Source organism: Triticum urartu, chromosome 5 (assembly GCF_003073215.2).
Source record: "Triticum urartu cultivar G1812 chromosome 5, Tu2.1, whole genome shotgun sequence".
Classification (NCBI taxonomy): domain Eukaryota; kingdom Viridiplantae; phylum Streptophyta; class Magnoliopsida; order Poales; family Poaceae; genus Triticum; species Triticum urartu.
Window position 1 is genome coordinate 625,636,688 of NC_053026.1, and position 71,254 is coordinate 625,707,941.

The 71,254-nt window shown below is 49.0% G+C and overlaps 4 protein-coding genes, 1 long non-coding RNA gene and 1 pseudogene across 5 annotated transcripts; 3 read left to right on the top strand and 3 right to left on the bottom strand.

Annotated features, from left to right (window-relative positions):
• The first annotated feature begins 20,640 nt into the window (after nucleotides 1–20,640).
• Nucleotides 20,641–21,105, top strand: LOC125506352. Its single transcript, XR_007282640.1, has 3 exons — nucleotides 20,641–20,717; nucleotides 20,805–20,900; nucleotides 20,988–21,105. It is a non-coding gene; the product is annotated as an uncharacterized LOC125506352 (long non-coding RNA).
• Nucleotides 21,106–23,047: 1,942 nt separating this feature from the next.
• LOC125511370 (uncharacterized protein At4g08330, chloroplastic) lies at nucleotides 23,048–23,738 on the top strand. Its single transcript, XM_048676721.1, has one exon. It carries the CDS (start codon nucleotides 23,157–23,159, stop codon nucleotides 23,577–23,579), a length of 423 nt encoding a protein of 140 aa, XP_048532678.1. The 5' UTR covers nucleotides 23,048–23,156; the 3' UTR covers nucleotides 23,580–23,738.
• Nucleotides 23,739–23,803: 65 nt separating this feature from the next.
• On the top strand, nucleotides 23,804–24,664 carry LOC125511369. The gene has a single exon (XM_048676720.1). It carries the CDS (start codon nucleotides 23,953–23,955, stop codon nucleotides 24,433–24,435), a length of 483 nt encoding a protein of 160 aa, XP_048532677.1. The 5' UTR covers nucleotides 23,804–23,952; the 3' UTR covers nucleotides 24,436–24,664.
• LOC125511368 (pentatricopeptide repeat-containing protein At4g35130, chloroplastic) lies at nucleotides 24,635–27,563 on the bottom strand. Its single transcript, XM_048676719.1, has 2 exons — nucleotides 25,001–27,563; nucleotides 24,635–24,915 (listed from the first exon to the last, which is right to left on the bottom strand). Exon 1 carries the CDS (start codon nucleotides 27,467–27,469, stop codon nucleotides 25,097–25,099), a length of 2,373 nt encoding a protein of 790 aa, XP_048532676.1. The 5' UTR covers nucleotides 27,470–27,563; the 3' UTR covers nucleotides 24,635–24,915; nucleotides 25,001–25,096.
• A 17,199-nt stretch (nucleotides 27,564–44,762) lies between these two features.
• LOC125506353 lies at nucleotides 44,763–45,779 on the bottom strand (annotated as a pseudogene).
• Nucleotides 45,780–46,498: 719 nt separating this feature from the next.
• Nucleotides 46,499–48,727, bottom strand: LOC125507566 (pre-mRNA-splicing factor cwf23-like). Its single transcript, XM_048672107.1, has 4 exons — nucleotides 48,245–48,727; nucleotides 47,562–47,768; nucleotides 47,159–47,221; nucleotides 46,499–46,759 (listed from the first exon to the last, which is right to left on the bottom strand). Exons 1-4 carry the CDS (start codon nucleotides 48,725–48,727, stop codon nucleotides 46,499–46,501), a joined length of 1,014 nt encoding a protein of 337 aa, XP_048528064.1.
• Nucleotides 48,728–71,254: the final 22,527 nt, after the last annotated feature.

Genomic DNA, 71,254 nt, shown 5'->3' on the forward strand with positions numbered 1-71,254 from the left:
GATAATTTGAGTTCAGGTTTCATGATTCACATGTTGTTAAGAATAAGATATTTTAAATCCATCAATCTCTTCGTTGGAGTTACCTTGGGTTATATTTCACCTAAAGCCTTCCCTAAGGTTTGTTACTATTATGGTGCTTATAAAGGACCCAAGTTCTTCATTTATCCTCCCGGTGAAATTAGTTTCTTGTCTCCTTGTTGATATCAATCCAATCCATTATTTTTCGTGAGTGGCAGAATTTCACCTCATAATTTGAGATGTACTCCATAAGACCATATTAAGCTTATTCTTTTTCGTTGTTGGTGTTCCAACAACTCCGTTCGACCCTTCTCCTAAGGATGCCTTTTCAAACTCTTTTGTGACAGAAGTTGGCATTTTCTTCTCCATTCTTTTATTTCAATTATCTATATTCTATTCTTTCATTCCGGAGGCTTTGTGATGTTGCTCTTCTCAACCCATCATCTCATTCGTCAAAGATCATGTTCTTTTCATGATTGTCCATTTAACCGGAGTGTCGTGCCCTCTTTTCAAGTTATATCACCTTATCAAGTTCTTATTCAATTCCTTTCTTTTTAATCGAAGTGCTGCCCGAAGTTGTTCTTCTTTGTTCCTCTTTCTTAACGGAGTGCTTTCAACTTCGTTCATCTCCGTTGTATTATTCTCTCGAAGTGGCTTAACCTTTTCAAGGTTCTTTGGTTTCACTTGTTTGTCAAAGGAGCAACTTAGTTTTACCTCTTCTCTTTCTCTTCCGTTGTCCCTCCGGTGCCATTCTAGATCTCGGGACGAGATCCTCTCGTAGTGGTGGAGTGTTGTAACGCCCCGAGACCGATGTGCTAGGTGTCCTCTGCTTATTCGCTGTTGTTGCATTGTCATTGCTTGTGTGTCATGCATTGCATATCATGTCATCATGTGCATTTCATTTGCTACATGTTCGTCTCATGCATCCGAGCATTTTTCCCCGTTGTCCGTTTTGCAATCCGGCGCTCCTATCTCCTCCGGTGTCCCTTTCTACCTCTTTTCGTGTGCGGGTATTAAACATTTCCGGATTGGACCGAGACTTGCAAGCGGCCTTGGTTTACTACCGGTAGACCGCCTGTCAAGTTTCGTGACATTTGGACTTCGTTTGATGCTCCAACGGTTAACCGAGGGACCGAAAAGGCCTCGTGCGTGTTGCAGCCCAACACCCCTCCAATTTGGCCCAAAACCCACCTAAACCTCCTCCATCATCTCGGTCGTTCGATCACGATCGCGTGGCCGAAAACCGCACCTCATTTGGACTCTCCTAGCTCCCTCTACTACTATATATGTGCTCCCCTCCCAAAAATCGCGGATGAAACCCTAACTTCTTCCTCCTCCCGCAGTCGGACATGTTCGTCCCGCCGCCGGACATGTCCACCGCCGCCGCCACGTCGCCCGGACCAATCAGGGGCCGACACCTCAGCTCCGCCGCCACCTCCTACCAATCCGCCGCCGCCACGTGTCACACCGCGCCTCCTCTCTCTCCCCCGCGCCGCCGCGGCCCTGCGGGCCCATGGCCGGCCCGCCCGGCCCGACCGGGCCCCGTGCCTGGGCCGTTCCCTCGCCGCCGCCCGCGTGCCTCGCGCCGCCGCCCGCGTGCCTCGCGCCGCCGCCCGAGCATCGGATCGCCAGCGCCGCCGCCTGCAGTGCGCCGCCCCGCCGCCGTGTGCTCCTCGCCGGCGCCCCGCGGGACGCGCCGCCAGCCGCCGACATGCTCCGCCGCCGCCGCGCCCGGTTCTCCTCCGGCCCTGCCGCCGTTTGCCGAGCCGGCCATCTCCTCCGCCGCCCTCAGCGCCGCCCCTCGTCGCTGGACATCGCCGGAATGCGCCACCTCGCTAGCGTCTTCCTCCACTCCGGCGAGATCCTGGAGGTGGACCAGATCCACCACTCCCCCCAACCAAACAGCCTCCTCGCGTCCTGATCCGCTCCGTCCCGGATCCCTCCGTCCTGCGTTGACTTTCGCGGAGGTAAAATTCCACTAAGTCCCCGAGATTTCCAGTTTCAAATGCCCATGTTCATCATGTCATAACTCATAATTCATGGCTCCGTTTTGGGCGTGTAGCATATCAAATTGTTCGTCTCAGAGAGCACATCATTTCATCTCATTGCATCATTTTCATTTGAGCTCATCTTGATGCCCGAAATGCTGTTGGAAGAGAGCTATTTGAGTTAATTGTCAGATCTGCTGCACCAAATAGCTATTTGTCATTTTTCTCATGATTATTGTGTGCATGATATGCTCCTGAGCTCTACATGTGTTTTGTTATATGCCATGCCATCTTTCTAGAGGTGCTATCCATGTATTTTTGTGATGTGTGTGGTGACTAGCACAAGCTTGCAAAGTGGTGCATTCGTTAATGCTGATTTCAGGGACTTAGAATTTCACTAAGTCCTTGATCTGTTTTTATCAATATGCCATATGTTCATGTTGTTTCCTAGTGATCCGTGCCTCTTTTGAGGATGATCAGTAAGGAAGATTTGTTAATATTGTGGTTCTCGATCCATCCATGTCTTTGTTTGCATTATGGAGCACCCTAGCTTGAGTCAATCGAGCTCTACTTTTGCTATTTCGTGAATCTGGGCAGATTGTCTACTTGTTAGCGATTTTGCCGAGGATGTTGTAGTTGATCCATGCATGCTATGTTGTTGTTCTTGCCATGTCTAGCTTATTTAATGTGTATTCTTGATGGGTGTGTGCTTAGATTGTCATGCCTTGCTCTGTAGTGAGTGCATCGAGCTTGTAAACATGCCTACTTGATATCTGATTTGCATGCTCCAGTTTTTCACAAAGTCCGAGATCTGATTATGTTTTTGCCATGTTCACATGCTTGCAATTGTATTTTCTGATCCCTTTTGGCTCAAGGTCACTAAGGGACTTTTGTTAAGCTCTTTGAGTAGCTCCATGCCATGCCTTTCTTTGCCATGTTAGGTTCCTGTAGCATATAGTTTTCATGCTCCAAAGTGTGCTGCCTGATCTGAAATTCCAGGCTTGTGTTAATTTCACTAAGTCTGAAACCTGTTTATCAATTGCACTTTTGCCATGATTGTTTGAACCTGTTAATGGATAAATTGGCCGTAGCTCAGTGTTCATCTTTTGTCAAGCATCATGAATGGATCCCTGCCATGTATTTTGTTGCCATGTTTGAGTGCTGTAGCATGTTTAACTTGTTGCATTTAGATGGCTACTTGTTGTTTATCACAGACCGGTGCCATATTTGTTTTGCTTGCCATTTCCAAACCGTGTCTCCGATTCCGGTGTTCTTTATATCGATTTCAACCTAAATCACCTCACCTTTCCAGTGGCACTCTTGGATTTCCATGTTGATGTCAGGTTCAACCATTCCTTTGCAAATCATGCATATGCATTGCATACCGCATCCCGCATATCATACCATGTTCATGTGTGGTTTGTTTACTATGTTGTGTGCTTCTTTCTGGTGTTCGCTTCTTCGGGTTGGTTCCGGTAACGTCGCGTTTGTGAGGACCCGTTCGTCTACGTCCGTTTGTCTTCTTCATGGACTCATTCTTCTTCCTTGCGGGATTTCAGGCAAGATGACCATACCCTCGAAATCACTTCTATCTTTGCTTGCTAGTTGCTCGCTCTTTTGTTATGCCTATGTTGCGATACCTACCACTTACTTATCATGCCTCCCATATTGTTGAACCAAGCCTCTAATCCACCTTGTCCTAGCAAACCGTTGTTTGGCTATGTTACCGCTTTGCTCAGCCCCTCTTATAGCGTTGTTAGTTGAAGGTGAAGATTGAAGTTTGTTCCTTGTTGGAACATGGAGATGTTGTTCCTTGTTGGAACATGTTTACTTGTTGGGGTATCACATATATCTTATTTAATTAATGCATCTATACACTTGGTAAAGGGTGGAAGGCTCGGCCTTATGCCTGGTGTTTTGTTCCACTCTTGCCGCCCTAGTTTCCGTCATATCGGTGTTATGTTCCCGGATTTTGCGTTCCTTACACGGTTGGGTTATAATGGGAACCCCTTGACAGTTCGCCTTAAGTAAAACTCCTCCAGCAATGCCCAACATTGGTTTTACCATTCGCCACCTAGCCTTTTCTTTCCCTTGGGTTCTGCAGACTCAAGGGTCATCTTTATTTTAACCCCCCCCCCCGGGCCAGTGCTCCTCTGAGTGTTGGTCCAACCTGTCAGCTGCCGGTGGCCACCAGGGGCAACTCTGGGCTGGCCTACCCGTACCTAAGACAATCTGAGTGTGCCCTGAGAAAGAGATATGTGCAGCTCCTATCGGGATTTGTTGGCACACTCGGGCGGTGTTGCTGGTTTAGTTTTACCTTGTTGAAATGTCTTGTAACCGGGATTCCGAGTCTGATCGGGTCTTCCCGCTAGAAGGAATTTCCTTCGTTGACCATGAGAGCTTGTTATGGGCTAAGTTGGGACACCCCTGCAGGGATTTGAACTTTCGAAAGCCGTGCCCGCGGTTATGGGCAGATGGGAATTTGTTAATGTCCGGTTGTAGAAAACCTGAAGTTGACCTTAATCAAAATACATCAACCGCGTGTGTAACCATGATGGTCTCTTTCCGGCGGAGTCCGGGAAGTGAACAGGGTGTTGGAGTTATGCTTGACGTAGGTTGTTTTAGGATCACTTCTTGATCATAGTTGTTATCGATCGTGCTTTGCCTTCTCTTCTCACTCTCATTTGCGTATGTTTAGCCACCATATATGCTAGTCGCTTGCTGCAGCTCCACCTCATACCTTTACCTTACCCATAAGCTTACATAGTCTTGATCGCGAGGGTGCGAGATTGCTGAGTCCCCGTGACTCACAGATACTTCCAAAACCAGTTTGCAGGTGACGATGTTACCGAGCAGAGGACGCAACCAAGCTCAGGAGGAGCTCGATGAAGATCTTGTCCTTTGTGTCGTTTCGTCCTTGTTGATCAATAGTGGAGCCCAGTTGTGGTCGATCGGGGATCTGTGTAGCATTTGGGGTAGTCTTCTTTCATTTCGGTTCCGTAGTCGGACCTTGATTGTATTTGGATGATGTAATGCTTTATTCATGTAATTGTGTGAAGTGGCGATTGTAAGCCAACTATGTATCTCTTTCCCTTATGTATTACATGGGTTGTGTGAAGATTACCTCACTTGCGACATTGCTTTCAATGCGGTTATGCCTCTAAGTCGTGCTTCGACACGTGGGAGATATAGCCGCATCGAGGGTGTTACAGCACGACACCTCCGAGTTCAGCACACGTTCAGCACGATGACGTCCGTCGAACTCCAATCCAGCCGAGTGTTGAGGGAGAGTTTCGTCGGCACGACGGCGTGGTGATGATGATGATGTTCTACCGACGCAGGGCTTCTCCTAAGCACCGCTACAGTATTATCAAGGTGGGCTATGGTGGAGGGGGGCACCGCACACGGCTAAAAGATCAACTGATCAATTGTTGTGTCTCTGGGGTGCCCCCCTGCCCCCGTATATAAAGGAGCAATGGGGGTGCCGCCGGCCTAGCTAGAGAGGGGCGCGCCAGGAGGAGTCCTACTCCTACCAGGAGTAGGACTCCCCCCTTTTCCTTGTTGGACTAGGAGAGAGAGGGGAAAGATGTGGAGGAGAAGAAGGAAAGGGGGGCGCCGCCCCCCTCTCCTTGTCCTATTCGGACTAGGGGGGAGGGGCCGCGACCCTTGCCCTGGCCGCCTCTCCTCTCTTCCACCAAGGCCCACTAAGGCCCATTAAGTTCCTGGGGGGTTCCGGTAACCTCCCGGTACTTCGGTAAAATCCCGATTTCACCCGGAAAACTTCCGATATCCAAACATAGGCTTCCAATATATCAATCTTCATGTCTCGACCATTTCGAGACTCCTCGTCATGTCCGTGATCACATCCGGGACTCCGAACAACCTTCGGTACATCAAAACATATAAACTCATAATATAACTGTCATCGAAACATTAAGCGTGCGGACCCTACGGGTTCGAGAACTATGTAGACATGACCGAGACACGTCTCCGGTCAATAACCAATAGCGGAACTTGGATGCTCATATTGGCTCCCACATATTCTACAAAGATCTTTATCGGTCAAATCACATAACAACATACGTTGTTCCCTTTGTCATCGGTATGTTACTTGCCTGAGATTCGATCGTCGGTATCTCAATACCTAGTTCAATCTCGTTACCGGCAAGTCTCTTTACTCGTTCCGTAATACATCATCCCGCAACTAACTCATTAGTTGCAATGCTTGCAAGTGATGTGCATTATCGAGAGGGCCCGGAGATACCTCTCCGACAATCGGAGTGACAAATCCTAATCTCGAAATACGCCAACCCAACAAGTGCCTTTGGAGACACCTGTAGAGCACCTTTATAATCACCGAGTTACGTTGTGACGTTTGGTAGCGCACAAAGTGTTCCTTCGGTAAACGGGAGTTGCATAATGTCATAGTCATAGGAACATGTATAAGTCATGAAGAAAGCAATAGCAACATACTAAACGATCGGGTGCTAAGCTAACGGAATGGGTCATGTCAATAACATCATTCTCCTAATGATGTGATCCCGTTAATCAAATGACAAATCATGTCAATGGCTAGGAAACTTAACCATCTTTGATCAACGAGCTAGTCAAGTAGAGGCATACTAGTGACACTCTGTTTGTCTATGTATTCACACATGTACTCCCTCCATTCCTGAATATAGGGTGTATAGTTTTTGGCACGGAAATTAAAGAACGCATATGGAGGGAAATTTTCACAAGTTTTGGGTGATATAACTCCTGACTAATTGACATGAGTAAATAGAGGAGCTTGCCTGATATAAGGAAATGTAATCAAATCCCTATGAAATATATCCAAACTAGTGGTGCAATGCAATGCACCTTATATTCTAGGATTTTTCTCAAAAATCTATACACCTTATATCAAGGAACGGAGGGAGTATTATGTTTCCGGTTAATACAATTCTAGCATGAATAATAAACATTTATCATGATATAAGGAAATAAATAATAACTTTATTATTGCCTCTAGGGCATATTTCCTTCAGTCGCCCATAGGAAATACCTTCTCGTCGATATGAGATGAGTGGTTGGGCCACAACGACATCATCGCCCAACACACCCAACACAACACTGATATAACCTCCCAACGCTTGGGTCTCAACATCACAAACAAAACACCATCGACTAGCTACAAGTTTAGAAGAACACTTGGCGAAGACAACAAACACAACCGAGCCCACACTTGTAGTCCATAAAATTTCACCACGGAACTACCTGCATCATCCCCTTTATCACCATCCTTCTTGTTCTTGCACTTGCTCGATTTCCCTCTGTGAATGCCGAATCTAGGGAGAGCTTTTTTCCTCATGAGGCATCCGATTGCCTTGCTCATGCTAGGGTTCAGGTTACCAAGGAAATCATTAAGCTTGATGGCGAACATGTCCTAGAGGTCAAGCACCGAGCGTCCGGCCACAACAACATTGTCGCCCATAGGAAAGACCTACCCGTCGAGCTCAAATGAGTGGTTAGGCTCTAGGGGTGGTGAAGAGGGCGCCAAATCCATGAGTGGAGGCGCAGGTGAGACTATCCGCAGAGGTGTTTCCGACAGAGTCAAAACCGCATCCTCATTCAATTTATGAAAAGCTCGGGTGTGATCCGTAACACCGGTGTTGGACTCACGCCAGAGGTCTCGCCCACATAGGGTAAGGCAGGTGACGGCGACGAGGCGACCAAAGCACGAGGGGAGAAGCATCCATAGAGCTCCACCTCTCCGACATCCACAAAGGCAACATCAAGCTCAGACGAAGGAGGCGGTGTATTAGGGGGTGGCGCCTCAGCCGGTGCAGGAGAGAGCTTGCCCAGAGCAATCTCCACACGCTCTAGAAGGCTCCTAGCACATAATATCCATTCGTGCAAGGAATCTACCACGTCAAGTAGAAGTTGGATCGCCTCCACCAGTCGTGATGAAACCATGTCTTGCAGCTAAGAGCGCAACAGCTCGGCCTGGTTCGAGGCGATCAGATTGTCTATGGGTTTATGAGTCTGTGCATAACATGTACTCCCTCCATTCCTATAAGTATTTTTAGATATTCCAATGCGGACCACATATGAAGAAAAAATGAGTGGACGTATGTTCTAAAATAGGTCTACATACATCCGTCTGTACTTTCTTCGTCTGGGTTTATTGTGCCTAGAGGTCACTTCTTTTGGACCAAAGCACATAATAATTTTCTCACATTAATCCTTTCATCCCACTTTCAATGTACTCTCTCAAATGCGAGCTCTTAGGTGCAAGCAATGAAAAAGCATGCACGCAACATAATTACTTATTCAGCCATGAAACTAGCAACGATGCCTCTTGCTACAACCAATGAAATGGTTGCATGCATGTAGGTTTTCAACGCAAGGCCTAATAAACCCAGATGAAGGGAGTAGATCTTATTTAAATCTCTAGAAAGGAACGAAGAGAGTAGTAGTAGTAGTAGTAGCAGCAGTAGCAGCAGGAGTAGCAGTAGTAGCAGCAGGAGTAGCAGGAGTAGCAGCAGCAGGAGGAGCAGCAGTAGTAGTAGCAGCAGTAGTAGCAGTAGTAGCAGCAGTAGTAGCAGCAGTAGTAGAAGCAGTAGTAGCAGCAGTAGTAGCAGGAGTAGTAGTAGGAGTAGTAGTAGCAGTAGTAGTAGTAGCAGTAGTAGTAGTAGTAGTAGTAGTAGTAGTAGTAGTAGCAGCAGCAGCAGCAGTAGTAGCAGCAGCAGTAGGAGCAGCAGTAGGAGTAGCAGTAGGAGTAGCAGTAGCAGTAGTAGTAGCAGTAGTAGTAGCAGTAGCAGTAGCAGTAGCAGTAGCAGCAGCAGCAGCAGTAGTAGTAGTAGTAGTAGTAGTAGTAGTAGTAGTAGTAGTAGTAGTAGTAGTAGTAGTAGTAGTAGTAGTAGTAGTAGTAGTAGTAGTAGCAGTAGTAGTAGTAGCAGTAGTAGCAGTAGTAGTAGCAGTAGTAGTAGTAGCAGTAGTAGTAGTAGTAGCAGTAGTAGTAGTATGAAAGTTTATTTGAGACTGCTGACCAGATAAACACGATCAGGTGGAACATGAATCTTCTCCGACAATACTTCTCACCCCTAGATGTCCAAGCAATCATCCAGATCAAGGCATCCCCATGTCGGCTCGTCGACGACGTCCTGGCATGGGCCCCGGACGCCAAGGGCAACTTCTCCGTGCGCAATGCCTATCGGTTAGCCCATGATGACAAGCATCGCATATCTTCATGCACCACGAGCAGGGCACCGGACGGCACCCGTGCTGTCTGGGAAGCATTGTGGGGCTGCCCTGCTCCCCCTAAGGTACGAGTCTTTGCTTGGCGGTTGGCTACAAACTCACTTGCCACCATGGTTAATTTGAAACGGCGTAATATTGAGGTCATTGACACCTGTGTCATTTGTGGGATGGAACGTGGGGACACATTCCACGCCATGTGTAGATGCCCGCTTGCGCAAGGCCTGTGGAGAGCCATGCGGAAACAATGGAGCATGCCGAGACTAGAAGATATCCAGAATATGGGAACAGAATGGCAGCTCCAACTACTGCACCAATGTTCGCCAGAAGAAAGGCTGCAAATCTTGATGACATTCTGGAGATCTTGGCATGTCCGAAATGAGCTAAAACATGACAAACCGGCGCCCCCAATTGTTGCTTCTACGAGGTATTTGTCGAGCTACATTCATACTCTTCTCTCACTACCGGAAAACGGGCAATACGCTGACGGCCAAACCTATGCCTACGGCTGCCGTCGGCCTAGTTTGAGATATGCCGACAGCCTAGTCTTGGCCATTGGCTTACACTGGCTGTCGGGTTACATGGATCTATACCGACGGCTGCCGTCGGCATAGAACGGCCGTCGACCTAGGCGCAGACATGCCGACAGCAGCCGTTGGCATAAATCAGCTGTCGGTATAACGGCGGGCCCGGCGACCCCGCCCGTGACGAGCGGCTAACGCCGTCAAACCTATGTCGATGGTCGGGATGGGCGGCCGTCGGCATATCTTCGCATGCCACGTCACCGATCCGCGGCGTAGGTATGCCGACGGCAGCCGTCGGCATAGTTGCCACGTCACCGATCCGCGACACGGCGCCCACCAAAACCCTGCCGTATCTATGCCGACGACTTTGCCGTCGGCATAGCTATTTTTTTTACATAATTTTTTTGCATATGTTTTAATGCGTTTTTTACATACGTTTTTTTGCATATGTTTTTATGCTTTTTAAAAAATATGTTTTCATGCTTTTTTATGTATTATATGAATATATATGTAGTTTGTAATTTTTTCCATAGATTATGAATATATATATATAGTTTGTATTTTTTTGAGCACATTAATAATATGATGTCATGTTCTTTTGAATATAGGTCCTTAAATTTTATTAAAATCAAAAATAGCTATGCGACAGAAGTTGAGTGGCGGTTGCAAACGCCCGGCACCCGTCTCCGAAGTGTGACCCCCTCACGTCCGCGGTGTGCCTCCCTCACGGACGGCGCCGCCGCCAGCATCTGGAGGGCGGAAACAGCCGCATTGGGTCTATACGGAGGGGACGTTGCCCTCAAGTGTTTCTATGGGATGACCTACCACAACCGGGTGGTGTTGTGGCATGTTCGAAGAGGCGGTACGCATCTCCGGGGCGTGGCCCCCCTAACGGACGGCGGCGCCGCCGGCACCTGGAGGGGGAAAACGGACGCATCGGGTCTACACGGAGGGGATGTAGCTGTCGGTTTGGCCCGGATGTTGCTCCCAGGTGTCCCTCTGAGCTGACCTGACACAACCGGGTGGAGAGGTCCAATGTTCAAAGCCCGTCCGTGAAAAGTCAAAGGGCTAGATCTCGTGGTCAACCGCTCCAGGGTTAGGCGGGACGGGGCCCTGAGGGGGTAGCAATGCCACCGGAGCATCGCACTGGCCCCTCATACATGCGGGGTGGTGTGGTGGCATGTTCGAAGAGGCGGCACGCGTCTCCGGGGTTTGGCCCCCCTCACGGACGGCACCACCGCCGGCACCTGGAGTGGGGAAACGGACGCGTCGGGTCTACACGGAGGGGATCTTGCTGTGGGTCTGGCCCGGGTGTTGCTCCAAAGTGTTCCTATGGGCTGACCTAACACAACCGGGTGGGGAGGTCTACTGGTCAAAGCCCGTCCGTGCAAAGTCAAAGGGCTAGATCCCGTGGTCAAACGCTACAGGGTTAGGCTGGACGGGGGCCCTGGGGGTAGCAATTCCACCGAAGCATCGCACCGGGCCCTCATACATGTGGGGTGGTGTGGTGGCATGTCCGAAGAGGTGGCACGCATCTCCGGGGCATGGCCCCCCTCACGGACGGTGATGACACGGTAGTAGACGTTCTGCGATAACGATGCGGCGTGAATATTATTAAATACTCAGAGCGCGATAAAATCATGACTTTTTTTGAAAGACGTGGGCACATGTGCTATAGGAACGATGGTATTTTTTCATAATTTTTGGTGATGGAGAAGTATCCGAAAAATTCCCTCTACGCGGATTGCCCTTCACGCGTCTACGGCTGTGGCCGGCGGCCTCCGGGGGCTAGCATATCGCCAAATCTTGCGTAGGCGGCATCTCACAAGTCTGGAAGTGTTGTGGCGGTTGCAAACGCCCGGCACGCGTGTCCGGGGTATGCCCCCCTCCCGGACGGCGCCGCCGCCGGCACCTGGAGGGGGGAAACGGACGCGTCGGGTCTACACGGAGGGGATCTTGCTGTGGGTCTGGCCCGATTGTTGCTCCAAAGTGTTCCTATGGGCTGACCTAGCACAATCGGGCGGGGAGGTCCGCTGGTCAAAGCCCGTCCGTGCAAAGTCAAAGGGCTAGATCCCGTGGTCAAACGCTACAGGGTTAGGCGGGACGGGGGCCCTGGGGGGTAGCAATGCTACCAAAGCGTCACACCGGGCCCTCATACATGCGGGGTGGTGTGGTGGCATGTCCGAAGAGGCGGCACGCGTCTCCGGGGCGTGGCCCCCCCTCGCGGACGGCGATGACACGGTAGTAGACGTTCTGCGATAACGATGCGGCATGAATATTATTAAATACTCGGAGCATGATAAAATCATGAGTTTTTTTGAACGACGTGGGAACATGTGCTATAGGAACGATGGTATTTTTCATAATTTTTGGTGATGGAGAAGTATCCGAAAAATTCCCTCTACACGGATTGCCCTTCGCGCGTCTACGGTTGTGGCCGGCGGCCTCTGGGGACTGGCATGCCGCCAAATCTTGCGTAGGCGGCCTCTCACAAGTCTGGAAGTGTTGTGGCGGTTGCAAACGCCCGGCACGCGTGTCCGGGGTGTGCCCCCCTCATGGACGGCGCTGCCGCCGGCACCTGGTGGGGGGAAACGGACGCGTCGAGTCTACACGGAGGGGATCTTGCTGTGGGTCTGGCCCGGATGTTGCTCCAAAGTGTTCCTATGGGCTGACCTAACACAACCGGGGGGGAGGTCCGCTGGTCAAAGCCCGTCCGTGCATAGTCAAAGGGCTAGATCCCGTGGTCAAACGCTACAGGGTTAGGCGGGACGGGGGCCCTGGGGGGGTAGCAATGCCACCGGAGCATCGCACCGGGCCCTCATACATGCGGGGTGGTGTGGTGGCATGTCCGAAGAGGCGGCACGCGTCTCTGGGGTGTGGCTCCCCCTCACGGACGGCGATGACATGGTACCTAGAAGGGGGAAACGGACGCGTCGGGTCTACACGGAGGGGATGTAGCTGCAGGTTTGGCCCGGATGTTGCTCCCAGGTGTCCCTCTGTCGACGACCCCCTCCCCCTTCACTCACCTGATGAACTAAGCTACCCCCGCCCCCCCCCCCCCCCCCCCATCGACGACCCCCTCCCCCTTCACTCACCTGACAAACTAAGCTCCACATCGAGCACGCGAGGCGGCAACCATGGCGCTCCCATACCCGCGACCAGGCCACGGCCTTGGCGAACGAAGCTGCTCGAGTTCGGCGCCTCCCCTCCCCTCCCCTGTGTGTGGTTTCGGGAGAGGAGAGGGCCGAGCGGTTAAAAAAATAAAAAATCTATATGTAATTATAATACATAAAAATATAAAAAAGGAAAAATATAACTTTAAAAAATAAAAAATCTATATGAAATTAAAAAGGATAGATATAAGTATAAGAAGACATTAAAAAATTTATATAAAATAAGAAAAGTAAAAATAAAAATATGCCGACGGCAAAGCCGTCGGCATAGCTGCGGCCATACGAAAGCTTCTACGCAGATCGGTGACGTGGATAATAAAAAAGAAAAAAAATATGCCTACGGCTAAGCCGTCGGCATAGGTGCCACGTGGCGCCCTCACCTATGCCGACGGCTTAGCCGTCGGCATAGTTCACCTTATCCATTCGCTTGGCGACCCCGATCCACTCATTCTCTCCCCCACACCCCAACCTGCGCCGCCGCCGCACCCCGACCCCGACCTGCGCCGCCGCCGCACTCCCCACCCTGACCTGCCGCCGCCGCCGCACACCCCTCCCCTGCCACCGCACCTCCCACTCCACCACGCCCCCTGCCGCCGCCGCACACCCCACCCCTGCCGCCGCCCTTCCCCCCCTCCACACCCCCGTCGCCGCCCCCGCCTCCACACCCGCCGTCGCCGCCGTCTCCACCCGCCGTCGCCCTGGCCTCCCCCGACTGCGCGCTGTCCCGGCCTCCCCCGACTGCGCGCTGCCCCGGGCTCCCCCGACCCCGCCGCTGCCCCGTCCTCTCCCGACCCCGCCGGTGCTCCTGCAGCCGGCCGCGGCTCCTTGAGCCGGTCGCGGCTCCGTCCGGCCCCGTCCCTCCCGTCCCCGACCGCCCCTGCCTCACCATCCCCTCCACCGCCGCGCCCCCTGCCACGCCCCTCTCGGTGAGCTACATTTTTTTTCATTTTTTTGCATTTTTTTCTACTGTTGGATGGATGAATGAATGCATGGATGAATGTTGGATGTTAGATTGTTAGGTTAGATGTTAGATGTTAGGTTGTTAGGTTGATATATATAGGTGAATGTTGGATTTTAGGATGTTAGATTGTTAGGTTGCATTATTTTTATCATGATGATCTTGTCATTTGAGATGTGCTCTAAAATTGGTATAAGATGAGTGATTATTTTTATCATGATGATCTTGTCAAAAAAATTGAACCGGACAAAATTTGACACTTGACAAAATATGATTTTTTTTCATAGTTTTAAGTGTCAGTGCTTAATGTTAAGTAGCTATGTGAGATGTGCTGCAAAATTATGATATGATGAGTGGTTATTTAATCATGATGATCTTTCTAAAAAAATTGAAGGACAAAATTTGACACTTGACGAAACATGATTTTTTTCATAGTTAAAAGTATCAATGCTTAATGTGAGGTGATGACCTAATTTTTTTTTCACTCGGTGTAATTAACAGGATTTGTGGTGTTCCATCTTCGTGGAGTGATTGTCGACGTTGGAGGTGTTGGTCCACGATCGTCCCTCTCCTTTGATCGACTACATCGGAGGGTGAGCAACAATTCCATGACCTCGTCCACTTTTTTTTCCATGTCACTAGATTAAATTTTCACATCAAGTCACGTAACCTAGGTCTCCCGTCCGAAAGGGTTGCATCAATAAATATGCATTCAATTGCATATTTATCACCGCAGCTCTTTCGGATTGTCCAGCGCTTTCCACGGACAGCCCGAGGATGTGTAGATTGGGTACGTTGTTCATGCTCTACCCCGTTCCGAGACAGGATTTCGGCGGCGCCTCCCTGTTGTTCTCCGGATGCACATTCTCTCGGCATTTTGCTGAGACGTGTATTTGGAGAACAGCGGGGAGGTGCTGCCAAAATTTTGTCTCGGAATGGGGTAGAGCATGGACAACGTACTCAATCTACACATTCTCGGGTGGGATTAGGACCCATCTTTACCTATTAGAGATGTAGGTGGATTAAATGTCGTTTCTCGTCAACCTTGTAAAAAATAAAATATTGATGTGAGTAATTTAAATGAATCCTTAATTTTGTTGTGTGGCTTCCAATAAAGCAAAGATGGCAGATAATCAGTGGATGTATAGTGGGTTTTTCCGTCGGAATCAAGTAACAACAGAGTGGGTCGAGAAAACTGATGTGTTTTTGAAAGAGATATTCCGTAGTCCAATGAGGATGGTGCCAGAATGCCCGTGTGCCAGATGTAAGAGACGTATCCGCAGAGTAAGAGTGAGATGACTAAGCACCTTCACACGCATGGATTTATGCCCAACTTTAATATGCCGATAAACTTTGCCCAGCGGGACCGTGGTAGAGAGGATGTGATACGACAACACGTCGCTGGTTATGAGGACGATGGGGTTAGAGACATGCTAGATGATGTCTTTGCTGCACAGCCGACACATCCGTCACATTCAGCGAATGAACCGGAGGAACCGGAGGAAACCGCAAAGGCCTTCCTGGAAATCTTGGCCTCGTCAAAGAAACCTCTCTATGAGGGTGCCAAGCTGTCTGTGCTGGATGCCATCTCGCAACTGATGGCAGTCAAGGCTGAGTACGGCTGTAGCCGAGGTTGCTTCGAAGCATTTCTAAGAGTATGGGCTAACAGCCTGCCTGAGGGCCATGATCTGCCGAAAACCATGTACGCTACGAAGAAAATCATGAAGGCGCTCTCCATGGACTATGAGAAAATACATGTTTGTCCAAAGAATTGCCTTTTGTTTAGGCATGAGTATGCGGATGACAAGTACTGTAGGAAGTGCGGTTCCTCTCGGTATATTGAGGTGGTCGATAAGCATGGTCAGAAGCAGCAGCTAAAAATCCCTGTGAAGGTTCTTCAGTATCTTGATTTTATAAAAAGACTGCAGCGCCTTTTCATCACCGAGGAGTCTGCCAAAATGATGAAGTGGCACAAGGAAGGGAAAAGGTACAATCCAAAAAAAATTGTACATCCATCAGGAGGTGAAGCATGGAAGTCATTCGATATAGAGTACCCGGAGGAAGCAGCCGAGGCTGGGAATGTCAGAATTGCTATAACAGGTGATGGGTTCAATCCATATGGTATGTCGTCTAATCCATACAGCTGTTGGCCTGTATTTGTTATTCCGCTCAATCTCCCTCCCGGCGCCATAATGCAACGCAAGACCATGTTCCTGTCGCTTATAATTTTGGGGCCTGAATATCCGGGGAAGAATTTGAGTGTGTTTATGCAGCCGTTGGTGGATGATTTGCACCATTCTTGGTACTTCCCGAGGTTGACATACGACCGACATCTGCAGAAAATTTTCTTGATGGAAGTTTGGCTACAATATTGCATGCATGACTTTCCCAGTTATGCCCTGTTCTGCGGATGGTGTACAAGTGGAAAGATGCCTTGCCCAGTGTGCATGCAGGCCTTGATTTTCATTTGGCTGAAGAAGGGTGGCAAGTATGTTGCATTTGACCTGCATCGACAGTTCCTCCCTCCAGACCATCCTGATAGGGAAGACAAGAAGAACTTCACAAAAGGCAAAGTTGTCCATGAAGTAAACGAGATTCCAATGTTTTCTGGTGCGGATGTGCTTGCTCAGCTGAAAGCTCTTAAGCCTGCCGGTGAAGGGAAAGGCAAAGGCAAAGGCAAAGGCAAAGCCACGGGCGAAGACGAGGGCGAGGGCAAAGGAAAAGGTAAATGGAAATTTTTTTGAAGGATATGGTGAGACGCACAACTGGACTCACATTACCCCCTTCACGCAGCTTTCCTATTTTAAGGACCTCAAACTTCCATACAACATAGACGTGATGCACACCGAAAAGAATGTCGCAGAGTCCCTTTTTCGCATGATCCTCAACATTCCTGATAAGACAAAGGATAATGTTAATGCTAGAGTTGATCAACAGAATATTTCTGATAGACCACGTCTACACATGCAACCTCCCACAGGCAGTCGAAAATCTTGGTTCAAGCCAGATGCTGACTTCGTACTTAAAAAGGATCATAAGATGGAGGCATTCAAGTGGCTGAAACACGTCGTGAAGTTCACTGATGGTTATGCGTCGAATATAAGTAAGGGGGTCAATCTTTCAATGGGCAGAGTGACCGGGCTCAAGAGTCATGACTATCATGCATGGATTGAGCGGATTATGCCGGTGATGGTTCGGGGCTATGTTCCCGAGCGTGTCTGGCGTGTGCTTGCGGAGTTAAGCCATTTCTTCCGCACGCTTTGTGCTAAAGAAGTATGTCCTGAGAAGATAAAAGAAATGCATAAGAAGGCGCCGGAGTTGATATGCAAGCTAGAGAAGATCTTCCCGCCAGGCTTCTTTACTCCGATGACACATCTCATTTTGCACCTCCCGAACGAGGTATTGTTGGGGGGGCCTGTGCAGAATCATTGGCAGTACGGCCCTGAGAGACAGAACAAGCATCTGAGACAGAAATGTGGAAACAAAGCTAAGATTGAAGCTTCCATAGCTGAGGCAGTTATCCTAGAGGAGGTGGCAGACCTCAGGACAGCCTACTATCCGGACCATGTTCCCACGTTGCACAATAAGATGTCTCGATACAATACAGAAGAACCCAAGTATAAACCCAAGTTGCCTCTATTCATCGGGCAAGGTGGTAGGGCTGGATGCTCGAAACCTTATCTCATGCCACGAGATGAGTGGGAGGATGTCATGTTCTATATCTTGCACAACATCAAGGAAGTTGAGGATGAGTGGATGAGGTAATACCTTTGCACCATTCTTTTAGTCAATTTGTTATGTTCACTTTGCCTAGTTCTTATACCGCTTTTCTTATTGTAGTCGATTCGTTGAAGAAGAATGGACGGGAATGCTGCCTCCTACTGAAGCGGAGGCACTTGCTCTTCTCCGAAAGGGTGCTGATGGAAGGAAAAATTTCGTTGTGTGGTTCATGGAGAAAGTAATTTTTCACACTTCCCTATTACCTATTTCAATTAAACTCATGCACCCTATAATTTCAATTAAACTCATGCACCCTATAATTTCAATTAAACTTGTAGGGAAATGATCCGAACACATCAATGGATGAAGAATTGAGATGGGTTTCCATGGGTTTTGACCCTGTCGTCATGACATGCCAAAAGTATGATGTGAATGGGTATCGCTTCCATACAGAGGAGCACCAGAACAGTCGGCCTGATCCCAAAACCATAAATACCGGAGTCTTCACTGAAGGAGATAATAAAGTAGATTACTACGGAAGGGTAGGAAAAATATACGAGCTTACATTCAAATGTGGCCGCGAACACCTAAGTCTCACTGTGTTCAAATGCCGATGGTTCGACCCCAAAAAGGGTCTAAGACATACGCCTTCTGTTGGTTTAGTTGAAGTTAAACCATCAACCGTCTATGCCGGAGCTGATCTCTTTATCGCCGCTACACAGGCCACACAAGTATATTATCTGCCTTACCCAAGCCAGAAAGAGTACCTAAAGGGTTGGGAAGTTGTGTTCAAGGTGTCGCCGCATGGTAAGCTACCGGACCCGAACGATGATGATTACTACAACATAAACCCCATGACATACGAGGGAGTGTTCTATCAATAGGAACATGATGACGTGGTCCGAAACAACGAGGATGATGACTTGGGTTATGTTGACCTGGACCCAAACGACGACGACGCACGGATTGATGGTGAGGCAGTTGTGAATCAAAGAGACATAATTATGCTTGAAAAGTTAAATGAAGACGCTGATGATGAGGAAGAGCCTCCACCTCCGTCAGACAACGAAGAAGATATGCGTGATAGTGATGATGAGACCGGTCCACAAATAGATTACAATAGTGATGATTCATATGGGTTCTAGAAAATGTAAGTTCTTTTAATGATCATGACAATAGTATGCTTAATGTGCTCTTCTGGTATTAATGTTTTTCCTGTATGCTTGTTTAATTGGTATCCTTACTAATTGTTTATTCACTTCTCTCAATGCAGGTTTGCTAATCATGGGCAAGTCCAGCGGCGCCAGTTTCCTCAGTAAATTCAAAGGACTTACTCGGAGTGGATGAGCCCACAAGGTTCCCGCCCGACTACGCGAGGATGACACCTCACAGGGAGGTGGAGGGGTCAGGAAGGAGACCCTAGAGGAGGAGGCGGTGGGGGGAGAGCCCCTAGAGGAGGAGGAGGTGGGGGAGAGGCAGCCGGGGCAAAAAACTCCGGGCCGTGTCTGAAATAGGAGGGTCTTCTTCGATGCCCTCCTATACAGAGGCACCTTCTGAGTCTGAGGAGGAGGAGTATGTTCCTGATGGCGAGGAGGAGGAGGGTGAGGAGGAGGAGGGCGAGGAGGAGGAGGGCGAGGAGGAGGAGGTCGAGGAGGAGGGTGAGGAGGAGGGCGAGGAGGGTGGAGGGGAGGTTGATCCCGAGTTGTGGGGTGACTTGCCACCGGGTGCTTCGCAGGGGTGGCTGCATGGTAATGCCGGACTACCTACACCACCTTCTATCGAGGAGCACAAGTGGCTCATTGAACCTGTGGGGACAGAGTAAGTGCCTCTCAATCATATTTTCAACACATCACAACATTTTCTTATTGTACACATGGCAATCATTTGATTCTTTTGCAGAAACTGGATCCTTCGCGGAAAGGGCCGTAAACTGAACAGCCTTATCACTGTCCTGTTGAAGGAGTTTTGGCCTGGCCTATTCTGCCCGCGGCTAGACAGGGACCCGCAGCTGCGGGTTTTGGCCACGAGCTGGGCCCACTACGAGGCTTGCAGCAACGCGGAGTACGGGACGGCCGCTAAGGCCGTGATCACCAAATTTTGGGTAAGTTCTCTTCTGAATCACTTGTCTTCAGTTTCGTTCATAGTTTATCATTGAATCACTCAACTCATGCCTTGTTTGCTTCTGGTTTATGCATGATTGCAGCAACTCTATAGAGTTCTTGACGAGCACAAGGCCAGAGCCGACGTGGTCTTGCTTGCGGCTGCGAAGAAGAAAGCTCGTCAGTTGCAGTACGAGGTGCGCTGGGTTGCCGTCTCGCAGTACTACCACATCTACCTGCAACAAAAGATGACCAAAACTCAAGCGCAGAGGCAACGACTTACCTTGAACAGGGAGCAGTTCATGATGGTAACTATTACTAACTTATCATTGTTTCAAGCAGTCAACTATATGTTTCGTGCTCACATGTCATGCTTCCAAAATTTGCATAGGTTGTTCCTCGTTGGTGCTATGGAAGGCATGATGGATGGGCGGGTTTGGTGGATAGGTGGCTCGGCGACGATGCAGAGTTTGCTGCCAAGAGCATCAAGGCCCGGGCTAACCGTGGAAAAGACGGGACACGCGGCTAAGGAAACAGGAACCACTAGGGCTTCAAGGCCATGAAGGTATATCTATATACATGATGCATTTTTGTTCTTCTTTACCGTCATGTTCTTATGTATGGCTAACTTCTGTTTGACGTTGCAGGAGGACAAGCTGAAGAGGCCGCTCTCAGACATTGAGTCATGGAAGCTGGCCCGCGAGCGGAGTCATCCCAAGGAGGGCGAGAGCCAGTACTACGGCAAGATCGAGGAGCACCTGGAGTCTTACACTCGGCACTATCAGAAGTTGCATCTGGATGTTCCTGTTCCTGAGGTCGCCCAGTCTCAGATCGACGACACGGCGGTGGTGGCCATCCAGGGGAAGTCACATGGCCGGTATCCGTGTTTCGATGGCTTGATAACTCCTTCGATCTTGTACACACGGCTTCGGTCTACCAACCCGAGCCAGTTAGAGAGTACGGGGCGTTCACAGACTCCCTTAGCCCGCCAGCATGCTGTAAGTACTTCCCCTTTATCTTTTTCTCTCTAGCATTCTCAGTTCATTTTCAGCATTGCTCACTTAGAAACAACCTAAATTATGTAGGCATATAAGGCCTTTGTCGAGCATAGGAATCTCGAGGTGCGAGAGTACTTGCAACGAGTGAAGGCAAATGATGATTACAACCGTCAGATGATGGCGGTTAGTTTTGCCCTCTTAAAACCAAGCTAAATTTTTGCACTTTCATTCCTTCTGACCTTCTAGTTTGCTTGTTTAACTAACATCCAGGCTATGTTGGCGTCTTGGAGTAACCGCACGGATCCACCACAAATGGGACCCCCACCACCACCTGTGGGAGAACCCCCACACGTGCCCACGTTTGATGAATGGGTGGCACTAGGCAGTGATGGTCCGGTTAGTACATTTGCCTACCTACTGGCAAACTAGTTCTCGTTCATTCAACACTATCATATCATATTTACCGTTAGAATCTTTTCTGAAACATGTAGGGGACCGGTGGCTCGACTACTGCTCCGTCGACCCCAGTCACTCCGATCTGGCAGAGTGATGGTGGTCGCGGTGGCGGTTTTGGCGGAGGTGGTCTTGGTGGTGGTGGTTTTGGCGGAGGTGGTCTTGGTGGTGGTGGTTTTGGCGGAGGTGGTCTTGCTTGATGTCGATGATGATTCCATGCATGTGGCCGTCGTGCCATGCCTTTCATGTTGCTACTTTTATGATGTTCCATGTCTTGCACTACTTTTATGTTCATGAACTTCCGCCGGTGATGATCTTTAGATGATGATGATGAACTTGACTATGTTTAGATGATGATGATGAGCTTGACTATGTTTAGATGATGAACTGTCATATTTCTTCATAATTCCATATTATTCTGCTTTGAAATGCTGTCAAATGAATTGAAAAAGAGAAAACAGGGAAAATAAAAAAAACTATGCCTACGGCAAAGCCGTCGGCATATATAAGCCCAGGAGTTACCAGGGCTTGCCACGTGGCAGATCTATGCCTACGGCAATGCCGTCGGCATATATTTTCATCTATACCGACGGCTTTGCCGTAGGCATAGCCCTGCTGCCAGGAGAAACCAGGGAAAGACACGTGGCAGTGCTATGCCTACGGCAAAGCCGTCGGCATAGATTCCATCTATGCCTCCGTAGGCATAGCACTGCCACCAGGAGCACCACGGGACGCCACGTGGCGGAGGTACGCCGACGGCTAGGCCGTCGGCATAGATTTCTACCTATGCCGACGGCCAAGCCGTCGGCGTACCACTGCCACGTGGCGTCCCATGACTCGTCAGCGCTTTTGACGGCGCCGTCCGTTGCCGTCAGACGGAAAAACACTGCCGACGGCTAAACTATGCCGACGGCTAACCCCGGCCGTCGGCATAGGGCCCTATGCCGACGGCTATACTACGCCGACGGTCTGACAAGACTACGCTGACGATATCTACGCCGACGGGTCTATGCCGACGGCAAAGGACCTATGCCGACGGCCCCTGGCCGTAGGCATAGACCGCGAGTCCGGTAGTGTCTCCATCAAGCAACATCCAGAGGCGGACATAGTCAAAGGGAAAATGTCTATCTCATATGACAGTAAGAATACTGTTGGTCGGGGCAAAGAAAGTCAGGAGGTGGCCGGCTGGCCGAATGCTCGCTGGTGCAAACCTCCTCAGGGGTGGCATAAGTTGAATGTGGATGGAGCCTTCGATGAGGAGCTTGGTGTTGGTGGAGCAGGGATGGTCCTACGCGATGATACGGGTGGTGTCATATACTCTTCTTGCCGCTACCTTAGAGCCTGCTCATCGGCTTTGGAGGCAGAGCTGGCAGCCTGCTTGGAGGGTATCAACATCGCAAGCGCATGGAGTACAGCCCCAATGATCCTTGAGACTGGCAGTCTGGTTTTTGCCAACATGCTTAGAGAAAGAGAGATAAATAGATCGCCATGTGCGTCCTTTGTAGGGCAAATAAAGAATCTTCTTGCGGAGATGAGTGAGAATGGTATATCTCATGTAGGTAGGAAGGGGAACATTGTAGCATATGAGCTAGCCAGGATGGGGAGAATAGAGCAGCGCACTGCGGTTTGGTTGAGCGGGGGGCCGGATAATATTGGCAACTTATGCCAAGCAGACTGTAATGATCCTTCTTAATTAATGAAAACCTTTCATTCGCAAAAAAAAAAAAGATAAACACGATCAGGTTGTCTGTGGTTTTATGGGTTCGTGATGTGACGTCTGAATCTGTGTTTGCGCGTCCACGTTGACTTTAACCAGTCGCCGAACACAAGCTTCTCAACGCCCGGTCCAACGCGGCGGCCGCAGCAGCAAAACCGTCCTTCACCCGCAAGGAACCACCCCCTCCAAATCCCCCGCAGGCCCACACCACCCCTCCAAAAAACAAAACCCACACCAACGCATCCAAACCACACGGCCACGACCGACCGATGGCCCAGCCACCGGCGGCGACGACTCCGGCAGCGGCGTACGGGTGCGCGGCGTGCGGCGCGGACCTGAACCTGTCGGCCTCCCACCTGTACCCGGCGGGGACCTACTTCGAGGCCGGGAACAAGGGCACGCTGTCCTTCAGCTGGGTGGACGAGTCGCGGCTGCGGTTCGCGGCGGAGGACCGGATCCGCCCCTTCTTCGAGACGCTCGACTACTGGGGCATCCAGCGGAAGCGCACCCGCGTCAGCTGCGACGCCTGCGGCAAGCTCCTCGGCCACGTCTACGATGACGGGCCCCCGCTCATGGACGGCACCGGCCAGCTCGGAATGGGCCCCAGCCAGGTCGTCCCCCGCCGGCCCAGGTACCGGTTCAAGGTCAAGGCCGTCACCGCCGCCGGTTCCTCCGCCGCCGCCGCGCGCTGACCGCTGAGTTGAGAAGCTTGATTCGTCCCGTGGCGATGCTTGCTTACAGTTACAGATGTGTTTCCTTCCTGCTGTAAATCAGTACTACTACTACTAGATGTAAAAAATGTGGAATTTACTGTGGATTGTGTGTGAAATCGAAGATGTTGTGATCATCAAGCTCCTGATCCGATTTGCTGTGAAAATCGAAGTAGGAGTAGTTCTGAATCATCGTGCTCCCGATCTGAAATTCTGAACAGTTCGCTGCTCTTTGGTGGCTTGGTGCCTTCGCCGCGAGTCGCAACCCAACCAGGTCAAGTCGCCACTCAGCCCGACCCGACCCCGACCCACAAAAGGAACCCAACCGACGACCCGACCCACACGACGCACCACCATGGCCGTGGCCGCACGCGCACGGGGCTCGCCGCTCCTCCGCGCCCTCGCCGGCACGAGGGCGCGGCCGCCGCTGGCCCGATCCATCCACGAGGGGCCCGACACCATCGACGAGCTCCTCGACCGCCACCTCTCCAAGAAGGGGCCCACCCCCTCCGCCATCCTCGACGACGACGCGGCGGAGGCCCTGGCGCGGCGGAGGCTGACGAGCTCGCGGCGGGAGGCGCTGGGGCTGTACCGGGACATCCTGCGCGCGACGCGCCTGTTCGAGTGGCCCGACGAGCGCGGCGTGCCGTGGCGCGACACGCTGCGCGCCAACGCGCGCCGCGAGTTCGAGGAGGCCCGCGGCGAGCGCGACCCGGAGGTGGTCGCGCGGCTCCTCATCGGCGGCCGCGATGCCGTCGACCAGGCCCTCGAGCGCGTCGCCGACGCCTCCCGCCGCATGGTCCAGGCCGAGGAGGCCAAGCGCCGCGGCGGGCCGTAGATCCCCCCACCCCCACCCCGACTCGATGCGCCCCATGCTTCCTCTTCTTCTTCAGCTGCTGCTGCTGCTTATATTTGTTAATTTGGTTGTAAAATTCCCTATGTGCGAATATTTATGTGATGTGACACAAAATGAATTGCTTATGAAGCATTTCATCCTTGTCAATTGTCATGCCCTGTTCTATCTTTGCCAAGAAATGTGACAGGAAATCAACTTCCATTTTGCATTTGATCCATGTATGATGTATGTGTGTTATACAACTATACACTGAGTTACCAGTAATTTCAAAATTTTCAGTTGAGAAAAATTGACTTTGTACATCACATCATCGTCAGTTACAAAAGTCAAAAGGCGATGCTTCTTCCAATCCGTGAGTAATCTCCATTGCCAGCAGCAAGACAAACCCTTGCTCTTCGAGCCGATGCGACGAGTACATGAGAGTTGATCCCTTATGTATGTTCCCTGAAGATTGTACTGGTGCTGGCACCAGAATTCAGAAGCTTTTTTTTAGAGCAAAGGAGGATCAGAATTCAGAAGCTGTGTGATGTCTGAATCTGTGACATACCAGCTGCAGCTTGTCATGAAACCATATCTGCGTCCTGGCGCTCTCTTGCTTTTGCTGAAATGCATTCAGGCTTGCCATCAACGATAACCATTCTGTTCACCAGTAGTCACCGCAGCAGCAAGACCCATCCGAGAATTGGTGATAGATATTTGTGTCGCCGACAACAATCCTCCGTCCCGAATATTTCGATATCAACTTCAGCGCATGATGGCAGTCGTTGCATATGCGCACGTTCTTCTTGACAAGAATTGGGGTTCTGGCCTCGGATGATATCAGACCAAAGACGACAGCCAGCCTCACACTATGCTTGTTGGGCTCTGTTGTTCTCCTCGACTCCAGAGAGGTTGGATCAGATTGATTTGTTGGGTCAACCATTTCTCCAATCTTTCCTGACAGAAAGTTGGACACTTCCTGAATCATCTTGCTCTGAGGGTGCGTCGTGTCCCCGTTGACAAAACTGCAGGAGATGCCATGAAGCTCAACTATGCTTGTTGGTTCTGTCCTTCGCAGCCCCTTCTCCTCCATCAGTGATCTTATTCTCTCGACATCGTTCCATCTCCCTGCATCGGCATACATGGAAGAAATAAGAACATAGCAACCTGTGTTGTCATGTTCCAGTTGGTCATGTTCGAGTTGAAATATCCTCTCTGCTGCGTATTCTGCTATATCCATGTCATTCCTATTCCTGCTTGCAGTCAGTAGGGAGCCCCAAACCCTGAATGTTGGATCTATTGGCATTTTTTCAATAAATTGCATAGCCTCTCTAAGATCACCTGCCCGACCAAGCAGATCTGTCATGCATCCGTAGTGCTCAATCTGTGGGATCATACCATAGTCACGTTGCATTGAGTTGAACTGCGTCCAGCCTTCATCTGTCAAGCCTGAAACACTGCAAGCAGTCAACACGGAGACAAAGGTACTCTCATTTGGTTGCAGACCATTACATCTCATCTCAGAGAACATCTCCAGTGCAGTTCTCCCCTGACCATGAATCGCATAGCCCATTATCATTGTGTTCCAAGAGATGACATCCTTACCTGCCATTTTGTCAAATATCTCTCTCGAGGACAAAACATCACCACACCTCGCATACATATGCATAACTGCGTTCATGATGAGAGTGCTCTCCCCGTAACCTAGCCTGACAATGTAGCCGTGCATTTGCCTGCATTGTCTCAGCAATCCCAGCAAAACAAACGCCGGTACTACTGCCGACATGGTGAAATAATCAGGGTAAAGCGGCTGATTCAGTAATTCAAGGAACAATGTGATCGCTTCAATATACATCTCCTTGTACATGTAGGCGGCGATCATATTGTTCCATGATACCAGAGTTTTGGTCGTCATCTGACCAAATACCTTCTCCGATGATTTCACTTTGCCAACTTTGCTGTACATCTCGAGAAGCGCGGTCTCGAGCACCACATGAGGAAGAAACTGTCTTCTGGTTATGTAACTGTGAACACTCCTTCCATACAGCGAGCTCTCAGTTTGAGCACAGGCAGCCAGCAAATTGATAGCGGTAACCACTTCCACCTGGTGGCCCTCTTCCTTCATTTGCACGAAGCAATCAAATGCCTCCTCGGGCCGTTCGTTCAGGGCATACCCACCTATCATACAATTCCATGTCACCACGGTCCTCAGTGGCATCGTCGCAAACACGCCCTCGGCAGAAGCAATGTCGCCACACTTGCAGTACATGTCAAGGATAGAAGTGCCAACCTTGACGTCATGCTCCATCCCGTGCCTGATCACATAGGCGTGCACCTCCCGCCCTTGCATCAGCGCAGATTCCAAGCAGCACGCGGCGAGCGCGGCTATGATCCCGACGCAGTCATGCTGCACCTCCAGCGCCTCGTGCATCTCCCTGAAGCAGCCCAGGGCCAGCGCCCCGAGGCCGTTGGACACGTAGCCGTCGACCATGGAGTTCCAGGTGACGATGTCCCTGGCCGGCATTCCGTCGAACACTCTCTCGGCGTCGCCCACCATGCCGAGCCTGGCGTAGAAGGCGAGGAGCGAGTTGCCCGTGTACACGTCGGCGGCCACCACGCCGAGCCTGATCGCCGCCGAGTGCGCCGCGCGGCCGTCCTCGAGCGCCCCGAGCCGCGCGCAGCACTTGAGGACGACGGGGAAGGTGAAGCGGTCGGGGCGCGCGCCGGCCGCCAGCATGGCGCGGTAGGCGGCCAGCGCGGCGCCCGGGAGGCCCGCGTCGGCGAGGCCCCGGATGACGACGTTGTGGAGGAACGCGTCGCGGCTGCCGGCGGCCGCCAGGGCCTCCAGGGCGGCGTCCATGCGGCCGGCGGCGGCGTGGGAGAGGACGAGCGACTTGGTGGCGCCGCGCTTGGGCCGCACGCGCGGCGGGGGCTCCTTGGAGGTGGCCGCGGCGAGGTGCTGGGAGGCGCAGGTGGAGGTGGTGGTGGCGGCGGCGGCGTGGGCGCCGCGGGAGGCGAGGACCAGCGGCGTGGCCATGGGTGGAGCACGGGGCCTATCCGGGAGGAGCCGAGCCAACCAAGCGAAGCAACGGGACAAGAAAGAGGGTGGTGACGTGTCGCCTGGATTGCACTGTCGTAACGGCGCTGTGAAGTGAAAATTACCTTCTCCAACTTCACCCAAGCTTCGGTTTGCATTCACATCATTTCTTTGGCTTCTTTGTCCGCGGCAAAGTCGAAGTCGCTTGCTCAAGAAAATGAGAAAGATGACTACAAATGTGATGTCTCGGCGTGACTTCTCGTAAAGGTGTGAGTGGGATATCTTGTTTACCGCTCGGTTAATTATGACAATTTTTACATGATTTTCTCCTAATTAACCAACAACTCTTTTCTGTCTAATTAGTCGATGAGGCAAATTTCTTTTTTTGGCTTAGTTTAAAACTAAATAAAATTCTTGGGCCTCTTCTGAATCACAACTAAGCTTATGAGTTATCCAGTGTATTTTATCCTCAACAATGTGGATATGGTTGGTTTTAGCCTACGGTTGCCTTACCAAAATAGTTGGCTATTCAAAACTTTAGTGGAGCTTTTATTTGCCCATGAATTGGCTCCAAGCACACCTGCTCCCTCCTTTTTCGGCTTATAGGGTCCACCTATTTTGATTTAAAGTCAAAACCTTTTATGTTTGATTTAGCATTTTGTCCATGTGTCACGCCATGAGCTCGTGGCATGGCAAAGCCTACCGAAATAGGTTTTGATTGTCCAGCATCAGCTAGGAATGACAAGTGCGTGAAAAATACAACTGCACCGGAGGTTTGGAGGGGTTTTGTTTGCTTTAAACTTCCTATAAAATATTGCCTCTAATATCTGAAGTAGTACAAGCTACTCCAGAAAATACTTGTGAGAAAACAGAGTTACGAGAACAAGCATGCATCACTGTAGCTGGATACAGATTGGGAAAAATGTATCAGCAGCAGATACTACAAAAATGTTTTGAATTTGCGACGAATTGTTCTGATGATCATCAGGTGTGATGATAGCAGATGTCCTCCGTAAGTTGCTAGCCCATGTTTCAAGACGCATGAATTATACACATTGCTTCCTTTTCAGGATCTGCAAAAAACACGTTTATTAGTTCATCGCTTTGACACGTCGTACAATGCACATTCCTCGAGTATATCTATATATCACACAGCTAAAAGGATCGATATGGTTGACTAGATGGGGGGTGAATAGGCAACTACCAATTTTTAGCTTTTCTTTACCAAATTAAACTCTGCATCAAAGTAGGTTGTCTAGATGTGCAACTAGGTGAGCAACCTATATGATGCAATAACAACAAGCATACAAGCAAGCAAGGGTAGAAACAATAAAGAGTTTGCACAAGTAAAGGTAAGAGATAACCAAGAGTGGATCCGGTGGAGACGAGGATGTGTTACCGAAGTTCCTTCTTTTGAGGGGAAGTACGTCTCCGTTGGAGCGGTGTGGAGGCACAATGCTCCCCAAGAAGCCACTAGGGCCACCGTATTCTCCTCACGCCCTCACACAATGCGAGATGCCGTGATTCCACTATTGGTGCCCTTGAAGGCGGCGACCGAACCTTTACAAACAAAATTGGGGCAATCTCCACAACTTAATCGAAGGCTCCCAACAAGACCACGAAGCTTCACCACAATGGAATATGGCTCCGAGGTGACCTCAACCGTCTAGGGTGCTCAAACACCCAAAAGTAACAAGATCCGGGATGAGTGGGGGAATCGAAAATCCCTTGATGGAAGTGTAGATCGGGGCCTTCTCAACCACTCCCGAGCAAATCAACAAATTTGATTGGCTAGAGAGATAGTTCGGGCGGAAATGAAGCTTGGAGTATTTAATGGAGCTTGAGCAATAAATGGAGCTTGGGGGAGGAAGAGGTGGGTGAGAAGGAGGAAGGGGACTCCCTTTTATAGTGGGGGCAACAATCCCGTTGCCCCCCACCAACCAGCCCCGCACAGGGCGGTACTACCGCTGAGAGGGGGCGGTACTACCGCCAGGCGACGGTACTGCCGCGCCAACCAGCGGTACTGCCGCGCCGAGGAGACTTAGTAGGGAACGGACCCAAATGCGGTACTACCGCGGTGGTAGGGCGGTACTACCGCTCCTGGAACGGTACTACCGCCACTACAACCGTGACTAGTGTCGCAAAACCCGACACGAGAAAAAGACCTCTCGAATCGAGGTGGTAGGAGCCAAACTACCCAGCGGTACTACGGTAGTGGGGTCAAGGGCGGTAGTACCGCTGTGGAGCGGTACTGCCGCTTGTGACCCTTCGGCCATAGTACCGCAGGCAGTGCGGTACTACCGCTGGGGCGAGAGAGAGAGAAGGGATCTCTCAAATAAGCTGAGGACCAGCGGAGGAGCCAGGCCCCCAGCGGTACTACTGCTGTGGAGCCACGGCGGTACTACCGCTGCGAAGCGGTACTGCCGCTTGTGGCTTCTCAGCGGTACTACCGCTGGGTGAGCGGTACTGCCGCTTAGACCTAGACAGAACAAGGAAGAGAGGAGAGATCTCTTCAATGGACAGGAAAAGCTCGGAGGGTAAGAAGATGATGTGTACGTGATGATTCCATCCAAGCAAAACCCCAGCGGACCCCCTCTTGATAGTACGGTGCCCTCTACGCAACTAGTCCACCTAGAAAGAAACGAAAGAGCTACACCGTCTTGAAATACACTCCGAGGGGAAGAAAGCGTCTCGTGCTAGGGGAGAATCTGAGAATAATTCAACGCACAAGATTAGTCCGCAAACATGTTGTCATCAATCACCAAAACTACCTTGAGAGAGATATGCCGTAACAATCTCCCCCTTTTTGGTGGATTGATGACAACAAGGGATTTGCGCAAGGAAAAGAATTAAAACGAATAAAACTAAGAACTACAAAATATAGACGGGCTCCCCCAAAATGTGTGCACCAAGATAAGGCACGACACACACATTCGGATCAACACTCCCCCTATATTTTATAGTCCAACAACACTAAGCACAAGATATATGAGAGAAGAGAATAAACAGGACAAGCATGCATCTCAAATATAAACTACAGTACTCTGAAGAGACATAAGTAATAAGGTAGCGATAGGGAACATATGTCTTACACCATATGACTAGGACTAAGGTCTCACACCAAACCAAACCAAAGAAGGAACACACAAGAAAACACAAGACGACTCAAAGCACGACACAAGAAGCAAATCCCTACACACTCTTCCCCTTTGGCAGCGAGACACCAAAAAGGGCATAGAGTGACACTACGAATCCAGGTGATGGGAGGGGAAGGTCTCAAACATCACATCTCTGCATCTTCATCGTGGGTCGAAAACTGCTCGGCATCGGAGTCGGTCCAGTGGCAATTCTGATGAATCCAGTCCTCCTCTTCAGTGATATGACCCTTAGACCCACTGACAACAGTTGCTCCCATCTGACGCATGAGCTCCTTGTGGTGCGTCCTGGCATGCTTCTCCGCCACATGAGTCATGTACTGACCATGAGACTCCATGCAGAAAAGCTTCTTCATCTTGCGCTTAAGCTTCTGTGCCCACGACGGTTCTGCACTAGAGGGGCCAAAGTTCTCCTCATGATCATCAGTAGCAGCCTCACCCTCGGTCCCCATGGCAGCAGCAGCAACAGCAGCAGACGGACCCCCTGTGGCAGCAGTAGCAGATGGACCCCCTGTGTGAGGCGCTGTCCAGTTGTCCTTCTTCCTCAGACGCTTGATCTCATGAGACACCAAGTCTCCAGTCTCTAGCAGCACTCTGGGATAAGTCTGTGCCCAGGCCCTCTCAATGAGCCTCATGATGAATGGACCATAGATAGGACACTTGCGCTCAGACACGGCAGATAGAAGTTCAGACCACATGACATGAGAGATATCCAGGCTCTCTCCAGTGCTTGCTTCCTTCTCATGCTGACAGAAAAGGAGCATGTCCACGAGGTAAGAGTGGACCATATCCAGATTCCCGATCCGAGGAAAGAGAGTCTCACGGAATATGCGATGAAGAATGTCCAGATACGAAGACAGCTCATAGGTCTTCTTCTGAGTGACTGGGTGAACCTTCACAGTGCAGTAGGGCCAAAGGGCTTGCTTGTGGGTGGATGTAGCATTGCGGTGAGGACGGAAACCGACAAGAGTCTCAAGCCCGGTATCCACCACATCAAATAACTCCATGAAAGCCTTCCACTTGATAGAAAGCAGCTTGCCATTGGTCATCCATGTCAGAGTCCTGTCGACATCCGTCCCAAGGTGGACGGTGGCATATAATTGAGCCACCAAATCCGCATCGAAATCCTTATTGAATTGCATGATCCTGAGAATGTTTAGCTGAGTGCACATCTGAAGAGCTTCGCCAAAGTACTCCGGATCCTTCTCCATGGCATCAGTGTCAATGGAGTGAACATCAACAAAAAGATTCTTCTTGGCCTTGATCACATCAAAGTAGATGGCAAACTGAAAACGGTTCCAGAACGGGCGGTTGACCAAAGTGGGTTCTTGGTCCACCGCATAGGGGTTGCGGCGACGCTTCTCCCAAAACTCTTTGTTGGTCATCTCAGTCACAGTCTTCCCTTTTGGCTTGTTGGCGGCTCGCTTCGATTGCTGAGGAGGTGGAGGAACACTTGCAGAAGCACTTACTGGAGGCGGTTGGGTGCTCGAGGAACCACCGGCAGGCTCTGAGGTGCGGTAGCGTTTTGATGTGGCACGCCCGGGGTTGATACGGCGACCTTGCTGCTCGGAACGGTCATCACCTGGAGCCAAACACAAGAAAAACGCGAAACAACCAGAAGGAACGAGCATAAGCCAACAAACACAACAAAAAGATCAAGGTAAGGCAGGAGAATGATGGAAATTGGCATGCAGCGGTAGTACCATGACCTGCCCGCGGTAGTACCGCCCCAAGCGGTAGTACCGCTCCAAAGGGAGCGGTAGTACCGCTCTAGGTCAAGCGGTAGTACCGCTCCAAAGGGAGCAGTAGTACGGCTTGAGGCGGACAAACAGCAGTTTCATAGCACGAGGCGGTGAAACAGTGGTTTCCTACTACCATGGTCAGATCCAGCACTACCGGCCTACCAAATTCAAAAATAATCCTACCAAACTCTAATCTAGAAAGTCTAGTTGCCTTCTCCAACCAACTCATGCCTAGATTTCGCCAAAAATCTAGAGATACAACCACCATTGCCCCTAAGAAACAAGAACTAAAAGGAGACAAAACGAAAGAAGGAACGGGGGCAATACCGACATCCATGGCAAGAGGACGAGGTGGGGATCGACACCACCAAAGGAAATGGAGAGGGACGCCCCGGAAACGGAGATCCGCCGGAGCCCTCCCGCGGCAAGAGGAGGCTGGAGAGAGGAAGAGACAAGAGGGGCGAAGTGAATGGGTATGGGGGAGAAGAAACCTCCCCCTGCCTCGACTTAACCCTCAGGTCCCGTCCCTCAGCGGTAGTACCGCGCTGGGGGGCGGTAGTACCGCTTATAAGTGGTAGTACCACGCACCACCAGCGGTAGTACCGCCCAACACGCCACGGCAACTAAACAGACACGGCTTTAGCTCGACGAAACGACAAAAACGGCAAGAGAGAAACAACAAAGCACAACAGCAAACGACCAAGACACACCTCTTCAAAAGAGGGTGGTGGCCGAGGCCACCTATGTTTGAGTCAAAAGGTATGGCACCGCGAAGATTTTAACCTTGGGCCCATGACCAAAACTCGTCTTTGAAGCACAAGTGCCATCAACAATGGCTAAGGTGAAAGACTTGATCAATTTATGCATAATGGGGGGAGGGAGAGTTCATTGAGCGAACAACACTCCCCCTATGTCCATGCCTACACCTAAACTAGACAACAAGTTGAGCGTGATAGGGTGTGCGCGAGTTCAAGCAACATTGCTCGAATCAATGATATTTAGCTCATGCCTTAACTCGCGAAATCTTGCTTCATCCAAGGGCTTCGTGAAGATATCTGCAAGGTTATCATGAGTGTTGACGTAGTTGAGCTTGATCTCTCCTTGCCTAATGTGACCCCGGATGAAGTGATACCGGATCTCAATATGCTTCGTCTTGAAGTGTTGCACCGGGTTGAGAGAGATCTTGATGGCACTTTCATTGTCACACCAAAGAGGCACTTTGTCACAAGTGACACCGTAATCCTTTAAAGTTTGCCTCATCCATAAGAGTTGTGCACAACAACTACCGGCCGCCACATACTCCGCTTCGGTGGACGAGAGAGACACACAACTTTGCTTTTTGGAAGACCAACTTACCAAAGAGCAACCAAGGAATTGGCACCCTCCGGAAGTGGACTTCCTATCCACTTTGTCTCCCGCCCAATCGGAATCCGAGTACCCTACAAGCTTGAAGTTTGATCCTCTTGGGTACCATAAGCCAAAGTTTGGGGTATGAGCCAAATATCGAAAGATTCGTTTGACCGCCACAAAGTGACTTTCCTTAGGTGCGGCTTGAAACCGTGCACAAATTCCCACACTCAACATGATGTCCGGTCTAGATGCACAAAGGTAAAGCAAGGATCCAATCATGGAACGATATACCTTTTGATCCACCACTTTACCATTGGGATCTAAGTCAAGTTGGCACTTGGTGGGCATTGGAGTGGAAGCCGGCTTGATGTCACTTAGCTTGAATCTCCTGAGCATGTCTTGAGTGTATTTGGATTGATTGATGAAAGTTCCTTCTCTTCTTTGCTTCACTTCGAACCCTAGAAAGAACTTCAACTCTCCCATGAAGGACATCTCGAACTTTGAGGTCATGAGAGCGGCAAATTCCTCATTGAAAGCTTTGTTAGGAGAACCAAAGATAATATCATCAACATATAATTGGCACACAAACAACTCCCCTTTGACCTTCTTAGTAAAAAGAGTGGGGTCGATTAGCCCAACTTCAAAACCACGGTCTTGTAACAACTCGGTAAGGTGGTCATACCACGCACGTGGGGCTTGTTTAAGGCCATAGAGTGCCTTATCGAGTTGATACACATGATCGGGAAAGTAGGGATCCTCGAACCCGGGGGGTTGCTTGACGTAAACCAATTCATTAATGGGACCATTAAGAAAAGCACTCTTCACATCCATTTGTTGTAACTTAAAGTTATGATGAGAAGCGTATGCAATCAACATGCGAATGGATTCAAGACGAGCAACGGGAGCAAAGGTTTCACCGTAGTCGATACCCTCGACTTGGGAGTAGCCTTGTGCTACCAAACGAGCCTTGTTGCGAATGATAATCCCATGGGCATCTTGCTTGTTCTTGAATATCCACTTGGTTCCAATGACATTATGGTTCCCCGTTGGCCTAGGCACCAATCTCCACACTTTGTTGCGCTCGAAGTTGTTGAGTTCTTCGTGCATGGCATTGAGCCAATCCGAATCTTCTAGCGCCTCATAGACCTTGTGGGGCTCCACACAAGAGACAAATGCGTGATGCTCACAATAATTTGCTAATTGTCCATGAGTGCTTACCCCCTTTCTTAAGCTTCCAAGCACATTCGTCATGAGATGATCCTTGGTGGAGAGCTTGGAAGCAACCTTGGCGGCACGATGCTCTAATTCCTCCTCGGTGGTGAGTTGAGGAGCGGTTACTTGATCATCTTGAGCGCCGTCATGAACTTGTTCTTGCTCCTGAACTTGCTCGGGGGAGAGAACTTGACCTTGGGCATCACTTGGTGTGTCAACACTATCTTGAGTATGATCTTGCCCTTGGTCTTGTTCATGAGGTTGAGTCTTTGGAAGTGTGTGGGCCTTGGGTTGGTGATGGCTCCACTTGAGTGGAGCATTGTCCTTCTCCTTCGGCCACAAGGGGTTCCTCAATGGGTAGGATGAAACCAACACCCATTCTTCTTATGGCTTGAGGAGGAATTTCATCACCTACATCACAAGTGCCACTTTGCTCCACTTGGGAGCCGTTATTCTCATCAAACTCCATGTTACACGTCTCCTCAATAAGTTCCGTGGATTTATTGAGGACACGGTAAGCATGAGAGTTTGTAGCATAACCAACAAATATGCCCTCATAAGCTCTAGCCTCAAATTTAGACAACCGAACACCTTTCTTGAGAATGGAACACTTACACCCGAATACCCGGAAGTACTTGAGGTTGGGCTTGTTACCTGTGAGTATCTCATATGGGGTCTTGTTCAAGCCCTTGCGGAGGTAGAGCCGATTGGATGCATGACACGCGGTGTTGATGGCTTCGGCCCAAAAGTTGTATGGAGACTTGAACTCCGCCATCATGGTCCTTGCCGCATCCATCAACGTCCGGTTCTTCCTCTCCGCAACACCGTTTTGTTGAGGGGTGTATGGTGCGGAATATTGATGCTTGATTCTCTCATCACTAAGAAATTCATCCAAGGTGTAGTTCTTGAACTCGGTGCCGTTGTCACTTTTTATTGTCAAGATCTTTGCATTGTGTTGACGTTGTGCTTCATTTGCAAAGTCAATGACGGTTTGTTGGGTCTCGCTCTTCCTCTTGAAGAAATACACCCATGTGTACCTTGAGTAGTCATCCACAATCACCAAGCAATACTTCCTACCTCCAAGACTATCGAAGGATGGGGGCCCAAAAAGATCCATGTGAAGGAGCTCCAAGGGCCTCTTTGAATAAATGATAGTCGTGGGAGGGTGAGCCTTCTCATGTAGCTTTCCTTCGATACAGGCACTGCAAGCACGATCTTTAACAAAGCTAACATTCGTTAGTCCACGGACATGGTCCCCCTTGAGAAGACTTTGCAAAGATCTCATATTGACATGGGCTAAACGGCGATGCCAAAGCCATCCCACAACAACTTTAGCCATTAGGCATGTCGCGGTCTTAGTGGGTCGCTCCAAAAAGTTAATCACATATAGAACATTCTCGACATGCCCAACAAAAGCTACTTTAAGAGTCTTGCTCCACAAGAGGGCCACGGTATCGATATCAAAGAAAGTGGCAAAGCCCATGATTGCAAGTTGACGAACGAAAAGTAAATTGTATGCAAGGGACTCAACAAGCATGACCTTCTCGATCGTGAGATCATGAGAGATGACCACCTTGCCAAGTCCCAATACCTTAGAGGATGAGGTGTCACCCCACTCGACATTGGTGGGTATAGATGGAACTTTGTGCACGTCCACCACCAAGTCCTTGCTTCCGGTCATATGATTTGTAGCTCCGCTATCGAGCAACCATGATCCACCACCGGAAGCAAACACCTACAAGAGATCAATGCTTGGTTTTAGGTACCCATTTTGTAATGGGTCCTTTGATGTTAGTAACAAGGGTCTTAGGAACCCAAATATACCATTCAATGTACTCATGAAGAGAACCAACAAATTTGGCATAAACATGCCCATCACTAGCACGGCATAACACATAAGAAGGATTAAAATCGCCGGCTTTGTTGGGAGGGATGACATTGCCCTTCTTGACATTGTTCTTCTTCTTCTCCTCGGGGGCACTCTCTCCCTCCCTCACAAAGGTTTGCATGAGGGGAGGAGGTCGTTTGGTCTTGCCATTCTTCTTCTTGTTCTTGGAGTCGGGCACGTACCCAACCCCTTCCTTGGCCACACCTCCCTTTTGGTTGATCAAGAGATCGTTGAGGTTCTTCTTGCCTTGTATGCAAGTCGCAATACCTCTCTCAAGTTGCTCCTTCAACTTAGCATTTTCCTCAACAAGATGTATATGCTCACAACACGGGTTAGTAGCATTTGCATTATCAATTAAAACCATATGAGGAAAAGTTGCTTTCTCCTTAGTTAGCTTCACTTGGAGTTGATCATGAGACTCCTTGAGACTAGCGTGAATACCCTTCAAGGCCTTGTGGGCCTTGTCAAGTATATCAAACTCCTCTTTGAGTCTAGCAAGATCAACCCCGAGTTTGGCCTTCTCGGAATTTAGCACATGAGAAACAATGAGGGCATGATCATAATCTTTCTTTAACTTAGCATGATCAACGTTGTGTGACTCCTCAAGAGCCAAACGAAGACCACGCTCTTCCTCAAGAGCATTGGAAAGATTCGAAAACTCATCGGCATAGTCACGACTATGCCCTTCCATCTTAGAGATGGTGTCTTCGTGAGCCTCGATCATGTCATTGGCTTCACCAAGTTGTTCCAAGAGAGCAACAAAGTGCTTCTTGGATTTTCCCTTGAGTTTGCCCATAAAAGCCTCAAACTCGTTAGCCTCCACATTAGCTCCCTCAAGTTCATTAATGCTATCCATTTGGGAAGGATGATTAATGATGGTAGTTTTGATGTTGGAGGTTACCTTGTTGGTGGCTTTAGCCATGAGGCACTTGGCGGTGATGCTCTCGTTGGGTGAGTCGAAGAGAGACACCCGTGACGTTGTTGCAATGGCAACGGAGGCCATGGCAACCGACTCATCATCTTCATCATCGTCATCATCCTCATTGTACTCTTCTTGCACAACCAAAGCCTTGGGAGGAGTCTTCTTGGTGAAGTTGTTCTTGTTGGGGAACGACTTGGCCTTGTCCTTTCGGATGAGTTTGCCACCATTGTCTTCCCTCTTCTCATACGGGCATTCCGCAACGAAATGACTCACGTTGCCGCAATTGTAGCAAGTTCTTACGTTGCTTGCCCCTTGTGCCACTCGAGTTGTTTTTGCTAAAGTTGGGCTTCGAGTTTTTCTTGCTCCAAAATTGCCTTGAAGCAAGTGCCATGTGTTCATGATATGCATACTTCGTATCTTTGGGGTTGCTCTCCTCTTCTTCCTCTTCTTCTTCTTCTTCTTCCACGGTGAGCTTGGCCTTCAATGCAAGGTTAGGCTTCTTTGCCCGTTGAGAACGGAGCACCGCATTGTCGGCGGTCTTGTCCAAAATGTTCATGGCCACAAACTCATCCAACACTTCGCTTGAGGTCAAAGTGTGGAAGTCCGGTCTTTGACGAATGACGGAGGACATGGCCTTGTGGTAGGGAATCATTGCCTTGAGGAATTTGCGCTTGATCCAATTGTCATCCGTGTCCTTGCTCCCGTGATCTCGTAGTGAGACCGCGAGTTTGGTTACTCTCCGATAAAGCTCACGAGGTTCTTCATCTTCCTTCATTGCACTCATCGGCCTCATCTTGTACCACTTCATAGTTGGAGCGTTGAATGCTTGCGCTTCCTCGGTAGAGAGATACGACACAATGCCATGCATCTTTGGCCAAGGCGAAGGGACGAAGATGAGGTAGGTCTTCGGGTGGAATTGCATCTTGAATGATGAAGAGAGCATTCTCATTGAATTGATTGTCCGCGGCTTCTCGAGGAGTGAAGTTGCTTGGATCATGTGGATAGAAACCTTCTTCAATGATTCTCCAAAGGTTAGTGTTCACATGGTTTAAATGACGTTTAAAGCGGTAAACCCAAGAATCAAAATCCTCATTTTTCACAATCTTAGAGGGAGGACCGGCATGATTCAAATGAGTGGAAGGAACCGGTCCACCATAAACAAGTGGTGGTTCCACATGGGCAAAGATGCCGGTGCCATTCTTACCACTAGAAGAAGGATCCTTTTCACTACTAGCTTCCCCCTTGTCGGGGATAGCATCCGACACCTTGTTGGCAGAATCACCCACTTTCAACGGTGCGGTGGATAGTTTAAGCCCCTCAAGAAATTTAGTAAACATGCTTTCAACTTCGGTCATCATGGAGGTTTTCAATGTCTCCAAGGCCACATTGAACTCCTCACAAGAGACCGAAGTTCCCCCATCTCCCGTAGACGAGATCGGATTCACACCGGAGTGTTCCTCCACACCGTCTACAGTATCAACCATACTCTTTGGACGGTAAAGTCCTTAATAAAGAGACGAGGCTCTGATACCAATTGAAAGGATCGATATGGTTGACTAGAGGGGGGGTGAATAGGCAACTACCAATTTTTAGCTTTTCTTTACCAAATTAAACTTTGCATCAAAGTAGGTTGTCTAGATGTGCAACTAGGTGAGCAACCTATATGATGCAATAACAACAAGCATACAAGCAAGCAAGGGTAGAAACAATAAAGAGCTTGCACAAGTAAAGGTAAGAGATAACCAAGAGTGGATCCGGTGGAGACGAGGATGTGTTACCGAAGTTCCTTCCTTTGAGGGGAAGTACGTCTCCGTTGGAGCGGTGTGGAGGCACAATGCTCCCCAAGAAGCCACTAGGGCCACCGTATTCTCCTCACGCCCTCACACAATGCGAGATGCCGTGATTCCACTATTGGTGCCCTTGAAGGCGGCGACCGAACCTTTACAAACAAGGTTGGGGCAATCTCCACAACTTAATCGGAGGCTCCCAACAAGACCACGAAGCTTCATCACAATGGAATATGGCTCCGAGGCGACCTCAACCGTCTAGGGTGCTCAAACACCCAAGAGTAACAAGATCAGCTAGGGATGAGTGGGGGAATCGAAAATCCCTTGGTGGAAGTGTAGATCGGGGCCTTCTCAACCACTCCCGAGCAAATCAACAAATTTGATTGGCTAGAGAGATAGATCGGGCAGAAATGAAGCTTGGAGTATTTAATGGAGCTTGAGCAATAAATGGAGCTTGGGGGAGGAAGAGGTGGGTGAGAAGGAGGAAGGGGACTCCCTTTTATAGTGGGGGCAACAATCCCGTTGCCCCCCACCAACCAGCCCCGCACAGGGCGGTACTACCGCTGAGAGGGGGTGGTACTACCGCCAGGCGACGGTACTGCCGCGCCAACTAGTGGTACTGCCGCGCTGAGGAGACTTGGTAGGGAACGGACCCAAATGCGGTACTACCACGGTGGTAGGGCGGTACTACCGCTCCTGGAACGGTACTACCGCCACTACAACCGTGACTAGTGCCGCAAAACCCGACATGAGAAAAAGACCTCTCGAATCGAGGCGGTAGGAGCCAAACTACCCAGCGGTACTATGGCAGTGGGGTCAAGGGCGGTAGTACCGCTGTGGAGCGGTACTGCCGCTTGTGACCCTTCGGCCGTAGTACCACAGGCAGTGCGGTACTACCGCTGGGGGCGCGCGCGAGAGAGAAGGGATCTCTCAAATAAGCTGAGGACCAGCGGAGGAGCCAAGCCCCCAGCGGTACTACTGCTGTGGAGCCACGGCAGTATTACCGCTGCGAAGCGGTACTGCCGCTTGTGGCTTCTCAGCGGTACTACCGCTGGGTGCGCGGTACTGCCACTTAGACCTAGACAGAACAAGGAAGAGAGGAGAGATCTCTTCAATGGACAGGAAAAGCTCGGAGGGTGAGAAGCTGATGTGTACGTGATGATTCCACCCAAGCAAAACCCCAGCGGACCCCCTCTTGATAGTACGGTGCCCTCTACGCAACTAGTCCACCTAGAAAGAAACGAAAGAGCTACACCGTCTTGAAATACACTCCGAGGGGAAGAAAGCGTCTCGTGCTAGGGGAGAATCTGAGAATAATTCAACGCATAAGATTAGTCCGCAAACATGTTGTCATCAATCACCAAAACTACCTTGAGAGAGATATGTTGTAACAACAGCAACATATGCAAACTACCTCGTGAAGGAAACTAAACAGGATTCTAAGATGGATTTTCTTTGTTCACTAGCCACGATACACATTAATATGTATTCAACAATACGGTGAAAACTAAAAAAAGGAAACAAATCGGCTGCAACAAAAACCATGTTCATTTAAGTACCTCTTGAAGATTTCGGAGCAGCCTTTCTTCCAAATCTATAGATCCAGTTCCAACAACGTTGCATCTTCTCGGTTCAGGTGCTTGAGTTGACTCTGCTGGCAACATGTCCGATTCTTCAACAAGAGAAACACTTAATGGGACCAGGAAAACATTGTAGACTGAATGGTTTTCCAGTGCCATTTTCTGTTAAAAGAACAAGTATTTGTTAGCCACATAATAATAATAGAAACATATAATCGATTCCCACATAAAATAAAGCTCGGAAAAGATCCACAAGATGATATGCAAATGAAACCAATGACATAAATATTGAACCACAAATAGAGACAGCAAGAAGCCATGCATGATCAAACATGGGCATGCTGCCGACATTGTAAGAATTGCTTATGAACTTCTATCTTGCAGTGGATTAAAAACAAACTCAATTTTCTATGCTAGTTCAAGATCTATATGACTTTTGCAGTGGAAAAACTCTCCAAGACAAAAATATTAATATAGAGAAATGAGACTTACTGTTGCCAATTTGGAAGCCATGACAACAAGTGCTGAACCCTTGCTCCTTGATTTCTTAGTCATGAGCACAATGTCTTCAACCGTGCCGGATTGCTTAAAAATCTCGTCCAACATTGCTGCCGAGTAGTAATCTATACCCTCTTCCCATGAAACCTTCAAGATATTACCCTCGTCTGTTTTTGGCCCGTTCCCTGAAGTTCCACCCTTCTTATCTACATGGGCCTAAAGAGAAAAATAACCAAGTTGTGGTCAGTACCAACATTTTAAATACAAATTGGCTTGGCAAATATCTTGCAGCGTACAAATAGACAATATCTTGCACAGTTTTGAAATCTACATTGACGGAAAGGAAAAGAGAGAAATCTTCCCCCCCAAAAAAACTTTCTTCAATGTTAGAAAAACGAAAACACTAACGCCCACACGCATGGATCCTCATCCAACCAATTCTGCACGTATCTTGGCGCATTCTAGCAGTTTTTGTGTGCTACATAGGACTAAGCTGGTGTGTGGGCATTCATCCGGTCGCCCACATGTCCTTTTTCACCACATGGAGGGCTAGTGTGTGGGCGTTTAACAATTCGCCCACACATCAGTTTTCACACATGCAGAGGGGGCTGGTGTGTTTATCACTTCGCCCACACGCCCGTCTCCTCGCCCACACCCAAAGCTGGCGGTTGCCATGTGTTTCGGCAGGGTACATGGCAACTGCCCTAGCTTTACTTGTAAGCAGGTGGCAACTCTTTTTTACCTGAGTTGTCATGTGTTTTTGCATGGTACATGGCAACTGCCCTAGCGTGCACGTAAGCAGATGGCAACTCTTTGCCTTTACATGGCAACTGCCCTGGCGTGTTTGTGAGCACACGGCAACTCTCTCTTTTACCCGAACATGTTTTTTTGCCATGCCTTTTGGTAGTGCTACACGGCAATTGCCTAGTGTTAGTGGGTGGCAACTCCTAAAGTTTTGAAATCATGACAACTGCAGTAGACCAGACCATACATGGCAACTGCAGTTGAACAACCATGGCAACTGTAGTTGTCTGACATGGCAACCGAAGTTCAGCGACATGGCTATGAGGCCTGACGTACGGGGCGTGTGAGCGTTATCTATTTCGCCCACACACACGCGTGTGAGAGGGATCGGGGGAGAAAAAAAGAGGTGTGTGGGCATTACTTGTTTTGCCCACACGTAGGTGTGTGGGCTGTTCCTCTTATACACCACACAAAATGTGTGGGCAGACCCTCTAACGCCCACACGTGTGGCACTTATCGACGTGCTAGAAAAAACAATGATGTCAAGGAAGATGTTTGATGCTGGAATAATCTACTCCCTCCGTCCCATAATGTAAGACGTTTTTTGACACTAGTGTAGTGTTAAAAAACGTCTTACATTATGGGACGGAGGGAGTAGATATGGTCACATACTCACATGGCTACTTTGGATGATAAAAATAATTTTGCTGATCCGGTTGACGATAAAGATTTTCTCCCGTTTTATATTATAAGAGCATTACTAGTAGAACCCTCAAACCCTCACTGACATTTTAAGGGTCCAAAAATGATCTTTTTGTGCACTTTTATGGGTTGAAAAACAGGGGCAAAGATTAGAACCCTCAAACCCAACCCTTATAACGGAATATTCTCCATGAACGACGTTGTCGTTGCGCGCGGGAGGTCGACGGGGCGGCCGCCGGCGACTAGCAGCGGCGGTCGCGGGCGTGGGCGCGGGAGTTGGGATGATTTTTCCCTCCCGCGTGAGGATAACCACCAAATGAGGGTTGGGGTAGGTTTTGCTTCCCAACCCTTACTTTTGAGGATTAGGAGAGGGTTTGAGGGTTGGACCTTTAAAATTTTTTTGAGGGTTTGAGGGTTAAGGGGTTCTAGTCTACGGCTTTTTTCGACAAAAACTATAAAAAAATCAGTTATTTTTAAGAGTTTGAGGGTTTGAGGGCTCTACTAGTAATGCTCTAAAGCAATGCTAATCCAGTTTTAGAGTGTTAACCTACAAATGTGTTGTATGCTCATCTGTAAGGCTACAACTGCAGTTGCAAACGCTATCCCCTCTGATCAACTGCATCCTTCAGGAATACTGATTTAGAAGTAAGCTAGTTTTAAGGTGCATCATTTTACTTTTTAAATCTAGGGTCCCGATAACTGTCACACGTGTGGTGTATCGGATAGTTGTACCACACGCCTCGTGTGGCATGGACAGCAACCAGCCCACACACTTACATGTGGGCAAAACAACTAATGCCCACACACATCTTTTTTCCCTCCTGAACCCTCTCACATGCGTGCGTGTGGGCGAAGTTGATAACGCCCACACGCCCGTATGTCAGGCCTCGTACCCTTCTGGTCCCGCACGCGACGCGTGACGTCCATCGCGCGCCCGCAGTTGCCATGGTCCAGACCCTCGTCCATGTTTGTTTATCTGCAGTTGTCATGTCGCTGAACTACGGTTGCCATGTCGGACAACTGCAGTTGCCATGGTTGCTCAATTGCAGTTGCCATGTATGGTCTGATCTAATGTAGTTGCCATGATTTCATAACTTTAGAAGTTGCCACATACTAACACTAGACAGTTGAGAGAGTTGCCATGTGCTCACAAGCATGCTAGGGCAGTTGCCATGTAATAAAAAAGAGTTGCCATATGCTTACGTGCACGTTAGGGCAGTTGCCATGTACGTGCACGTTGGGGCAGTTGCCCTGTACCATGCAAAAACACATGACAACTCGGTAAAAGACAGTTGCCATCTGCTTACGTGCACATTAGGCAGTTGCCGTGTACCCTGCAAAAACACATGGCAACTCGGGTAAAAAAAGAGAGTTGCCACCTGCTTACAAAGCACACTAGAGGCAGTTGCCATGTGCGCTGCAAAAACACATGGCAATTAGCAGCTTACGTGTGGGAGAGGAGACGGGCGTGTGGGCGAGATGGCAAATGCCCACACACCAGCCTTTGTGCGTGACTGAAAACTGATGTGTGGGTGAACTGCTAAACGCCCACACACCGACCCCTCCGTGTGGTAAAACGGATGTGTGGGCGAACTATGTCACACACCACACACACGCCTTGTCCTACGTGGCACAGAAAAATCAGCTAAATTGTGTCAAGATTCGTGCATATAATACTGAACGGTGATGGATGCGTGTGGTCGAGATGATCAACGCCTACACGTGTAAAACGAATAAATAGAATAGATTCAAACGACAGCGAGACATTACCGAAGTCGAAGCAGAGCCACAGACATGAGCGTTAACATTTCCGTAAATCTAAAGTTTAAAGATGTTCCTAACATCATTCATAATCCCAAAAGGCAAGCAGCGATTGTAACTGCAGCAAGAGTACTACATCGCTATCAATCCTGCACAGTAAAACGAATAAATAGAATAGATTCAAACGACAGCGAGACATTACCGAAGTCGAAGCAGAGCCACAGACATGGGACGTCCTGGCAGCGAAGTCATTCAGTACGCGCTCGATATCGGCAATGTTCCGCTTCTCCTCTCGCTTGGCGAGCTCAGCAGGATCGACGCCTCGGCCGGCGGCAAAGGCGCGCTCGCGCTCCTCTAGGTCTGAGACGGCCTTCCGCCGCTTGAGCCCTCTCGCCTTGGCGCGGGCGGCGGCCTCGCGGCGGCTGCGGAGGCGGGCGTCGAACTGGCGGCGGAGGGACTCGTCGCGGAGGAACTTGTACGAGCTGGTGAGGCTCTGGAAGTCGGCCGTGGCGTTGGGGTCGTCGGGGCGCTTGTCGGGGTGCCGGAGCCGCGACTGCGTCCGGTAGGCCTTGTCGATCCGCTCGACGCTCAGCGCCGCGCCCTCTCGCCCCATCCGGGAGGCGGAGCACCTCGTAGTGGTCGACGTCGTCAACCTCTCGCCCCATCTCGGATCAGATGCCGACGACGCGTGTGGATTGATAGCAGGCTCTGTGCCCTGCGTGTGGTTCACCGAGGAGGCGGGAGGCGGCGGGCGGCGGGCGACGGGAACGAGAGGCTGTTGGGTCTGGTTCAGCCAAAAACACGTAGGGGCAGTGTGGGGTCGAACTGTAGATCGTGCCCGATTTTGAGATGGACTCTCTCTGCTCCGCGTCCGTGACCGATCGGGCTTCCGTTCCGTCACCTTCCCGGCCGTCCGATTACACCCGCGCGGTGGCTAAAGCATCTCCAGCGGGTGATGTAAGTATCTTGTGCACCTAACATGTAGTTTTACATTATCAAAAAGTGAATTTTGAATCACCTCAAAGCTTGTTTGCACCAACAAATATGTAAAATAGGGCATCATTTTGCTACACCCGGTGATGTATGTTGGACACGAAAACATGGAAACATTATAAATTTAGATAAAACATGCAAATTTCAAACATAGTTTTGATACAAACTAAAATCGTAGTTCCGATACAAACTAAAATCGTAGTTCCGATACAAAGATTCTTCGACTACAAACTACTACAGACTGCTCATTGGGAAGGTAATCCTAGTCGATCTCGAAGGCCAACGAGTTGGCCTCCTTTTTCATCGAGTTTGAACTATTGAGTACGACTACCGTCCAGGGGCCAGCCTCGTCCCCCTTCCTCTTATTCTACTCCTTCACGTTCTTTGCCTTGTTCCGCACACATAGAAATCATACTTTGTCTGCACAAGGTGCGGATGTTCCGCTGCAAACCTTGCCATCATGGCCTCATCCTGCAAACGAGCGCCGCACTAATCAAGAATGAGTTGTGTCTCATTCTTCTACGCGACAGTCGTCATCTCGATGTCGAGACCGACGAATCCCGCATTGACCTAGTTGTCAATCTCCGGGAAGTTCAAGTGGGACTTCGGCCGCCCGAGGCGCAAACAAGCCTTGTCGAATGCGCGGGCGGCGATGTCGGGCTCGTCCACGTGCTGAGCCAGTAGCGCACTCCTTCCTACATGATCTCGACCGAGTAACAGGCGGATTCACGTCGATGCATGCCGTGGAAGCCGATGGAGCTCCTCGAGTGGAGGCGTGGCGGCATCACGGCGGCGGTCGAAACGGGCAGAGAGAGGCCGGTGGAGACGGGGTATCTGCGGCGAAGAGTCGTGGCGGCGACGACTTCAACAGACAAATTTGGTGGCGGTGGCGAATTCGGTGGAGGCGGTAGCTCGGATGGTGGAGAAGGGCGGGGGAGGCGGGGGCGAGGCCGAATCTGCAGCGGATTCAAGATGCATGAATTATACACATTGATTCCTTCTCTGAAACTGTAAGGTCAAAAACACCGTCATTAGATGATCGGTTTGACACAACATACAATGCGCATTCCACGAGTATATCTATATCACACAACATCATATGCAACTACCTTGTGAGGGAAATTAAACATAATTCTAGGATGAATCTTCTTTGTTCACTAGCCGCGGAACACATGAATATATACTTAACAAATATAGTGGAAACTAAAGAGGAACCAAAGCGACTGCAACAAAAATCGTCCTCATTTAAGTACCTCTTTAAGCTTTCGGCATGTCCATGGTTCGAAATTGCAGAATCCAGTAACATCAGTGTTGCTTGTTCTCGGTTAACGTCTTTGATTTGACTTTCCTGGGACCAGAGCAACACTTAATGGGACCGGGAAAACATTGTAGGCAGAACGGTTCTTCAGTGCCGATCGCTGTTAAAAGATCAACAAGTATTGGTTAGCCACAGAATATTAACATATAATCAATTCCAAAAGATAATAAAGCTTGCAAAAGATCCAATCCACAAGATTTTATGCAAATGAAACAATGACACCAATATTGAAAAATCAACAGAGAGAGCAACACACCATATGGACAAAAAACATAGGCATGTAGACAATGTTTAGAATTGCTTATGAATTATGAATTTGTATCTTGCAGTGGATTAAAAACGAACTCGATTTTCTGTGCTAGTTCAAGATCTACTAGACTTTTGGTCAAGGTGGAAAAATTCTCTGAGGCAATAAAGAAATATAGAGAAATGAGACTTACAGCTGCCTCTTTGGAAACCATGACAACAAGTGCTGAACCCTTGCTCTTTGATTCGCTAAACTTGATCACAATGTCTTCAACCGTGCCAAATTGCTTGAAAATCTCGTCCAACCTTGCTGCAGTGTAGTAATCTGCACCCCCTTCCCATGAAACCTTCAAGATCGTACCATTGTCTGTTTTTGGTTCGCTCTCTGGAGCTCCATGTCCCTAAAGAGAAGAAAGAAAAGTTAGAAAATTCAATTAGGCAAATCTCTTGCAGCTTAGAAATAGACAATATCTTGCATATTTTTGAAATCTACGTTGACGCTAATTAAGGAAGAGAGATGAGAAATCTACACACAGAGAAAAAAAATCTACAATGTTCGGATGAAGCGATGAGCCGATGATGTGTCAAAGGAAGATGTTTGATGCTGAATAATCTAGATATGTTCACATGGCTACTTTGGATGATGAAATACATTTGCTATCCTGTTTTAGAGTGTTGTAAGTTATAACCTACAAATGTGTTGTATGTTCATTGTACTTTTTACATGTAAAGTTTAGAGAAATTCCCCAAAATCATTCATCGTCCCAAAAGGCAAGCACCAAATGTAACTGCAGCAAGAATACATCGCTATTTATCAATCCTGCACAATATATAAGACGAACAAATTGAATAGACTCAAAGAAGCGTGAGACATTACCGAAGTGGAAGCAACGCCAGAGATGCAGGACTTCTTGGGAGCGAAGTGCTCATCCAGCGTGCGCTGGATATCGGCAGCCATCGGCTTCTCCTCCCGCTTCGCCAGCTCGGCAGCGTGGACAGCGAGGCCTCCGCGGGCGGCAAAGGCGCGCTCGCGCTCCTCTAGGTCTGAGACGGCCTTCCGCCGCTTGAGCCCTGTGGCCGCGGCGCGGGCGGCGGCCTTACGGCGGCCGCGGAGGCGGGCGTCGAACTGGCGGCGGAGAGGCTCGTCCCGGAGGATCTTGTACGAGCTGGCGAGGCTCTGGAAGTCGGCGGTGGCGTCGGGGTCGTCGGGGCGCTTGTCGGGGTGCCGGAGCCGCGACTGCGTCCGGTAGGCCTTGTCGATCCGCTCGACGCTCAGCGCCGCGCCTTCCTCGCCGGACGGGAGGCGGAGCACCTCGTAGTGGTCGACGTCGTCGTCGCCCTCTCGCTCCATAACCGCCATCGGGGAACCGGCCGCAGTTCGGCGAAACCTAGCCCCTCGGCATAGTGCGTGTGGTTCGGCGTGGAGGTTGTACGCGCCAGCCGAGCTAGCCGGCAGAGGGCGGCCGCGCTGGAGACCCTCGGCGGCTGGAGGCAGCAGGCGACGGGAACGAGAGGCGGTGGGGAGCGCGATTAGGGCTGATCCAGCCAAAAAGACATATGGGCCATGTCGTGCCCGATTTTGAGATGGACTCTCTCTGCTCCGCGTCGGTGACCGATCCGTCACCTTCCTGGCCGTCCGATTACACACGCGCGGTCGATAGGGGCATCTCCCAGACCTGATATATCTTCGTGTAAAGAAAGAAAAACACCTGATGTATCTTGGACACCCAAAAAGTAGTTCTACATCACAAAGCAGTGAATTTTGCATCACCTCAAACATGTTTGCTCCGACAGATGATGTAAAATTCAAGTAGGACATCATTGTGCTGAAACAAGTGATGCATATCGGGCACGAAAACATCAAAACATTGCAAACACATTAGCCAAAAATCACACGCCACACACCTCCTCAAGCAAATAGGAGTATCTTAGAAGTATATATCGTCATCGTCCACGGATAGGCTGGGCTTCCTGGTGTGATGCGCATGTGCTTGAGCGAGGAGCAACAAAAATCTTGGAAGTGACATGATTCGCAAACAAAAAAATCTAGAAAGTGGCATGGACAATCTTGTGGTTATGCATGTTTTCGTGGACCTTTTTACAAAGTTGACTGGCACACCGTTCTCTACGTGCCAGTGCTAAATAAACAAGGTGAGAAACTAAGCTAAGTATTTGTTTATACCTAGCTAATCTGATATGAAAAAATTGTAGACATATCACAAGCGATAGATTTCAGCTGGTACATGTTTCTACTTGTACTGGATGTTGAGTGCGCCAACACTGCGTGCGATGTGCGATTTTAACTTGATAATGCGAGAGAATGTCTGCATCCGAAGATATACACAACCTAATCATCCATGGTTCAAATCATAAAGAAACACACAATAATAAGCTTAAAAACACGCTGAAAACTCGGTACCATGCAACTGAACACAAGCATTTTTTAATACTTTTTTAATATATGCTACTTATGCTTATCTATTCTGAAACTGCATCTGCAAGGCACTGTTTGTCCTGCGTTCCAGATCGATGCCGCTTTATTCGTGGGTTGGGTTGTGTAACACCTCGGGAGTAATGCAATAGTAACTCCACGCTGATGATGCCAAGTCATCATCTTTAACATGCTATTAGCCATTAAGATTCAAAATCCTTTTTAATTCAAAATTCAAATAGTGGTAAAATAAAACTTCTTAAAATAAATAATGAAAAGTGTTCATGTTATTGCAAATAATCCCAAAGCAATTATAGAAACAAAGACAACATTTTATAAAATATCTAAATGCCCTAAAACAATTTAAACAGTACACATTCAACCCCTTTTAATACACTTTTCCTATTATGGAAAATTCAAATTTACTCCTATGCCTGCCAAACTTTTTGTGCCAGTACGAAATGTTGTAGTATATTTAAATACCCAAGCTCCATAATTTTGCAAAGTCATTTGGTGGCTTATTCAATTGCAAACAATGGTTGTTTTAAATTTCAGAAAAAGAAAGCCCCTGACACCTATTGTGCCACTGGGCCTAATGCCATAGTGCACCACAACCCAGCGTGCACCTTACACGGAACAGCCCACCTCCCGGTCATCCCTAACCTCCTGTTCACCCTCGTCACCATGGAGCACTCGTGCCCGCACACGCCTCCGATTGCCACACGTCATCCATCCGGTGACTTCGCGCGAGGATAAGAACACCCCGAGTCCCTCCTCTCTCTCCTGGACGAACCCTAGGTCACTTAGCCCTCTCCTCTTCGTCGCCCCCATTGATTTGGTGCGCACCGAACGGAGCCATCGCCGCCGCGTTGACGTTCTCGTGCCCCGAGGCCTCCCCGTGCCACGGGAGGTTGTCCGGGAGCTCCGCCGCGTCGACACACGCCGTCCGCGCCGTACCGCGCGAGCCTGGATCAACGCCATCACCGGATCGGGCGCGTCCCTCTGCTTCGGCCGCCGTCGTCCCGTCGCGTCGCCTCACCTCTTCGGTCCTCCTCGACCCGTCCCGAGCTCGCCACCGACCTCACCGGCGAGCCCTCCTCCAATTCCCCCTTCCTCAACCTTGATCCATCGCCGTGTTCGCCTGCACCCGACGAGGCCGCCATGGACGGAGCTCTGCTCCCGTCCGCGCAAACACCGGCAGCCCGTGTGGCTTGCTCGCATGGACGCGGGCGCGCTGCAGCTGCTGCTCTCTCGCCGCTGCGCTGCTGCTCAAGCCGCCGCGTTCCTACTTCCGCTGCCGCTTCTTTGCTGCTCCGCTGCGGCTCTTCACTGCTGGCCGCCGCAACTACCCTCTCGCCCTGCTCGCGTGCCGCTCCTACTACCTCCCTTTCCTGCCGTTGCTCCCGAAGGCCCTCGGCGAGCCACCCCGCGCGCGCCCTGAACCCCTGACCGCTTCCTGGACGTGCGCCCGTGTGCGCCGCGCCACAGCCTGGCTTCTGCCGCTGGCTCTCTACCAGGGCAGCCGCGCTCGCTCGCGTACGTGCCCGGCCGGCTGGGCTCTGCCTAGTAAGGCCGGCCCCTTTTGGTATTAGATTAGCATTAGTTTAGTTTCTAATTAACTTAATAGCAAATGACAGGTAGGACCACTGCTAATTTTAAGAGATAATTAAAACCTGTTAAAAAATAGTGTATGACAAGGGGTCCCACTAGACCGTTGACTAGTCAAACGTGGACCAGTCAACTGCTGACTGGGCAGTTGACTGGCCCCACCTGTCAACCTCATGTACACTTTGGCCTTCGGCAAATTTGACAATTTTGACCTTGGGATGAAATCAATTCACGGAATGAACTGTCCGTGAAACTATTTCACAGCACTGACCCTTTTGTGTAGCGCCCGCCACGCAGGCGCCACACCCTATGGTGCAACGCCCAACTCTGGGGCGTTGCACGGCTGTCCACCGTGGCAGCCCTTGGGCCCGCACCCAGTAGTGCAGCGCCTTCGAGCTAGGCGCCACACATGTAATGTGCAGCGCCCGGCCCGTAGGCGCTGCACTGTGACTTATCCAGCGGCTTGGCCCCCCCCCCCCCCTCCCCCCACCCCACACACCCCAACCCGAGCTTTGCCCCCTCTCCCACTCTCTCTCCCTCTCAAATCCTCTCCCAAATCTTGCAAATTTGAAGAATTTGTCCGTGGATTTCGAAGTCATACCCTCCCTCAAGGTAATCTTCTCCGATCCCCTTGTTTTGATCCAAGTAATGCTAGTTTGGGGAAACCCTAGTTTTGTTTGGATCTAGAGATTTGCATGGAGATGTGAGATCTTTGTTTGCCAATTTCCTATGATTAGGCTTTGTTAGTATGTTAGGGTTATTCTTATGGGTGTTCTTATGTTGGTGCTAGGGTTATGGTTAGGGTTAGGATTAGGGTTATTGTTAGGGTTATGGTTATGGTTAGGGTTAGGGTTAGGGTTGTTGTTTGATATATATATATTAGGGTTTGTATTCCGTGTTAATCCTTAAATTAGCACTCATGGAAGCAATGTTACGTTGTGTTGTTTGAATGCTTATAGGGATGGGAAGAACATGTGTGTTTGTTCATCATGGGAACAAAGACACCTTCTTGAAAGGCAATATTGAACCAGATCCGGATGAGCTTGATATGGTGTTTGATAGTAGTCCTAGCTATGCGGAGCTCTTGCAACAAGTGAGGAAAGATTTGAATTGGATGGACCCTAGTGATATCGTTGAGTTGGAGGGAAGGCATAATGTAGGTTTTGGAATGCACATCCATTGGAAGACAATGCATATCAACTCGGAGCAACGTTGGGTTGCATACAAGGAAACGGTGGCCGATTCACTTGACAAGGCTCTTGAGTTATTTGCAACGAAGAAGGTTGATTCAAATTTGCATTTGGACTTGAACCGGAAACCCTCCCCTTTGGTTGCTAGTAGCCCCCCACCCTTGAAGCGAGATGAAATTGTTGAACCTCTTTTGACCCAAGAAGTGAGGCCAACATTGAGCCCGTTTACAAACAACGAAGATGAAGCTTTGCAAGAGGACAATGATGAGTATGCGGACGATGACAATGAAGTTGATCTCCATGACAACAATGTGGGTGATCTTGACAAATATCATTTGCAAGAGACAATGGACCATTCCATCCCTTTTTCCCGTGCATATGCATCAGATTCGGATGACGAAGGTCCCGATGAACAAGTTGATGAGGAGGGGTTCACGGTGAAGGAGGCCGAAGCTTTCGAGAAGGTATTTGGTCGGGATCACAAGACACCATTGTTCAAGGATGTTAGTCTCGCGGATGAAGCCGTTGTGGATGGTGGCAAATCTATATCTCTTGGGGTTAGGCCAAGCTCTCACCGTGATTTGGGAGACGACAAGAACCGGATTGCTAAAGGGTGTAAGTTAGAAACCTTGTTGGAATTGAAGATGTGGCTCGACAATTACTCGGTTACGCATTATCGTCCACACAAGGTGGTGCACTCGAACGTCAATGTGCGCTACACGGTTGCATGTGCATGTGAAGATGAAATATGTCCGTGGATTGTGCGTGCAAGACCATGGAAAGGAGTTCCCGCTTGGCACGTAGTGAGTTGTGTGCCAACTCACATGTGCCCAGGCAAAAGGGTGGATGGCAAGATTGTATCCCAAGACCACAGACAACTCACGTCCGAGTTCATCGCTTACAGGCTCTCCAACTCAATATCCACACTTCCAACAATGAGCGTCCAACATGTCATTGACTTTGTGAAAGCCATCTTTCATTGCAAGGTGAAGTACGGCAAGGCATGGAAGGCGAAGCAAGCCGCATTTAAGATGTTGTATGGTACTTGGGAGGAAGCATACAACCGAATCCCTAGGTTGTTGTTAGCCATGGCCGCCACAAACCCGGGCATGGTTCATGTTGTCGAGCCTCATGGGCACCAAACAACGGTTTATGAAGGAAAGAAAGTTCGAGTATTTGGCCGTGCATTTTGGACGTTTGAGCAATGCGTTAGGGCTTTCGAACACTGTAGGCCGGTCATCGCCATTGATGGCACGTTCTTGACCGGACAATACAAGGGGACCTTGTTGGTTGCGATAGCAAGTGATGCCAATAACCGGGTGTTGCCATTGGCATTTGCTTTGGTTGAGGCGGAGAACAATGACAACTGGGAGTGGTTTTTGCGTCTTTTGAGGACGAAGGTGTTACCCGCTCAAAGGGAAATTTGTGTCATATCGGATCGGCATGCAGGAATTCTTAACGCGGTGGAGATTGACATTCCCGGGCATGCTCCGTTGCACCATCGATGGTGCATGAGGCACTTTTGTTCGAACTTCTATAGGGCATGTGGCCTTAAGGAGTTGGCCGATTATCTTCAAGATTGTTGTCTTGCTTTCTCCGAGAAGCGGTTCGCCACTTTGTTGAACAAATTGCTCGCTAACAAAAAACTTGATCACGGGGGTCAAGACTTTATGAATAGGCACATTCAACACCGGAACAAGTGGGCACGTGCTTTTGATGAAGATGGCCGGAGATACGGTCAAATGACAAGCAATATGGCTGAATGCTTCAATAGGGTGCTCAAAGGTGCACGTGGATTACCCGTGACGGCAATAGTTCAATACACATTTGACAAGATGAATGCGTACTTTCTAAAGTACTCGATGGAAACTGATGCACAGATAGCGGGTGAGAACCCGCGCAAGTACAAGTACAAGTTCCCACCCAAGGTTGATGAATGGTTAGAATTTCAATCACGAAAGGCGGACTCAGAAGAAGCTATATTATATGACAATGAAGAGTGGAAGTATTAAGTGAAAGAGCCAGGAGGAACCAAAAACGATGGCCGACAACATGGAGGTCGGGCTTTCAAGGTGTCTTTAACACAATGTGATTGCTCTTGCGGGAGGCCATTGTTGCTTCATATCCCATGCTCACATGTATACCGCCGGTCGTGTTAGAAATGTGGACATCAATCACCCACACACCGTGAGGGAGTTGGAGTTCTCAATCATGACGGTCAAGAAAACATGGGCTCCCCGCTTTCACCCATACTTTGACCAATCACAATGGCCGGAGTACCATGGAGTTCAACTATGGCCGGATCCGGAGTTGAAGGTTGTTACACGGGGTAGACATAAAACAAAGCGTTTTAGAGGCGACATGGACGGATGGGGCCATGGTGGTCGCCGCGAAGCGGGAAACGATCAATCCAAGAGCCTCGTGAGAGCTCCCGTTGTGGGGATTGCAAAGGTCATGGCCACAACAAAAGAAAATGTACGAAACCAAGGAAAAGGTCCAAGAAAAATGATGCAAGCACTAGCCAACAAGAAGCTACACAAGGGAGCCAACCAAGTGGTAGCCAACAAGTGCCAAGCCAACCAAGAGGTAGCCAACAAGTGCGAAGGCAACAACGTGGTAGCCAACAAGTGCCAAGGCAACCAAGTGGGAGCCAACAACGTGGTAGCCAACAAGTGCCAAGGCAACCAAGTGGGAGCCAACCTAGTGGTAGCCAACAAGTGCCAAGCCAACCAAGTGGGAGCCAACCTAGTGGTAGCCAACAAGTGCCAAGCCAACCAAGTGGGAGCCAACCTAGTGGTAGCCAACAAGTGCCAAGCCAACCAAGTGGGAGCCAACCTAGTGGTAGCCAACAAGTGCCAAGCCAACCAAGTGGGAGCCAACCTAGTGGTAGCCAACAAGTGCCAAGCCAACCAAGTGGGAGCCAACCTAGTGGTAGCCAACAAGTGCCAAGCCAACCAAGTGGGAGCCAACCTAGTGGTAGCCAACAAGTGCCAAGCCAACCAAGTGGGAGCCAACCTAGTGGTAGCCAACAAGTGCCAAGCCAACCAAGTGTTAGTAAAAGAGGATCTAGGCAACAAAGAGGTCGGCAACTAGGACTTACAAGAGGCCGTGGTGGTGGTAGTCTAGGCCGTGGTGGTGGTAGAGCTCGTGGTGGTGGTGTTGGCCGTGGTGATGGTCTTGGCCGTGGTGATGGTCTTGGCCTTGGTGATGGACTTGGCCGTGGTGATGGACAAGGGCAATGTCGTTATAGAGGAATGTTTGGATACCTCGATGGACCATTTCCGTATGTTGCTCACTAACTATAATGTTTCAAATGTTCTTGTTTTTCATATGTTCTTATTTTTCATATGTTCTTCTTTTACATGTGCTTCCATTTGTTTTTATTGTCTTTACTAACCATTATGTTTCACTCATTGTAGGTATGGCGGCTTCCCAACCCAACAAACCAATAATGAAGGAGGATGGCGAAGATGAGATGGCGGGATGGTGGGAGAAGGCTGCGAAGAAGCTTAGAGAGGAGGATGCAGCCAAGCTAAAGAAGAAGAAGGAAGAGGAGCTTGAGGAGAAGAGGAGGGCAGAAGAGAGAGCGTCAAATGCGATGCGCGCTAGGGAGCAAGAATTGGTGAGGAAATGTGAGGAGGCACAGAAGAAGAGTCAAAAGGATTTTGAAGAAGGAACCATGAAGCTTTGGGCAATTGTAGCTGAAAAAAAAGAGAGGCTCCGGAGGCTACGGAGGAACCATACCGATAAGGGCATGCATCTGCACGCGCCACCCATCGGAATCGGTGCTCATACATAGAGGATTCCCATCGATAGGAAGACCGGTGATCATAGCAATATCCTGGAGCGTCACTGTCATCTCCCCGGTCCGTAGATGGAAACTATGTGTCTCCGGCCGCCAATGATCAATAAGCGTGGTGAGTGCTGGAGCATTGTTGGGTGGCGTCGACCGTCTGACCATATGAATGAAAGGGAGAAGTCCTGTCTCCCTTACATACGGTGTGTATCGCTCATCATAGAGCATCCACCCAAGGGTGACCCCGTGAGAACGAAGCTTCAAAGGTGCAAGCTCCTACAAACAAACAATTCATAACATTACATATGGGGCATTTGTGTTTGAAATAAATACGAAATTCATAAAACAGGCCACTTTCATTATTACCCGCTGCTCCACCGCCATAGCGTACGACCGGTGTTGTTTGTCCCAGTGATCATCGAGAAGCCAAACCATCCTAACAATTTTGAAAGAAAGCTTTCTTGTCAACACAATTATCTTTTGAATACAAATAAACTAAAGTACGCCTACTAGATGCAACCGTACCAATCTATGTATCCAAGCATATCAAATCAAACAAAACTAATAAACTAGGATTTCACAAATAACTAGGCCTACTTCATACAAATAACTTTTCCATAAACTATGCCTACTTCATACAAATAACTCTTCCATAAACTAAACTAGGGTTCCACAAATCAAACAAACAAGGGTTGTAATACATGCAAAGTTCTAATACATGCAAGATTCAAATCTAATATAATCAAACAAGGATTCCCCAAATCTTCTAAATATCATATTTTCTATGGATAGAAAGAAGGGGATCGGAGGAGAGTACCTTCTAGGATGGATTGGTGAAGAAATGCACGGACCAAATCATCGGATCTGAAGGATTTGGGAGAGGGGATTGAGAGGGGGAGAGGAGGAAGCCGCCGGCGCGCCTGTTCTGTAACTGCTGGAACGAATGGGTGGGGTGGGGGGAGGGGGAGGGGGAGGGGGCGGCTGGCATAAGTCACAGTGCAGCGCCTATGGTCCGGGCGCTGCACATTACATGTGTGGCGCCTAGCTCGGAGGCGCTGCACTACAGGGTGCGGGCCCAAGGGCTGCTACGGTGTACAGGCGTGCAACGCCCCAGAGCTGGGCGTTGCACCGTAGGGTGTGGCGCCTGCGTGGCGGGCGCTACACAAAAGGGTCAGTGCTGTGAAATAGTTTCACGGGCAGTTCATTCCGTGAATTCATTTCGTCCTAAGGTCAAAATTGTCAAATTTGCCCTTTGGCTGGGTACACTTTTGGGTACCCTTATCCATTTAGCTATTTATTCGAATTATTAAATGAATCCAGGAAATCCTAGGAAATAAACAAAAACTTTGAAAAATAATATAAAATAAACCGTATCTCGGATGAAAATACTTTGTACATGAAAGTTGCTCAGAATTTCGAGACGAATCCGAATACGCAGTCCGTTCGTCCACCACACATCCCTAGCATAGAGAACACGCAACTTTCCCCCTCCGGTTCATTTGTCCGAAAACGCAAAACACTGGGGATACTTTCCCGAATGTTTCCCCTCTTCACCGGTATCACTTGTCCCTACGTTAGGTCACCCCTAGCACAACGTATTGCCGCATCTTGCTTTGTGTTACATTTGATTGCTCTGTTATTTATTGTGTTCCCCTTCCGTTACTTATTTCCGATAGACCCCGAGACCGCTGCCGATGTCCGTGTGTTCCACTACATCGAAGATGACCCCTCCTTCTTGCCAGAGCAACCAGGCAAGCCCCCCCTTATCACCAGATATCGCCTATTCTTCTCTCTACTGCTTGCATTAGAGTAGTGTAACATGTTACTCTTCCCGTTAATCCTATCCTGATGCATAGCCTGTCATTGTTGCTACAGTTATTGATACCTTACCTGCATTCCTAAATGCTTAGTATAGGATGCTAGTTTATCATCAATGGCCCTACGTCCTTGTTCATCTGCCATGCTATACTATCAGGTCGTGATCACTCGGCAGATGATCACGGGTATATACTTATGCATATTATATGATACCTGTGGTGACTAAAGTCGGGTCGGCTCGTAGAGTACCCGCGAGTGATTCACGGATTGGGTCCGAAAGGACATTTGTCCCGACGGCCCTCTGAGTGGATCTTTGTGGCGGAGCGACAGGGTAGGTTGAGACCATCTAGGAGAGAGGTGGGCCTAGTCCTGGTCGGCGTTCGCGGTTACTTCAAAATAACATGCTTAACGAGATCTGGGTATTTGATCTGAGTCTGACCATTGGCTTATACGCACTAACCAACTATGCGGGAGCAGTTATGGACACTCGACGTCGTGGTATCAGCCGAAGCCTTCGTGACGTCAGCGACTGAGCAACGCGCGTCGGGTTGGATTGGAACGCCTGCTCTTGTATAACGGAGGCTAGGTCTTCTCGCCGGCCGCATACGCAACGTGCAGGTGTGCAATGGGCGATGGGCCCAGAACCTTGCGCCATAGGATTTAGACCGGCGTGTTTACCTCTCTGTTGTGCCTAGGTAGGGCTGTGATAACCCGCAAGTATAGGGGATCGCAACAGTTTTCGATAAGTAAGAGTATAAAACCCAACGAGGAGCTAAAGGCAGAACAAATATCCCCTCAAGTTCTATCGACCACCTTTACAACTCTACGCACACTTGACGTTTGCTTTACCTAGAACAAGTATGAAACTAGAAGTACTTTGTAGGTGTTGTTGGATAGGTTTGCAAGATAATAAAGATTACGTAAATAAAAAGTAGGGGCTGTTTAGATAAAGAAACAATAAAGTAAATATAGCGAGAGTGGAAAAGTGGTGGTAGGAGTTGTGAAATTGCACCTAAGCAATTGACTACTTTACTAGACCGATAGCAAGTATTATGTGGGAGAGGCCAGTGCTAGCATGTCATCCCTGACTTGGAATTCTATGCACTTATGATTAGAACTATTAGCAAGCATCCGCAACTACTAACGTTCATTAAGGTAAAACCCAACCATAGCATTAAGAAATATTGGTCCCCCTTCAATCCCGTATGCATCAATTTCTATGCTAGGTTGAAGCTTCTGTCACTCTTGCCCTCCAATACATAGTCCTATCAACATACAACTAACCCTAGGGTGTGATCCACGCACGCACTCATATGATGGGCACCAAAGGACAGCAACATAACCACAAGAAAATTAAATCAATCATAGCGATTCATCAACCACCGATAGGACAACGAAAATCTACTCAGACATCATAGGATGGCAACACATCATTGGATAATAATATGAAGCATAAAGCACCATGTTCAAGTAGAGGGTACAGCGGGTTGCGGGAGAGTGGACTGCTGTAGATAGAGGGGGGAAGGTGATGGAGATGTTGGTGAATATGGCGGAGGTGTTGGTGTAGATCGCGGTGATGATGATGATGGCCACGGCAGCGTTTCGACACCACCGAAAGATAAGGGGAGAGGGGGCCCCTTCGTCTTCCTCTTCCTTGACCTCCTCCCTAGATGGGAGAAGGGTTTCCCCTCTGGTCCTTGGCCTCCATGGCATGGGAGGGGCGAGAGCCCCTCCGAGATTGGATCTGTCTCTCTGTCTCTCTCTATTTCTGCGTTCTCAGATTCTACCCTTTCACCGTTTCTTATATTCCCGGAGATCCGTAACTCCGATTGGGCTGAATTTTAACACGATCTCTATCTGTATATTAGATTTCTTGCGGTGAAAGAAGGGCATCAACCGCCTTACAGGGTGGCCACGAGGGTTAGGGGCGCGCCCAGGGGGCAGGCGCGCCCCCTGCCTCGTGGCCACCTCGTGGACCGTCTCGCATGGATTTTTCTTCCCAAAAATCATATGTATTCCAAAAAAAATCTTCATCAGTTTTTATCCCGTTTGGACTCCGTTTGATATGGATATTCTGTGAAACAAAAAACATGCAACAAACAGGAACTGGCACTGGGCACTGGATCACTATGTAATCCCGAACATAGTATAAAAAGTTGCCAAAAGTATATGAAAGTTGTAGAATATTGGCATGGAACAATCAAAAATTATAGATACGACGGAGACGTATCAGCATCCCCAAGCTTAATTCCTGCTTGTCCTCGAGTAGGTAAATGATAAAAAGATAATTTTTGATGTGGAATGCTACCTAGCATAATCTTGATCACATATCTAATCATGGCATGAATATTAAGACATGAGTGATTGATATGTCTCCGTCGTATCTATAATTTTTGATTGTTCCATGCCAATATTCTACAACTTTCATATACTTTTGGCAACTTTTTATACTATTTCTGGGACTAACATATTGATGCAGTGCCCAGTGCCAGTTCCTGTTTGTTGCATGTTTTTTGTTTCGCAGAATATCCATATCATACGGAGTCCAAACAGGATAAAATTGACGGAGATTTTTTTTGGAATATATATGATTTTTGGGAAGAAGAATCCATGCGAGACGATGCTCGAGGGGCCCACGAGGTAGGGGCGCGTGCCCTGGGGAGGCAGGCGCGCCCCTGACCCTCGTGGCCACCCCGTAAGGTGGTTGATGCCCTTCTTTCGCCGCAACAAAGCTAATTTCCGAATAGAGATCGTGTCAAAATTTCAGCCCAACCGGAGTTATGGATCTCCGGGAATATAAGAAACGGTGAAAGGGAAGAATCTGAGAACGCAGAAACAGAGAGAGACAGAGAGACAGATCCAATCTCGGAGGGGCTCTCGCCCCTACCATACCATGGAGACCATGGACCAGAGGGGAAACCCTTCTCCCATCTAGGGAGAAGGTCAAGGAAGAAGAAGAAGAAGGAGGGGGGCTCTCCCTCTCGCTTCCGGTGGCACCGGAGTGCCACCGGGGGCCATCATCATCACCGCGATCTACACCAACACCTCCGCCATCTTCACCAACATCTCCATCACCTTCCCCCCTCTATCTACAGCGCTCCACTCTCCCGCAACCCGCTGTACCCTCTACTTGAACATGGTGCTTTATGCTTCATATTATTATCCAATGATGTGTTGCCATCCTATGATGTCTGAGTAGATTTTCGTTGTCCTATCGGTGGTTGATGAATTGCTATGATTGATTTAATTTTCTTGTGGTTATGTTGCTGTCCTTTGGTACCCATCATATGATTGCACGCGTGGATCACACCCTAGGGTTAGTTGTATGTTGATAGGACTATGTATTGGAGGGCAAGAGTGATAGAAGCTTCAACCTAACATAGAAATTGATGCATACAGGATTGAAGGGGGACCAATATATCTTAATGCTGTGGTTGGGTTTTACCTTAATGAACATTAGTAGTTGCGGATGCTTGCTAATAGTTCCAATCATAAGTGCATAGAATTCCAAGTCAGGGATGACATGCTAGCAGTGGCCTCTCCCACATAATACTTGTTATCGGTCTAGTAAAGTAGTCAATTGCTTAGGGACAATTTCGCAACTCCTACCACCACTTTTCCACACTCGCTATATTTACTTTATTGTTTCTTTATCTAAACAGCTCCTACTTTTTATTTACGTACTCTTTATTATCTTGCAAACCTATCCAATAACACCTACAAAGTACTTCTAGTTTCATACTTGTTCTAGGTAAAGCGAACGTCAAGCGTGCGTAGAGTTGTATCGGTGGTCGATTGAACTTGAGGGAATATTTGTTCTACCTTTAGCTCCTTGTTGGGTTCGACACTCTTACTTATCGAAAACTGTTGCGATCCCCTAAACTTGTGGGTTATCAAGACCTTTTTCTGGCGCCGTTGCCGGGGAGCAATAGCGTGGGGTGAATATTCTCGTGTGCGCTTGTTTGCTTTATCACTAAGTAATTTTTATTTGTTGTTCTTAGTTGTTTTCTATCTTTAGTTATGGATATCACTACAGGAATCCAGTACTTTGCCGTCTACCACGGCGGACGGCAAAGGCACAGACGGCTGACGGCAAAGAGCTTTGCCGTCAGCGGCGGACGGCAAACAGTGACGGCAAAGACAGGGTCGGCAAACAGGTCCTTTGCCGTCTGCTTCTTATGGCGGATGGCAAAGAGCCCTTTGCCTACAGCAGCGGACGACAAAGAGGAGGGACGGCAAAATACTGCATGTTAGTCTGTTAGGCGGCTAACAGCGGCCTTTGCCGTCCGCCAGCGGACGGCAAATTTGAGCGCCTCTTTGCCGTCCGCCAGTTGACGTCAGCAATATGTCAGCGCCCGCTGTGTTTTGCCGTCTGCCCGGCGGACGGCAAAGGCAAAGTCTTTGCCATCAGCTTAGCTTTGCCGTCCGCCACGGTAGGCAAATTTGCCAAATGGCCCATCCCTCAAGAAGCACAGGTGGGTGCCACGTGCCCCCTTTGCCGTCTGCCACCGACGGCAAAGGGGTCTTTGCCGTCTGCCGCGGACGGCAAAGAGCCTGCACTGCCTCTTTTTTATTCTGTTTTTCTTATATCCAACAATTACCACAACAAATATATCACAGCACATATATATCCATCACACAAATATCCAGCACATATATATCCAACATAATAAATATCCATCCATACATACATAGTAGGTTGCACATAGTTCCATCGATCCATACATATTACAATATGCAAAGTTTCATCATAGCAATCTAGTTTCATCATAGCAAGCGAGCAGAATACAAGAAGTGCATCAAAGGAAAAAACAAGCAATCCATCATAGGAAGCTGGCTTCCGTGAAGTGAATGAAACCTGCAAAATGACAAATAAGAAAGTTAGAAAAAGAAGACTAGAAGAAGAATTAGACTAGAAGAAAAAGAATAGAAGAAGAAGAATAGAAGAAGAAGTATATGCCATTTATTAGCTAACTTAGGTGAAATGTATCGTTTATGAGCTAACCTAGGTGAAATGGGTAGTTTATGAGCTATCCTAGGTGAAATGGATCATTTTGGAGCTAAGTTAGGTGAAATGGGTCGTTTATGAGCTAACCTAGGTGAAATTGATCATTTTGGAGCTAACTTAGTTGAAATGGGTCGTTTATGAGCTAACTAAGGTGAAATGCCACGTTTTTGAGCTAACTAAGGTAAAATGGATCGTTTTTGAGCTAAATTAGGTGAAATGGGTCATTTTGGAGCTAACCTAGGTGAAATGGGTCATTTTGGAGCTAACCTAGGTTAAATGGGTCACTTTAAAGCTAACGTAGGTAAAATGGATCATTTAGGAGCTAATCTACGTAAAATGGGTCATTTTAGAGCTAACTTGGATAAATTGGATCACTTGTAAGCTAACTAAGGTAAAATGAGTCATTTTAGAGCTAACTTAGGTAAAATGGATTGTTTATGAGCTAACTAAGCTAATTATGCAATTTTTGACATAAGTAAGCTAAGTACATATCGTTTTAGAGCTAACTTAGGTAAAATGGATGGTTTATGAGGTCAGTAAGCTTATTAAGTCATTTTGGAGGAAAAGAAGCTAACTCTAGGTCATTATGGTAAGCATATTGGAGGAAATAAAGCTAAGTCTAGGTCTTTATGCATTTGTTAAGCAAAACACTAGAGAAACTTACCGTGATCACGGAGGTGTAGGAGCGGGCTGGCTCGCGCCGGTAGCTGGAGAAGGATCGTGCAATGCGTTTCTGGAGTTAAGCTGCACCAAAGATCATTTCCAATGTCTCGTTAGCATTATGACACTCAAATGTTAAGACTAGCAAGTAATGTCCATTCAAATTAAACTCACCGTGCTCCCAGGAGCAATCACTGGCATCGGCGGAGCGGTCTGACCGGACTTCTCGCACACAGACTGCACATTTGGTTTTCACAACAGAGTCATACTAGTTAGTAATGAGACTCAAATGTTAAGACTAGCAAGTAATCTACAGAAGAAACTTACCGCAAGGAGCTCGTACATGGCCCTTTCCTGCATGTCATTCCGTGCCCTCTCCTCCTCCAACATCTTTGTCGTCCTCTCCTCCAACTCCCGCTGCCTCTCTGCCGCCTCCGCCAGAAGTTTCTCCGTTCTATCTCTCTCACTCTGTATAGCAGCCTGCAACACCACTCACATGACCATTTGTAATCATTGATGGAAGCGCACACAATGTAATGGAGAAAGATAGCTGAGTACGTATAACTAACCTTGAAGGCGAGTTGGACTGGCCGTTCACGAGGCCTTATCTCAGGAGCGGAGCTCGACTGGCGTGCCTTGATCTCCAGGAGAGTGCTAGGACAACGGATAAGTCCATCTCCCATGGCTATGGAGCCATGGGACCTCCCGCCACCAGATATCATCAGTAGCTCTGTATCAATGGGACCCTGGCTCGGGTTAAAGTCCTCCCCTTTCCTTGCCTTCCCCTGATATTTATATTGCACGAGCTTGTCGTGGGCGGAGATGTTGGTGAAGTTCTTTGGATCATCAAGGTCAGACGCAGAGAATGCCTTGACTTTCTTGTAAGGGCCAGTGTGGGCCATGGCATACAGGTCGTACACCTCTGGCACCTTATCCGCCTTATTGTAGCGTGCCTGAAAGAGAGAAACAAAGTAAATTAGTAATTAAAGGGCTAAAGCTAGCATGATGAATGAATTGCATGAATCATGAAGCAAACCACATACCCAGTTCCGCCCGTACTGAAATAAGTTGGAGCTGCCTTGGTGGTGTGGCACACCTTCCATTTGGGCACGTTTTTCCTTGGCCTCTTTGTGGGTGGCCAGCCATTCTTTTGAGCACCACGCATTGACCAACACCTCCCAGCAATCCATCCAATCCGCACACCATCTCGGAGGGGCCTAAGTTAGCAAATAGAAACTTGAGCGCTACGGCTATGAATTACTAAATGAAGGAAGTAAGTACAAGGCCTTAAGAATTACCTTCATGTACTGCTCCTTACTCAAGAACTTATCACGGCACTCCTGCTTGGGCTTCTTGATACCACGCCCGACATAGTAGTCTCGAACAGCCTGCACTCGAACCTCATGCCGTAAGTTCTGAAGTAGGCGCTTGCACTCCTTGTGGATAACATCTGCCGCCTCCTCCTTGTATCCCTCCTCACACCTGTAGAATGCCTGCAATCAAATGAGACAATATTGATTAGTACAATTAATAACTAGCTAGTTGAAGATTTTTAATTGTGTAAAGGAGCAATTACCCAGAACTTTCTGATCACCACGTCTGCCCTCGTCTCGCACAAGACACCATCGATAATCTCACCCGGCGGGGCCGGGGCAGCCAAGTAGTGCTCCCAAGTCAATCCAACCTATGGAAGCCGACCCTCACCAGGCAACGTGACAAACCCCGGGAAGTTTTGCCGAATCAGAACTCCAAGGACGGAGTTGGGCCGGCGGACATTTTCATGGTGGTCCCAACCCCTGCAGCATGACAAGGCCAACACATCAGTTATTTGAAGAAACGTGAATGCAGAAGGTACAAAAAGATTAAATGCACTTACCTCTCCCCATTAGGGAAAATCAACCACCTCTGCTCGCAGGTCGCCGGCACGGACGGGAGCCGTGTAGCACCACGCTGGTAGACGTTGCCCCCCTCCTCCCCCTGCTCCTCAAAATCAGTCGGCTCCCCGCCATCATCAGCATGGCCACTCGGCTCCTCAGGCTGACCCGACCAGTTACCCCATCCAGACATGTGCTCCTCCGGGGTCTCGTGGGCCGAAGGCCCGTCGACCCGAGGCTCGTGGGCCGAAGACCTGTGGACCGGAGTCCATGCAGCCTCCTCCTCAGACGAGTCCACCCTAGTAGTCACGTGCTCGGGTGAAACAGCTAGGGGCGGCAGCGAGGAAGGCGCCGTAAGAGTCACCCTACCTCCTCTCCCGCGACCACGTGCTCCACCTCCTCTCTTCTTCTTACCTCGTCCCCTGCTGGGCACCGCGGTCGATGAAGAAGGGCCCGGCGGTGTCGCCATACTGTCCAGCAACGCTCCGCGGAGAGGTGCGTGTGGAATGGAAGACCTCGCACCACGCGCCGACGAAGAAGGGGCCTCGGTGCGCTCCCGACTAGCACCCACCATCTTTCAACACCTGCCATGACAAAGAATAAACGAAATTAGTACAACATAAAAAAAGTACCGACATGAATAATAATATGTATATCACTTAAGTGTATCATCATCAAGTACAACATAAAAAAATTGAATACCTGACACTACTAATAATCTTGATCAGTATCATCAATAAATGCATAATCATCATCATCACTATAATCAATGATGGGCTCATAGGGTTCATTGGCATCAACATGTGCAAGGCCACCTTGACGTAATCGGTCAAGCATTGACAGGTCATCCGCAGCAGTAACCTCTTCTTGTTCCGGCTCTTCTTGTTCCTCCTCTGGGGTGATGTTGGATTCATTATCGCTGTCTACTTCAATGTTTTGGGGTGAGGTATAGCGGTTCTTGAAACGCTTTTTGGAAAGACGTGTCTCTTGGAAGAATTCTCCTTCATATGTGTCTGGGTTAATGTGAGGTTCATAATCCTATTCCTTTGGGGGAGAAAGTCTAGCACGTGGCGACACTTCATAAACGACATCCCAACCTTTCAGATTTGGATTAGTTTGGCAGGCCCACGGTAGATAGAATACTTGGGTCGCCTGTTGAGCCGTAATATAGACATCAGGAACATCTAAATGGGTGCTTTGGTTGATTTCAACTAGCCCTATATGTTCATGAGTCCTTCTAGTCTCCTTCGGTTGAAACCAATAACATTTGATGACTACGACATTCGGTGGGTTTTCACCATAGAACAGAAGTTCATAAATTGCTTCAACTCTCCCATAATACTCAGTACCTCCTTCGCCGATAGCAGATACACAACAATTTGTAGACTTTCGGTCGGCCATACATAGCTCTTTGCCATAGGTACGAAAGCGATACCCATTGATGTCGTACTTGTCAAATGAATGGACCTTATAGTCAAAACCATTAGCGACTTGTCTCAATTCGGCGTCCATAGACTCTGAATTAGCCTACAAGTTTAATATGAAAGGATTGTTGCATTACGCACAAATTAGCGAATGAAATGAAATTGTCTAATAAAAATTACCGTTTGTTTGAACCAAGAGATGAAACCGGGATAGCCGCCTCCTTGCTTTGCGAGAAGCTCATACTCTTCGACGGAATCCTTTTGGATCTCCGCTCCATACGAGAATATGGCGACGTATTGACTGTATGACATATCCAGGAATAAGAGCAGTTCAAAGGAAATAGAAGTTGCGAAACAATGTACCGAGAACTTACTCGATGTACGGCCGCACTTCTATCAGGTTGTTGAAGATATACAACGAAATGGTCCGCCATTCTTCGTTATCCAAAGATACTGGATGTGAAACACTAGCTGGTGCGAGATTCCCTTTGAATAGGCTGAGGTTGGATCCACCCTTTTTAGGGTCGTCAGCATTGTACCGAGCCTTCGGATTATGCAAATGACGATTTTTGGCTTCGTAGTGTGCTGTTACGAAGTTTGCCGCCTCCTCTGTGATGAATGCCTCAGCCATCGATGCTTCAATTCTACGTTTATTTTTACATTTTTCTCTAAGCGTCTTCTGCATCTTCTCAGTTGGGTAGCACCAATGATTTTGCACGCCCCCCCAATCTTGCCTCGGTCGGGAGATGCAAAATCAAATGCTGCATTGGATTAAAGAAGCCCGGTGGAAAGATCTTCTCTAACTTGCAGATCAACTCCGGCGCCAACTCTTCCATTTCTTCTAGCACGCCAGGCGATAGTTCTTTCGCACAAAGAACATGGAAGAAATAGCTGAGTTCTGCCAGTACTAGCCATTCATCCTCAGGGATGAAGCCACGCAACATCACCGGCATTACCCGCTCAATCCATATGTGCCGATCATGACTCTTGAGACCAAATATCTTCGCTTTATCAAGATTCGCTCCCCTCTTTAGATTCGCTGCATACTCATCGGGGAACGTCAACTGATGTTGCACCCACAAGATAATTTCCCTCATAGATGGCCTTCCAAGATTGAACCATGCCTTTGGCTTCGTCCAGTTCTGCTTTCCTTTCGGTTCTTTCAAGTTTTGTAACAGCCTATCACATAGCGCCTCCAGATTGACTCTAGCCTTAGTATTATCCTTTGACTTCCCATCTATGCCGAACAATGTACCAAAAAGTGCCTCGGCGATATTCTTCTCAGTGTGCATCATGTCGATGTTGTGTGGGCAAAGGAGGTCTTTGAAGTAAGGCAGATCCCATAAGCATGTTTTGTGAGTCCATGTGTGCTCAGTATTATACCCCTTGAAGTACCCTGAACGTTGTGGATCTGGCTCGAGAGCGTTTAACTGATCTAGGGTCTGTTGGCCTGTCAATGCAGGTGGTGCAGAGTTTTTGACAACTCTACCCCTGATGAAGTTCTTCTTGTCTTTCTTGAACTTATGGCGAGGATCCAGGAACTGTCTATGCATGTCGAAGCAAGAAAACTTGCGACCGGCCTGAAGCCAACGAAACTCAAGAGCTCCCTTGCATGTGGGGCATGGGAACCTTCCATGCACACACCAGCCAACAAATAGCGCATATGCCGGCAAGTCATGCGTCGAGTACATGTACCAGACACGCATTATGAAGTTCCGTTTGCTATAGGCGTCGTATGTCTTGAACCCATTATCCCAGGCTTCTTGCAATTCGTCCTTAAGTGGCTGCATGTACACATTCATATTTTTCCCCGGATAGTTGGGCCCTGGAATTATCAACATCAGGAAAATGTTCTTTCTTTGCATAATCTGTTCGGGGGGAGATTCAGTGGAAAGACAAATACGGGCCAACAACTGTATTGGGCTGCCGTCATACCAAACACACTGAACCCATCCGTGCTGATGCCGACTCGAGGATGCCTCGGATCTGCCGCTTTGTCAGCATGTAATTCATCAAACTTTTTCCACGCAACACCATCCGATGTGTGTACCATCATCAGATTCCCATCTGCATCTAGTTCGGTTCTTTTGCCTATTTTGTGCCATGTCATCTGTCTGGCCGTCTCTTCGACCATGAAAAGACGTTGAAGTCTTGGTACGATTAGCATATACCGAAGAACACTAACGGGGATTTTGGTCTGTGTCTTCTCACCCATACCGTTGTCTACCACAATATACCTGGAAGACTTGCAAATGGGACAATAGTTCAAGTCCGCATAGTCAAGCCTAAATAAGGCACATCCTTTCTCACAGGCATGTATCTTCTCATAGGGCATCTTCAGTGCACGGAGGATTTTGTCCGACTGGTACAGGTTTGCAGGCATTACATGGCCTTTGGGTAGAAAGCGTCCAAATACTGTCATAATTGTGTCATAGCATTCTCTGCCCAACTTGAACTAAGCCTTCAGAGCCATTACTTGTGAGATGGCATCCAACTAACAAAGCTCAGTGTGCTCGTGGAGTGGACATTTTGAAGACTCCAACATTTCATTGAAGGCCTTTGCAGATTCCTCCATCTCCTCGTCCGAATCCCGAGCATCATCATAGTCTTGCGCCATGTTTTCCATCCCGGTACCATGCTTGTCGGTGCGACGACGATCCACCTCAGCTCGGTCACGTTGGGCAGACTCACCATGAAATGTCCACACCGTATAATCGGGCGTAAAACCACTGTTCTGCAGGTGTTTGCCCATTTCAGTCTCTGTTCTCTTTTCCCAATCGCCGCACCGGAAACAGGGGCACCAGGTTTTCTTCTGGCCATTTGCAAATGCGGCTTGCACAAACCCCTTGGTTTTTGTGAACCATTCAGCGCTCCATTTGTTCTGACCAGTGTGACCGGTATACATCCACGCACGATAACTCATCTTGACTTTCAGAGCTAATGGACACACAACAATTATATATGTAATTCACCATGTATATATTCATCAGTTGATCTACTTTGTCAATTTTATTACGTCCATGCAACCTACACTCTAATAGGTAATGATAGGTCCTAATCCCACCCATGTATGTGTAGATTGGGTTCATTTTCCCATGCTATGCTCCGGATCCGACGCAAAATTTCGGCAGCACCTCCCCGTTGTTCTCCTGATACACGTCTCTACAATAAACAGAGAGGATGTGTACCCGGAGAACAACAGGGGAGGCACTGACGAAATTTATGCGTCGGATCCGGAGCAAAGCATATGGGAAAACGAACCCAATCTACACATACTCGGGCTGTCCATGGATAGCGTTGGACAATTCGAAAGAATCAAGGTTATAAATATGCAAATGCATGCATATTTATAACTATGACGCTGTCAAACGGGAGATACATATTGGTTACACATACTGATGATTCAAGACACATATATAGCTAGCTATCAAGTTTCATCGGAATAGATCAAATAATTAATGGGGGAGGAGGACATGTCATTTGTGCTCACCCACGAACGAAGGGGCAGAGCTCGTCAAACGCACGGCGAGGTCGTCGAACACCAAACCTCGCAGCGATGAAACAACTGCACATTTAAAACTACCCGATCAACACAATTATATATGATGTTTTTCATAACAAAATCGAAAAATATATGACCTAACTAATAATTCACAAATATATGACCCAGTCGGCCTCTGGAAGGCCAAAGAACACCTTTTCGGGAGGTGTCGGGGGTCGGGGTGTCGTGTCGGTGTCGGGGTGCCGTGTCGGGGTCGGGGTGCTGTTTCGGGGTCGGGGGGTCGGGGTGTCGTGTCGGTGTCGGGGTGCCGTGTCGGGGTCGGGGTGCTGTTTCGGGGTTGGGGTGTCGTGTCGGGGTTGGGTTGTCGGGGTCAGGGGGTCGGGGGGTCGGTTGTCGGGGTCGGGTTGTCGGGTCAGGCTCGGTGTCGGGGTGTCGGGTCAGGCTTGGGGTCGGGGTGTCGGGGTCGGGGTCGATCAGGGTCTCGGGGTCGGGGTGCCGTGTCGGTGTCGGGGTCGGGGTGTCGGGTCAGGCTCAGGGTCGGGGTGTCGGGGTCGGGGTCGGGGTCGATCGGGGTGT

What these genes read in the sequence shown, in the direction of transcription:
- LOC125511370 (XM_048676721.1), top strand. Translation starts at nt 23,157, where the DNA reads ATGGCCCAGCCACCGGCGGCGACGACTCCGGCAGCGGCGTACGGGTGC.
- LOC125511369 (XM_048676720.1), top strand. Translation starts at nt 23,953, where the DNA reads ATGGCCGTGGCCGCACGCGCACGGGGCTCGCCGCTCCTCCGCGCCCTC.
- LOC125511368 (XM_048676719.1), bottom strand. Translation starts at nt 27,469, where the DNA reads ATGGCCACGCCGCTGGTCCTCGCCTCCCGCGGCGCCCACGCCGCCGCC.
- LOC125507566 (XM_048672107.1), bottom strand. Translation starts at nt 48,727, where the DNA reads ATGGCGGTTATGGAGCGAGAGGGCGACGACGACGTCGACCACTACGAG. An exon ending in TGGTTTCCAAAGAGGCAGCT is followed by an intron (nt 47,222 to 47,561) that starts GTAAGTCTCATT and finishes ATCTTTTAACAG; the next exon opens with CGATCGGCACTGAAGAACCG. An exon ending in TCCCATTAAGTGTTGCTCTG is followed by an intron (nt 46,760 to 47,158) that starts GTCCCAGGAAAG and finishes AATCCGCTGCAG; the next exon opens with ATTCGGCCTCGCCCCCGCCT.